Here is a 72,089-nt window from a genome sequence, read left to right on the forward strand (position 1 = left end):
GGAGCTGAACCCTCCTCATTAACACTGACCCTAAGAGACCGAACTCAAAACATGCTTTCCAGATCACTCCAACAGGAGGTGACTAAAGGAAGGTCTTTGCTGAGCAACTTTTCTGTCTAATGTAATTTGTCTAGGCTTGTGTCTCAGGCTCATCACCATCATATCAGAGTGTCTCTGTATTCTATAAACTTGTGGGAAAGGAGTTCTCACTGGAACTGAGCGAATAATTGAGTTTTTGGTTTGGTGGCTGAACCAAAAATCTGGAAGGAAAAAAAAAAGTGTTTTGACCTGAAATGAAATTTTTGTTTTATTCATGACATTTCAGGTTTTTTTTTTACACTTTGAATGTTTTTTTTAATGTAGCTAAATTTAGAAAGGAAACATTGTTTCAGACAAAAAGCGAAAACATTTCCTTGTGAAAATGTCAAAATTAACTATTTAGACTTTTTAAAAAAATTCAATTTTTTATTCGACCAAAACTATTCACCAAATTCATTAATAGTTTAATTTGCCACAAAGCTGCTTTTTTCACTGAATAAACTATTTGACCAAATTTTTTCTCCCGGACCTATTTCTCATCCCTTGAAAATTGGCCTGGTTCTTTGCTAATACAGCAATATATGTTTTATTATATAGGAGACATACAGTTCTGTTAATTCCAAACTCCCATTTTTTTAAATTAGAGCTGTTAATATATTGTCCTATTACGGGACCCAACGTTTCAAAACTGAGCTCCCAACTTGTGTATAGTGTGCTCCAGAGCCATGCTAGCCATGTTCCTTCCAGGTAATCCCACAAAATAAAACAAAGATGCTTACAGAATCTGCTTCCCAATTTGGTTGAAAACATTATTATTGTTATTTATTTGTATTTAACAATTTTAAATGGTCCAAGAATTTGCAGCTGCAATTCTTTGAATAGACTAGAGTTAAAATAGAGGAAGGAGTGCGTAGATAAGAATGTGCAATGCTGAGGGGTTTATTTGGATGATCCACACTCAGCTATTCATGCCTGCGCGTATGTGGAATGTTCATGCATTCAATTCATTGAACTGCAGCCTCCACCCGATTGGAGTTTCACAATCACTTTTTAAAAAAATGTCAATCATTTAAAGACAAATGCTCTTAAAGAGAGGTGTGCCATAGGCTATGATTTGGGTTTTTTTTCTTTCTGTAAATTAAAATCAACTATAAATCAGTATACAACTGTCTGTCTACCTGTCTAATCTACCTGTCTGTCTATATTTTTTTTCTTTCTATAGTGTCCATCACCACATAATCTAAGTCCTGAAGTGGAGTGTTTATTTTCACACAGAAAAGTCACAGTGAAGTGGAGTTTCGCTATAACAGGAGAGAGCCTACCTGGTTATTGCTCCCGCCTTCTCAGCCCAGGAACAATGGCAAGGGCTTTCTTCACCCCTTGCATTTTAGGGGGTCATTTGTGTGTTGTTGCTACCAGTGGGAAGCAGCTGTGGCAAGAGTAATCCAGTTCCTTTTAATCCACCCTAAAAACAGATGCACCAAGAGTGGGAGTCAGTGGATGCCATTTTAGCCTTTTGCCATGGGATAGTGTCCACTTCTCTTAACCCTCCTCTATCACCTAGGCCTGATCCAAATCCTATTTAACTCCCACGGAGTATGTCTACATAGCACACTAAGTCCAGGCTCTGATTCAGATTTGAGCCTAAGCCCCCGTTCCATCCACACACAAAATCAGTCTGACTTGGGTCAGCAAGCGCATAGTACCCGGGTTCTAGGATCCTGCTATTGTGGTGGGTCAGAGCTTGAATCTTTCTTTGACTGAAGTCCAAGCCCTGTCATTTTGTTGTGTGGATACAGCTCAATCCACAAACCTGAGTCACAAGGTCTGCCTACTTCAGTATCGATGGGTTACCATGGCTATGAGACTTGTATTCAGCAATTGTAAACCCAGGTTTACAATGGAGTGTGGATGCTCAGGTCAGTGGTGCTGGAACAATTTGTACAGTGGGGGTGCTAAGAGCCATTGAACCAAACTGCAAACCCTGTATATAATGGAAACCACTTCAAGCCAGCACCCCTAGTTCTAGCCCCTATGGCTCATGTGTTTGGAAATACAGAGTCCACAAGCACAGGTGTCACAGATCTGGGCATACAATGCAATACAGACATACCTATAGACTCCCGTGTGCTGATCAGGCCCCTAGAGCAGAGGAGTGGGCGATGGTAGTCTCTTTGGAATGCATCTATCTGGTAGGTGGAAAATGCTGTATTCCAGAGGACTTCGCAGAGTGGCATCTGAACACACTGGAGAGAAAAATTACTATTAATGGAGTGACGCTTCATTATAAGAAGAGAGAAAGACCACAGAAATGTACTGATGTAATTTAGGATTTTCACTCTACTCCACTGGTAACAATCTTACCTATATGCTGCTGCACACGGTTAACTTAAGATGTGATTTTAAACGGATTTAGTTAAACCAGTGCCAAAGGCTGTGTGGAAACCCTTATTTCAGTTGAAATAGGGCTTGTTTCAGTTTATCTTAAATCAATTAATAACAAGTCTAAGCTCCATGAATCTAAGTCATTCTTAAACCAAAATAAGAGTGTCCACATGGGGGTTGGCACTGGTTTAATTAACCCAGTGCAAATTTGTGTGTGAGCAAAGCTAGAGTTTTACTATAGCTGAGCAACATGTCCTGCAGTATTTTTGGAAGAACAGAGTTACGCGCAGTCTCATATACCAACTGTAATACAAACATCGTTTATATTAGGTGCAAGATTCAGCCAAGTTGTGGCAACTTTGAAAATTTGTCCCATCAGTTCGTCTACTCCGTTCCTAACAGGGGCTAATGCAAGACTGTACTTTAGAATCTATGCTCCAGGGCTCTGCCTGATCTAGTTTTAAATGTCTCAGGTGATATGATTTTCCCTACTTCCAGTGGGAGATTATTTCACAAAATAATAAGCCTCACTATCAGTAACACCGTACCAATACAAGAAAATCCTTTATCAGGCGCACTTGTTAACAGCACATTGTCTTGTAACATTCAATTTGAATGACAGGGCCTATTGCTAACAAAAAATATTACTCAGTGTTTTGTATGTGTTTTCAGTATACTGTCAAATCTGGGGGCTTATGCTGACATTTCCTCAGCTCCTCAGTTTATTTCTTTGATGAGAAAAACACAAGAAGAAAAAGCTTATTGTTCCTGTTGTTGTGCGCTGAACAACTCATAAAAAGTGTCATAGTACTCTACAACATTGTTCCAGACATGACAGTGCGCAACATCAGTTTTGCAAACACTTGTGATTTCATTGAGAGTCTGGTGATATTTCTTAAAGCCCCAGCTCCTGGAGTCATGTGATTACATAAAAATCTCAGCTTTCATTTGGAGCGCTAGCGCTCATGATTGTGGAGCAAAGTTTGAAGATGTGATCCTAATGCAACTTACAGGCTCAGAAACCAAAAGTCAAAGAAAAAGAACTTCACATTTTTTTTAATTAATAATTTTTAACACAACTTTATCATATTTCAGGATTTGACAATATTGTTACTCCATTGTTTTGGGCCACTAATAAATATTTATACTTTGCACTTCCATCCATCCAAGAATCTTAAAAGAACTTTATAAATATTAATTAAGTCTCACAACAAATTTATTGTTTATATTATATAGCACTTTTCATTGTGAAGGATACCAAAGTACTTTAAGATGTAAGAAACTGATATATTAACTATTAAATAGTTAATCCACTTAAGGATGAAAAGTAAAGTATAATTAATAATTTATTATTAATGATTATTAGATACAGGAATTATTTCACCACTACTGGAATGCAGCCACCTCTAGAGAGAGACTTGACAGCATTTTAATAATGAATCACAACAAGACAACAGTTTAGGGTAGGAAGTGAAGGATACAGTTTATGCAGGGATCATTTCAACCACCACTGAAATGCAGCTATCTATGGCAAAGAATGTGGCTATTGTTTAACAGCTGTTCAACAATAGTGCACATGAGATTAGGATAGGAAATGAAGAATACACGATTTAGTTAAAATTGTAATTAACAATTAGATTATTTAACTAGTAAACAACTGGGATTATGTTGTTCATAATTATTATCCTTGGGTGCTGACAATGTGTTTGACACTATACCAGGTAAAAACTGATGACAGTCTCTAGCATGAAGGACTTACAGTCTTCATGTTTTTTTGAAAGGCATATCCTGTTACTGGTGGGAGGTATCACGGTGATGACCACCATTACAAAGCGTTAAAGATTTAAACCCTGATCCTGCAAAGATTTACACACATGCCTAAATTTAACTTAAAATCAGTGGGACTATTCATGTACTTAAAAATGAGACCTCTTATGTGCTTAAAGTTAAACGTGCAAATCTTTGCCGGATTGGGGGATTAGTTTCTGTAGAAACAGATCTTTGCAGAACCTATGACCAATAGAAATCTTTCTGCAAAATTAGAAAAACTCCAATGAAAACAAATAAATTATCCTCCACATATTTGCAATCCAGGTATTGCACTGATAAAAAGTGAAATTAACTAGAAACTGACTATGATATTATTATTAGTGACTGACATAGCCTGGGGACTATAAACAAAAGCAAAACTGAGTAATCTAGTTTCACTGGCCAGTCCAAGTGAAGTGCAAACAATAAATAGCTCATCAGGGTAGGGACTGTGTCTATTTTTGTCTCTGAAACAATGGGGTGCTAATCCCAGGATGGGAGAGATGCACCTCGGGGCTCTGTCGTAATATAAATATTAATAATAAAAATAGATTGCCTCAGAGATGAAAGATAAACAACAGCCTTTCAGTGCTAATGAACTCAAGATGTCATGAGCAACATAGGGGAGGAAATTTGCTTGTAAGAATATATTATTTTTAACCTGCCAGCTTCCTTTAAATAAACAAATACATACTGCCTCCAAGAGTAATGTCATGATACCACGAAGTGACTTCAAGCATGACTTCGATGGGGGCTTGTGAACAGCTTGGTCACTGGAACAAAGTTGCCTTACCGCATCAGGCAATCCAACAGAGGGTGGTGACATGCAGCCAGTCTTCATTGAGGCCAATTGGTCCCAGGTACAAGAGGGGAGGGCACTATGGCATGAGGTGGGGATGCTGTGGTGTGTGATGGGGGCACTGTATCAGGAGAGGCAGGGACACTGGTATCATGGCCTGGATGCCATGATGTAAGGCCTAAGGTGGGGGTGCCCTAGTGTGAAGTATGAGCGTCATCGTGCAAGGGAGAACTGTGGCGACGTGGCCAGGGTGCTGTGGTGTGAGGTGGGGAGTGCTACGGTGCAAAATGGGAGGCGGAAGTGCCAGAGGGTGAGGGGGGTACTGGGGCACCCAGGCGTGAGGTTGGGGTACTGGAGCATGGGGGAGGCCGCTGGGGCACTGTGCTAAGGCTCCAGGGGACGCCTTGGCATGAGGTGCCATGGTCCCCCTGCAGACAGGCCATGGCGGATAGTGCTGCCTGGTGTAGGCAACCCCTAATATGATACCCAACCCATCCCCCTCCCTTTAAAGCAGAGACCAGGGGTCTCCACTGAGGCTGCAGGCTGTGTTCCCCTCCCTTCCCAGCTCAGCCCAGACATGGATGCGGTGCCCTTTAAGAGGAGGCCAACCTAGACCTGAAGAAGCAAGGGGGGGGGAAGCGCGCATGCGCGGGGAGGGGGCGGGGGAAGCGGAGCCGCAGCGCATGCGCTGTGCGCATGCGCACTCAGTCCCCCCCGCGCTGGGGCTTGTCGTTGCAGCTTTAAGAGGTTGGCGGCCTGGAGGGTCCGACCAGCCCCCCCCTTCCTCCCCCCGAGGGAGCAGCCTAGACACCCCCCCTCCCGGGGAGCCCGGTCGGAGCCCCCTCCCCCGCAGCAGGGCTCGGGGCCGACCCCCACCGCTCCGTGTCACCTCCTCCCCCAGGGGGCGAGCGGCAGAGCCCCCCCCCCGGGGTGTGAGGGCTGCGGGGGCCCAACATGGCGGAGGCAAAGGAGGAGGGACCCGGAGCTCGTGCCAGGGTGAGCGGAGGGGGGGCCCGGGGGAGGCTGGGGAGGTCAAAGGGGAAGGGTCAGGTGGGGGTCAGGGGGAGGGGGCGTGTGGGAGGCGCCCTGGGGAAGGGGAGGGGGCCGCGCTTGCAGGCAGAGGGGCAGGGAGTGGGGCAGCCGGGCTGGGTATCTGGAGTGTGCTGAGCTGGTGGGAGGGACTCGAGCGTCCGTTCCTCTTTGTCCCCGGTGAAGGGATCGTGCAGCCCGCCTCTGCTGTTGGGGAGGGTGGGTGGTATGGGGGCGGTGATCGGGACCTGGCGTGTGGATGGTGGGAGAGCAGGAGGCACCTTTTAATAGTGGTCTTGAAAAGATGGCTGTCTGGAAACGATCCTTCTTTCTCTTCCCCTTCCCCCGCCAACCTCCCATGCTAAAGCCTAGGTAGTCTATGGCTGGAGGTCCTGACCTGGCGGGGAGTGAGATGCCATCATAAAGCATGCTGGGATTCATGTAAATGCAGTGACCCAACAAGTCCCCACTAATTAAGGGTATGGAATCCCGGTAGCTAAGGTGCATTTCAAGTGTTTAAAATTTTCTAGGTTTCCCTAAAATTGTCCGGTGCAAATCAATTGAGTGATAGTACCGCTTTAAAATTTTGTAAGGGAGTGTCAGTTGGTCCTCCGGGTGTCATTATTCGAGCAACACAATTCAAGTTTATTAGGTTTCCTCATCGGGATTTAATTGTCTGGCTTTCCCTTGTTTAAGCACACACTGTCGTTGTTTTTAAAAAGTTATGTTAATTGTCCATGTCAAACCAAAGTGAGTTCTCAGCATGGCAGGCTCATCCAGTTCTTAGCTACTCAGACTGCACCCACTATATAAGTATCAGGGGGTAGCCGTGTTAGTCTGAATCTACAAAAACAATAAGGAGTCTGGTGGCACCTTAAAGACTAACAGATTTATTTGGGCATAAGCTTTCGTGGGTAAAAACCTCTGCATCTCAAGAAGTGAGGTTTTTACCCACGAAAGCTTATGTCCAAATAAATCTGTTAGTCTTTAAGGTGCCACCAGACTCCACTATATAAGTACTATTAGTCCAGCTAATACTGAGACATGGTCTTTCAGTTCCACAGTTAAGTCTGCATGAATATCAGGCATGTTATTTTACCACAGTGATAAGGGATCTCAATAATACATTTCTTATTCCCTATGTTTCGTTGCCTGAAGAATAGCTGATAAAAATAAGTTTTAAAGCATTTTTCCAAATAAATTTGCAGCAAGTCAGTGGCTCTTTTCTGCACTTGTATAACTCCAGTTGAAAACTGTCAGTAATAAGTGAATCAATACTAACCTGGATCTGAGCTTCTGATTTAGAAATGAAAGTTCCATATCCCACTACCATTCTTCTGAGCTGTCCCATTTCCATTGTCTGAGAGATGCTGTTTATGATGAAGTCCTTTCAAGTTCTGGACGCTAGACTCAATGAGAATAAATTTAATTAATTTGCTTCAAATAACATGAACCTTGTGATTGGTTAGTTAGGTAGAATATGTGAATCTTCTGGATGTAATTGGCGACACTGTGTAAGTAGTTTTATATTGCTCAACTACCATAGGGTCATGGAACATCATAATGTTGTCTTAGACCCCGATCCTTCAAACACTTACACATTTGTGTAGCTTTATACTCAGGAGCAGTCCCATTCAACTTGGTGCAACTGCCCAGAAGTGTGAAGTTTATATATATATACACACACACACACACACTGTGGGCTCAAGCTCTCAGATGTTAGCAAGAAGTTGGGAGGGGAGGGACTTTGATGAGCGAAATACATTAGAAAATACAAAGCAAAACTTCATTTCCACTCAATGCAGATGTTAGTAATATAGCTCTTCTGTGAACCGTATATTTCTCTTAGGTACATTATGCAGTGTTTATTGCCAAATGTATTCCATCTTTGAGAGGAGATATTTGGGATACGCAGTGGTAATGTATTGTGAAAAGAGGAAAATCGTGAATCCCTTTCCTTTCTGGATATCCTAATTATCCTTAAACTTTCTGGTAGCTTAATAAGTTATAATGCTTGCATATTCAAAAATTGCCCTGATCTGTGTTATGAACCTCCTCCATGCCCCCGCCCCATACCTTTTGCAAGGACTGTCACTCCAGAGTGATAGTTCTGTACATGTTGAAATCGTCATCTTGCTAAATCCACTGGATGAATCTTGCAGCTTGATCCAGGAACATCTGCAAAGAATGAAGGAAAGATTAACTCTTTGCCATTGCAAAAAAAACAAAAAGCTGCCCTTCTATTTGCTTTTTAATAATATTCTGCAACTTTTAATATTAAAAAAATCACTATCAAAGGAGATTAGTGTTCTCCCCAAAACAACACTGATACCTTTTATAAGGACTATAAATAAACCTACTTAAATTATTATAAAACTACTTTTGTATTTATAAATGCTAAAGGTTTAAGTTGAAGGTTGTCCACTAATATATCATCTACTAAGAAGTGATTTTTTTTTTTTTAAGTGCCTCAAATGCGCATGGCACTTTCCTCTTAGTTAACTGTAATGTCCCTCTCTTGAACAGATTACAACTTAAACAGGGCATGTATTTATTTAGGTTCTTATTCTGTCACTCTGGGACTATTTGTGGATAAAGTACTAAGTGTGTGTAAAGTTGGGCAGCCTTGGAAATTTAAATTAGTGCTGGCAGACAAGCTGGCATCTTACATTAATAAGGCAGATATCTTCAAACATTTGTTAACTTCAGTATGATTCTTGTGCCATTGAAAATGGAAGGAAATGTTCTCTCATTTGAGAATTGCTATTGCTGAACCCCCTTCAGTGGTGCAAAGACATTATAAACAGCCTTTCATCTTGGCAGGGGGTTAGACTTGTGGTCCCTTTTAACCCTATGATTCTCAAAGGCATTCACTGTCACAATCCAAAGAACATGTTGTTACCGTTATCCTTCCACACTTGGCTGCTGTATGTGAATGTAATGGGCCTGATTCTCTTATACATTAAGGCCACTTTACATTGCCAGAGCAGTGTAAAGGGGTCTTCAAGTGGAAGTAAAATATACTTAAGCACACTTTAACGCCCTTCACACAACTAGAGCTGTGTAAAGTGGCCTTGCAGTGAGAATCATGCCCAACGTTCTTGAAATGGACCTGTTTCCATCTTCACCTTCTAATAATGTCTAAATAATATTGTAGCTGATTCTATTTACTGAGTTTACTTGAAGGATTCCCGTCAATAGCCCTCTCTATCCAGATGGCTACCGTCTGTCCGTTTTATAACAAGTTCCTAGCTGCATAGAAACAGAGCTATCTTGCTGATAACATCTGTGCTTTGTAATCGTCTATACCTGTTAAAGTCAGACTTCTCCAGTAGAAGACTTTTCATCCAGCACTTGTCATTAGGGTGGCAGCTGCTCCTGCTTTCTAGTGTCTTAGCCCATTTTTTGCTTTCCGTTCTATAGTGAAAGCAACATCATGTCTCTACTGGTGAAAAAGGGAGACAGGCAGAGAACAGCAACAGAAGTGCATTTTTTAATGTCAGATGTCTAAAGGGAACAGAAAAAGGATGTGCAAGGATCCATATGGGGAATTACCTGGAGAAGAAATTGAGCTGTGCCACAGGGAAGATTAAATGGATTATATCAGGAATGCAGTAGGAAGTCTGTCGAGTTGGCCTCTTGTGTGGAACTGGTTCCACCAGCAGGTAGTGTCTGCACTGCTAGCAGCATAGTTCACGCTGAAGCAAAGACCACATGACAGGTGAGTTTGAGAGAGATAGGAGGTCTGCTACCCTGATTTGCTGTTTAGCCCTCTCAGGGAAAAGGACACCCATGTAAGCCATAAGAAAGGTTAGGGAATGGTGCTCACCTCATAATTTATATGTCATCTCGTTCTCTATTTACCTTTTCCTTTTTCTTAGTGCTGGCTTTCTGCAAATGCTACTTCCCAGAAACTGCAAGGGAAACAAAAATAAAAGCAACTAGTTTTTTAAAGACTTCTTATCTGTAGCTTTAGGTTAGAAAAATGTTGTTTGTTCAACAAATGCATGCTACTTACTGCCTTTTGTTTAGACCAGTTGAGAACTGGTAATGCTGTGAAACCCATAGCTGCTTTGTATTTTCCATACATTTTTGCTACATATTAGAAAGCAAATTTCAAATGTAATATTTGATTTATCAGTGCAAAATTATTGCTTTTCTTTGGCTTTTGGCAAAAAATAAATTAGAAAGGTAAAATCACAGTTGGTCACATATCAAAAATGTTTTTGGTTGTTTTTTTTTTTTTTTAATTCATCCAGAGAGAATTAGCAGTCAGATTCTAGAAATGCTCTGACAATAGTGTTGTCTCTAACTCAATAACACTGCTATGAAATTGCACATTTAGAAACTTTTAAGTGGCCTTTCAGAAGCATATGCAAATTGGAACACATTTTGAAGTTTGAAAGTGTCTATGTGTAACTCTTAATTTTCATTGAAAAATATATATGATATTCAAATATCATTGTAATTAAAACTCCTTAACCGTGGTTTCAATTGTATGGAAATCATAGAATTTATCACTTGCTTCAAAAACATAAAATTCTAGCTGTCCAGCAGTCCCGCCTTTCCCCCCACATCCTCTGAAAATCTCTTATTTAGGCCATAATTCACCAAACTGAGATTGGCAAAGTATAAGAACTTGAATAATTTTTCTGATTTGATAAATGTTGCAGTTGTCTTTGTGTGCCAGTCCACAATGCAAGTGCTGAAATAACCTTTTCAGACTGTGTTGCGCTGCAGAATTTTAAACATGGGAGCATAAGACCAGAGAATTTGGGCTGGATTCTCATTTATAATAGGGCACTTTACACTACTCTGGCAAAGGGACTCAAAATGAGAGTAAATAATCTCTATACCAACTTTAAGTCTCGTAATGCATGTGGTACACAGAATATTGTGGCAGGATGAACTCAGCTGAACAAAAATTTTCCTAGAGCAGATGTTCCTGTATCTTTTGTTTACATTTTTTATTGAAATTTATTTTTATTTTTTCAATAAGTTCTCCCTTTGATTCTTGAATATTTTCAAAGTTCCAACAAGTTAAAAAGTAAATGGAAATTCTTTGCTTCTTCATTCTGGTACGTACTGAAATATTTCAGCTCATGATGAAGTATTGTTTAATCGATACTGGCTATTAACATGAATGTTTATGAAATTTGATGTTACCCTGTGAAAGTTGCCATGGTTCTTTATGAAAAATGACACTTTTTCCATGACAAAAAATGTAGCATTAGCTAGAAAATTGTTTAGGGAAATCAGTAGGGTTTTAGAAAAAACAAACAAAAAAAATCATCGGTCTTTGGGAAGATTATATAATCAGCTTTTACTTCAGTGTTTACTATGTTAATGTTCAAAAGACTCCCATCTAAAGCTAGGTTAATATCAAGTAAACAGTGAAATATAGTAGTAGAAATAATGTAAAAATATTCACTGTGTAAATAAAAATAAACCAAGAAATGTTTAGGTACAAACAGTAACAAAAGGTAATTCCCGAAATTAGCATTTGAGACCGATTAAACATGTACAGCATTCATAAAATTTCCCCCTAAGAGCTGTAGCCATAATTATTCATAAATCACTGAGGGGAATCTCCAGTCATGCTCCAGAGACAGCGGAGGCTGGTCCAACTGAACACTGACAGTATAGCACAATGGAGTCTGGGATATGAACCACTAACAGCCTCATTATTCCTCAGGCCAAAGTACAACGCCTCTGTACTAAACACACAGTAATAATAGAAAAATTAAACCCCAGACTCTCTCAGTTCAGAATCAAACAATCCTTTTTAGAGCACCGTTCAGAAAAAAGTCCCAATCAAATGGCACTACAGCAAACATCAAACCTATGCTTTTTCAGTTTAGATGGAAAAGCCACAACAGAGTTCTACATATAAATTTAATTCTCTAACTAGAAAGCATAAAGTTCATCTACCTGTTTGAATTAAAAAGATCTAAAATCATATATACAAATACTCAGGCTATTTACTAAAATTTAACACCAATGTTTATTAGGGCTGTCAAGGAATTAAAAAAATTAATCGTGATTAATCATGCAATTAAAAAAATAAATCATGATTAATTGCATGATTAATCGCATTGTTAAACAACACTAGAATATCATTTATTTTAAATATTTGTGGATGTTTACTACATTTTAAAATATATTAATTTCAATGACAACACAGAATACAAAGTGAACAGTGCTTACTTTATATTTATTTTTATTACAAATATTTGCACGGAAAAAAAAAACAAAAAAACTAGTGCAACCTTTTTACCATGAAATTGAACTTACGAATGTAGAATTATGTACAAAAAAACCTGCATTCCAAAATAAAACAATGTAAAATTTTAGACCCTACAAGTCCACTCAGTCCTACTCCTTGGTCAGCCAATCACTCAGACAAACAAGGTTGGTGACAATTTGCAGGAGATAACGCTGCCTGCTTCTTATTTACAATGTCACCTGAAAGTGAGAACAGGCGATGGCACTGTTGTAGCTGGTGTTGCAAGATATTTACGTGCCAGATGCGCTAAAGATACATATGTCCCTTCATGCTTCAACCACCATTCCAGAGGACGTGCTTCCATGCTGATGATGGGTTCTGGTTGATAACGATCCAAAGAAGTACGGACTGATGCATGTTCACTTTCATCATCTGAGTTAGATGCCACCAGAAGAAGGTTCATTTTCTTTTTTGGTGGTTTGGGTTCTGTAGTTTCCGCATCAGAGTGTTGCTCTTTTAAGACTTCTAAAAGCATGCTCCACACCTCATCCCTCTCAGATTTTGGACGGCACTTAAATTCTGATTATTAAACCTTTGGTCGAGTGCTGTAGCTATTTTTAGAAATCTCACATCGGTACCTTCTTTGCGTTTTGTCAAATCTGCTGTGAAAGTGTTCTTAAAATGAACATGTTCTGGGTCATCATCTGAGACTGCTATAACATGAAATATATGCAGAATGTGGGTAAAACAGAACAGGAGACCTACAGTTCTCCTCCCAAGGAGTACAGTCACAAATATAATTGATGCATTATTTTTTTTATTTTTTTATTTTTTATTTTTTTTTAAATGAGCATCATCAGCATGGAAGCATGTCCTCTGGAATGGCGGCCAAAGCATGGAAGGGGCATACAAGTGTTTAGCATATCTGGCATGTAAATACCTTGCAACGCCGGCTACAAAAGTGCCATGCGAATGCCTGTTCTCACTTTTAGATGACATTGTAAATAGAAGCAGTCAGCAGTATCTCCCATCAATGTAAACAGACTTGTTTGTCTTAGCGATTGGCAGAATAAGATATAGGACTTGTAGGCTCTAAAGTTTTACAATGTTTTGTTTTTGAGTGAGATTGAGTTTAGTTTTAGCTTGTTTTCCAAAATATCTGCTATATAGACCAACACTTTCTTATTTTTCTGAAAGGGCATTGGAGCGTCATGTGCTTGCATTGTGGTATGAATTTCTATATCTTTTATGTCTCCTAAAATTGCTTCATTCCTTCTGTCGACCATGGAGTGAGTTTTCTGGAAAGTATCACAATGGATGAAGGTGTTCTAGGCAGCTGGTAACAGTCATTTTGAATGCTGTCGTAGGAGCCAGATGCTACAGGAGAAACAGTCTAATCTTTACCACTAGGGTCCTCATCTTGGATAGTTGTTTCCAGCATGTTTAATTTATGTTGGCTATTTTTACTGGGGCATCTTGTACAGACTATCTTGTTTTTGGGCTCCCATTTATTTATGTGGTGCAACAATCCCAAACTGTCCTGTGGAGCATTTGCTGGTGGGTTGTTGAGAGTTTTTGGGTCACATAATACTGGTGTTCTGGTTTCCACCTGTTTTTGGAGGTATCCAGACTACGTATAACAGACATTGGAAACAAGGAGGAGCATCCAGTCTAGCTGTCTCTACTAAGAGCCACAACTATGTAGGAGGAGAAGAGAAAATAGGAGCCAACCATGGGATCTAGAACCACAAGCTGGACTGGAATTTTAGCCACCAGCTGGAGGGGAATGTTCAGGATTATGAGAGTAGGGGAAGGAGAGGATCAGGTGGCAGGGCACCATGTAAAAGGGCGAGGAGGAACAGGCAAAAGAAAGCATCAGTACAGAAGATGAATTAAAGAGCTAAAGTCAATGTCCTGATTACATTGTTTCAGTAAGGACAAAACACATTGTAGTAGAGATATCTAAAAACAAATAAAGGCTTTCCTATCTTCCATGTAAGCAACTGTTGTAGTTGCCACAGGACAGTTATGGGAAGGGAGGCAACTGTAGGCAAAGACCACAGGACTGTTATCTGGTCCACCAACCAACCTATTAATATAATGTCGACCACATAGTGAAAAAGTCTGAGAACCCCCGAAGTAATATTTCAGCAACCAGAGGATACCTCACTCCCGTATTGTCTTAATTTATATGCAAAGCCCTCTTGTAGATCTCTTATTTGGGGGTGGACTAGAGCCAAAACCAGAAAAATCTAAAGAGTCTGTTTCCATCACTGTCTTCAAAGACTTATTGTCGTAAGTCTAATAAAACAACGTATGTTCTGTTAGTAATATAATTGCTGACAAAACTGTTAGTAATATAAATTGCTGACAAAACAATTGTTAGTGTGGTTAACTAGTTAACCTCTTGGAAGATACACTGAGCAAAGGAAAGTGTGACTCTTAGATTCTGGTATGCTGGTCCTCTGGTCCCAAACAGTATATTTGTAGTCGTCATTGTCAGTTGGCTGTATTATTTGGACTCAGATAGTCTGTTTTTAAATGCATGCGTTGTTGTTTTTTTCTAACGTGATCAAAATCTCAATCCTGTGAGATGCTGAGTGACCTCCTCAACTCACATTGAGTTATATGGGAGCAGAGGGCTCTCAGCACCTTGCAGGATAGAATCTCCTAACTGAAAAAATGTTAATTTTTTGGAAGCTGCGGACAAATCCTTCTAAGCATACACTTTCAATCAGGAAAATACAAGCATTCTAATGGGTTAATAAAATATGTAAAGTGAATCTTGGTTTGGAATAATTCATCTAATGAATATCACATCAGTAACATTTGCTGCTAAAATGTACAGGGCCTGATTTTGATTTCATCCTGGTTTTTATACCATTATAATTCTGACTTCAGTGAAGTTCCTCCTGATTTACACTGGTGTAAGTGAAAGTTCTTCTAAAATTCTAAGTGAGTTGCAAATGTGTTTCACCATAATCCAGGAATTTGGGGGATGTGTGTGGAATGACTTAAATGGCAGGAGGAGGAAGGATGTTCAGCATGTAACTGATGCAACCCCCCAATTCCCCTCACTCCCTCCCCGCTTTTTTTGTTTTTGTTTTAAATGGTTGTAGATTCCAGGCATCTAGACTGGCAGGATTCCGCTCCATGTGCACTAGGCTGGTGGTTTTGCAACCAGCACAAAACTGCTGCAAACCACAACCTTCCTATAGGGGGCCATTGGGCCAGGTAGGAAGGTTCCCCCCCACTATTGCATTTTTTTTGGTGAGGATTTTTTTTTATGGGGGTAGGAGCCCCTTCTGCTTTTATTGGATACAAACTAAGAGTACCAAATCATTTGAAAAAATATGCAATAAAGTGTGTGTATGCAAGCGAGGAAACCATTTGCCGGACCTCCTATAGTTTTGTTGCAATCTGCAACTGAGATTTCTGGGTGGGTGGGGGTTGTGCAGCATAATGCAGGGTTAGGTTTCATGTATAGTAGGAGCCTAGATGCTTGGGTAAAGATGCTAGCAACTCACTGTTAATCTATTAAGGATATTTTGAGAATTTTATTTTGGTGCTTAGATGGCTTAATATCCTTGGATGAAGTATAACTTTACATTTTATTGTGAACAACAAGGTCAGAAGCAATATGAAACAGAAAAATGTCTTCCTTAGTATTTTTTAACGTGTATGTAGAATCGTTAGAAATTGCTTATGCTTTAAAAAAAAAAACCCTGTAATTAAAGGGACATTATCAAGGTTAGACTAGGTTAAATCAAAACATTTTGATTTAAAAAAAAACTGGGCCCAGTCCTATGAGGTGTTGAGTATTTACAGTCCCATTGATTTTAAAGGCTACACCTCACAGTATTAGCACATTTATGTACTTTGCAATTATTCTCTAAAATGCATGTTGTAATACAGTTTCTTTGACTTAAAAAGAAAATCGGCATGTTCACTGACAACCCATATATAATTCCCTCCTCCCCCCATACATGTGGAGAAATGGTAGGGTCTTGTTGCAGCAACTTGTTGATACTTCCCCATTGTTAAATTTAAATTTAGTTGTCTTTTTGAATAGATTTGTATCTAAAAATGCTTACAATGTAGTAGAAATTAAAATCCCAGAGACATGTTATAGCAAAACTTGATTTCAACTATCTCCAGAAATAACACAGAAATACATTACACACCCACTGCAACTGAATGGCAGAAATAAGACACTAGCTACAGGCAGCTGAAACTGCTGAAGCTGCTAGGGGGCTCTGTAGAATTAAATAGCAGTCTTTAATGCACAACTCTGTGGCTCTCTTATTCACAGATCTCTATGGCTCTTCTGACCTCTAGGGGTTCTCTTCCTGTTGAAGTGCTTCTTTTCCTGTAGCAGGTATTTGCAGCAGGCTGGCTCTTTGTTACCCTCTGCTCTCCTCACTCTCTAGGTGTTTTGAAGGTATGAATCAATTGGTCTCTCTGTTATTCTGCAAAAGGAGCCCTAAGAATGGCCCACTGATTAATTTTAACTATTTGTGTTGTACAGGTTTCAAATCTAGGAGGGGCAATGTGATTGGCTGAGTGCCTAACAACCCTCCAGTGATGTCATGCACCAAGGGTCAGGGAGCACTTCCTGACTTCATTACACCTGGGTTCAGGAATATTAATTAAATGTTGAATGACCTTTTAAAAAAAAAATGTTGTCTTCTGTAAAAGTTGTCTGTTTTCCAAAGCAATGGCGTAGGCTGTGGTGTGTGTGCACAAGGGAAACTGCATAGGAGATAGGAAAATGTGGAATCTGTGATTTAAAATATATATAATATATATTACAGTTGACCTAGCATCCCTGCTCATAATCAGCCCTAAAACCTGTGTGGTGAAAAATGGTGAAGGGAAAAAATATTTCAAGCTTCCAAGGGGTTGTTACAAAGGAACAAGGGAGGGACCTTAATGGTTTCTTTTTAAAAAATGTTATACTTACCTGTTTTGCATAAAAAATGAAATTGTCAGCCTCAAAGCAGCCTTACTCTTAGTACTGTACAAAAATTATTATTAATGGCGTATGGATGTTGTTACAGTTTTTAATGCCATTGTAATTATGAGCAAGTTTTTAATTATTACAAATCAAAGTGTATAATACTAAACTACAGTTAATACCCTTCTGTCACCCATGCCAGGCAAAAAAAGGGGCTAGTGGTAAGCATTCTAGTGTCTAATAATTCTGATGTGCCTTGCAACTTGAGTAAAATAAATTTTACACGGCAGTGTGGTCGTTTAGATGCTTAGACTTAGAAGGAAGAATTAAACTAAAGCACAACATATCGGATTTACTTAAATTAATCTGACAATTCTGCTAAATATTTTGGTGCCCAGCTTATCAAAACCCTTATTTTCTTTAGACAAGCTAACACCTAACCAGGCTTCTTGTGTGCACAGCTGAAGAGCATTTTTCTCTTTGCACTTCAGGTATGCAGAATACAAGCTAATATAATCTTCAAACTAGAGAAAATACCTAAAACCTGTAGTCTTCTAAAACATCTCCATAATGAAAAATAGTAACATGTAACTTTTGCTAGTTTCAAAATTTAGCCGTCATAAGCATACTTTAAGTAATACCTATCACACTAAGTGCACTTTATAGAAATGATGTGACATGAATACATAGCAAAATAAAACATCCTCACTTAGAAAAAAGCTCTTTGGCTAGCAAAGTGGTACAGTAATCCTACATCTTGCCTTAATTTATTAAGATCACTTTTGGGAATACACTTGGAACTTCAGGCACAGACTACTGGACTTTGGTGTGCTCCATCCTCTTTTACAGTTCCTCATCACTGGCCCAGAACATGGTCTGTAATCTGGAGGCAGCTGCTCTCAGGTCCTTCTAGCTATAATAAATGTGCATCATAAAGAAGTGTGGGTGATAGATACAGTACATGGAGCTCTGCCCTGCAATATGTGGGATACTTCATGTGATATGCAGAGTGCCCCCAATTCCCACCATCTTGAATAGGGGTTGAAGATATTCAGCAAGATCAGACCTATAAGCAGTACGATCTGGTTTCCAGAATAATACTTGATACTTATATAGCAACTTGCATGTTTAAATAGCTTTACAGATATTAAGTGATCCTCACAACATCTTTGTGAAGTACTGGCATCCTCATGCTAGTTTGGGAAACTGAGGTGCAATGTTCAAATTAACTTTCTCCGGGTAATGCAGTGGGTCAGCAGTTGAGCCGTGATGGAAATTAAATTAATGGAGATATCCTATCTCCTAGAACTGGAAGGGACCTTGAAAGATCATCAAGTCCAGCCCCCTGCCTTCACTAGCAGGACCAAGTACTGATTTTGCCCCAGATCCCTAAGTGGCCCCCTCAAGGATTGAACTCACAACCCTGGGTTTAGCAGGCCAATGCTCAAACCACTGAGCTATCCCTCCCTTCATGGACTCCAGTTCCATACTTTGATTCACTAAAACACAGTGCCAGCGATGTCAGGAGACCAAACTTAGGGCAAAGTGAAGGCAGTTTTCAGAAGAATTTAAAGTGGTATAGACTAACAATTTTATCATGTTGACTAGAGCTGTAGAAATTACAGTAGAGCTACCATGAAGTATTGTAGTAGGAGAGAGGATCAGAACATTGCCTTAAATGCAACACAGCATTTTTTCCAGTATAGGAAAAAGACTACATGCAGAAGCACCAAATAAGGCCTGTGGTAACTAGTGTGAGAGTATTATGATCCAATGGTAAGGAGTGTGTCAATTGTGCTGTCATCTATTAAAACTATGTGCAATCAAGTCAGGACTACAAAGTGATGTAGTAATGTGAGTAGCAAGAACACTCATTTATCTTATTTTATTGCTAATTTTTGCAGCCAGCTTCCTTAAAACTGCTTTGGGACAGTGCAGGTCAAGCAGGTTTTTATGGGGAAAAACTTTCCTCCCTCCTCCTCCTGTTTGTTAATTGCAGTTGCTGTGAGTCTACTTACAATACCACACCAGAACATCTGTATTAGCATAATATGGTAATTTATAAAAACCTTGCTATTTTAATTTCACTATATTACTCAATGCAACAACACTTTGGTTTTGGATATTGACTTTTTCTGTTTCCTATAAGGTGGTTATGTTCTCATTATCCCAGTTTGTAGTAGTTGTGTACTGCTTCTTGCAATCAGTGGGATACTGTCCTGTGAGCAAATTGCTCTATACAGTTATGTACTATTTTGTATATGAAAATAACCTCAAACTCTGAAGCCAGCTCTTTGTCCCCATTATGCAACTATAGGAATATATTATTTTTCTCCTAAAATTTTCTAGAAATGTTTTTCTAAAGGATTGTGCACCTCTCATCAGAGCTACACTGGTGGTAGATCAGACACTTGAAGGGTGAGCCTCCCAAGATTGCACTATGACAAGCAAAACATCTGCCTTTTTTGAAAAAGCAATAGCCAATCTGCAGACTCACGTTTTTAGGACTTGATGATGTGTGTTGCTCAGAACCCTCAACCTTCAAAGACTTCTGTGGGAGTTGGGGGTTCTCGTCATGTCACAGGGTTCTGCTCTTAGAAAATTAGGCAGTCTAGCCTCAACTTTGGAAGGTCAGAGGTGTTTGGGGGGGGTGGCTGAAAAGGGAAAAAAGAGAATGCAGGTGCTGTACTTGCTAGGTAGTTATTCAGTGCAGCAAAAATGAAGAAGTTGTCTTTATATACACATAGGAAGAGGTAGGTACCTCTTCCGGAGACAATCTGAGCAATTTGAGTCCGTGCCTCCAAATGGCTCTTGGGGTCTGTTCCTTTAATGCAACAGTGTGATGGTAAAGAAGAGTAGGAGCTTAGATAGATTAAGGCAGGTTGGATAGGTCAAGAACCAGGGCTGCTCTCCAACAAGTAGGGGCCAAGCCATTATTAGGGTTTCCTTGGAAGTTCAGTGAAAATTCCTGTTCAATATGCAGCAGTGTTTTTTGTTTAGCTAAACAATATTGGGATGCATAAGGAATGGGATGAAAAAATATGTTTAATATCATTGTATAAGTCAAATATATATCCACAATTGGAATACTTTGTTCATTTCTGGGCACCTTCTAAAAGGCTAGAGCAGAATAAATAGAGGCCATTCAGAGATAGATGACATTTGTTTGGGACATGAAAAAACTTCCATGTGAGGAAATATTGGGACTTCTTAGAGAGATGATAATTAAGAGAGAGCATGATAGAAGTATACAAAGTAAAGAAGGTATAGAGAAGGCCAGTTGGGCATTCTTATTTACCCTTTCTCATAATACAAGAATGGTGAGGGGACCCAAAGAAATTGAAAACAACAAATTCAAAACTGCTAAAAGATAATTATTTGTTACAACAAAATGTATAAACATGTGGAACTTACTTCCAAGAGATAACATGGAGCCATAGAGCTTAATAGGATTAAAAAATGGATTAGAAATGTATATGAGTAGTGAGAATATCCACAGTTATATTAGTTAGAAAAAAAAGGGGTATAAACCCTCACCTTCAGTGCATAATTAAACCACTGATTGGGAGGAGAAGTTTTCCCCAGTCCCAATAGGCTGGTCATTGAGTTGTCCATTCTGAGGATTTTTGCATCTTCCTGTGAGGGTTTCGGTGGTGGCCACCATCAGAAATGGGATACGGGACAAGGTGGACCGATCAGGTATTATAGTTCCTATGTTCTAAAGCTTTATAGTTGGCCTTATTGGCAATAGGCAGAGAAGCTTCTCCAATACATCTAGACCTGGTACCTCTGTTCCCAGTTCTTGCTTCTGCAAGATCTTGATCTAAGATCTAAACAGTTACACTCCAGTATGTCTTTCCCAGGTCAATTATTCCTTGTTCCTGCTGTGGTTGAAGGCTCCTCCAAGTCTGCTAAGGGTCCCAAGAAGAGAACCTATCAAGAAGGATATTTAATTCTAAGGTGGAATGTGTGATATACTGTATATAAAACTAGGGCCTTCAATGGTTGACAGCAGAAGTAAAACAAAGTAGAAATAAAAATGTACTAGTGATCTATTCATGTTTTCATGTATGCCTTGAATCTTGTAAAAAGAATAAATCCAAAAGGATCTAATAACGCCCAAGGCAAACGTACACATCACCTCTCATTCTGACAGCTCCATAGAGGAAAGAGACAAGAAATCCAAAACAGGTTTTTCCTTCAAGGACAATCTGATGGTTGAAAATGTGGTAAACACTTTAAAGAGCCATTCCAAGTTGTCTGAATTGCAAATATTTTTCAACCTGTTCAGAAAAAGAACTTGGTATTGTATGTTGGTGCCGACGGTCCCATCGTTCTAGGTGCTGTACAAACATTGCTTACAATCCAAGTTGAACTTCTCATTTCCCTGAATGAAGCAATTAGTTTACTGAAGGGGCAAAATCTACAGTGACAATTCACAGGATCTCTCACCTCCTATAAAGTGACAAAGGATTGTACAGTACTATGTCGAAGCGCCCAAGTTAGGGAGGTCCTCTACAGGATAAATGTCTCTTTAACAGAGATTTCTTTCCAAAAGACTTCAGTGATGGAAAAATTGATGTGTTCTTGAAGTGCAGCTTTCCAGCTTCAACATCCTCCATGTCGACTCCATTATTATCTGATTCCATGTCAGATTGATCATGACAAAGTTTTGAATTCTATAAAGGACACATCCTGCAAATCTGCCATAAAGCAAATATCTCTCTGGCCCCTTCTTCATCTCTAACACTTTATGGTTCTGAATCCCCTTCGTGGAGCAGAAATAATTAGGGTTCTAACACTCCAGCCTCCAGTAACTACAGGACTTCAGCACGTATGGGACCCGGAGAGGAGGAAGATTTTGGGAGCTAGATTCTGAACACATGTAGGATGACTACCAAAGGCTATGGTGGATCCTAAAAATTAGTTCTCAGAGATGTTCAAGAGATCTCAAACGAGCCCAAGAATCACTTAAGATCTTAATGCAACTCAAGAAGGAGAATGAGTTTGATCTAATGCCTCACCTCCATTGGAAACTTACAATGCCCCACTAGCAAGTTCTCTCTGGTATGTTCTTTGTCCTCATGAAGAAGAGTGAAAACATTGCTACTGGACCTGGATGTAGAACTGAACCTTGGTCCTTTTTTGTATCTCCAGGAGACTTCCAGTCTGGATACATACCTGCACACCCTGGGGAAATGGCAGCAAGTGCCTACTGAGATTCTGCTACCAGGGACACTTCCAGTACTGCATCCTTCTCTCTTGAGTTCTCAACATCTAGGTACCAGCGCTAGGAAGAGTTCTGGGTTTATAGATCCTGATTTTATTCTCACATTGAGTTTACACTAATGTAACTCAGTTCACTTCTGTGGAAATACTCCTGATTTACACTAGTGTAATTGAGGAGAGAATTGCGCCCATAGACCAGCCTGAGATTTGCATCTCACCAGACATTGCCCAATTCATTGCAACAGTAAGAAAGCTCAAACCTTCCAGGATCTACACATTGCTTGTGCTCCAGATGAAGAAGGCAAAGATTATTCTAGCCTCGATGGGAAGTTTAATTTCTTTACCTCTTACAGTTGCCTTAAGAAAGCAGATATGACTTAAAACGGAAGCGTTACCATTTCCACTGAAAGGAAAGTTATGTCACGAGAAGAAATAATAATAATTCTGTTGGACATTCTGGTTCTCCTTGGTGCACGTTTTGGCTTTGAAAAGCCTCAAAGGATGCTATCAATGTTAACATCTGTCAGGGAATGTGTAATGAAAACACATGTTCCGTACAATACATAAACACAAGCACTTTTCAGTTCTGTGCCTTACTCTCATGCACTGTCAAAACTCTTAGGAAAGAAGGTGTTACCGTACTTTCTATGTGCGTTATGGAAAAGGGAAGATTCCCTTGCCAAATGTGGTTATGCAGCCCATAAGGTCAATGGAAGTTCTGTGTGCTGGTGTCTCTATATTCGTAGTGTGCTGGTCGCCTTAGTATTTGGGTATGAAAAAGGCCAATTTGGTCTACATTAGGCCTTAGTTTCCCTTGGGTGGAATCCCTGATCTTTATTTGTTTGGGCGTGTGGGGTGTTTTTGTTGGTTTTATTTGGGGGTGGGGGTGGTGAGGGATTAAACTAATTTTTTTTTTTTTTTTTTTTTTTACCCTTTTTCTGAAGTGAGGCAGTATTAATTCTAAACCTCCATGCTGTGCTTTTCTGTACACTACTAAAGCAGCTACAATAAATGTCACTTTGCAACTTCTAATGTAGTTATATTGCAGAATAAAGTAATCCTAATTTACAAAATCTTATATTGACAATTTTGGTAGTGGTGGGTGGTAAATTTTGTTGTAGGGTAAGTTACACCACAATACATCACACTTGCCATGGATAATCATGTAATGTTTTCCTTCTTACAGTTTGAAGACAAATCTAATGCAGTTTTTGACATTACAGAGAAATGTAAGTGCTTCTTTTATTTATATATGTATTTATGAGTAAGCTAAAGTTTAATGCTGTATGCATATTCTCTGTTAAACCCAAACATGGTGTTTTTTGAAGACCTGCACTCTTTTTCCTTATTCATAGGTGGTGATATTCTGGATGCAGAAATGTCTGAGGACGCGGATCACAATTTAATACCTGCCCTTGAAAGCATATCCTATGAAATGCAGAATCGAACAGGATCTGAAAACTCACTGTTGGATGAAGATGATTATTTTCTGAACTCAGGGGATCTTGCAGGGATTCCAGTTGTTGGGAGTGACAATGAGGATGATCAAAATTTTACTCCAAAAGACAGTCTCCCGTCTACGATTCACACTGAAGATAACCTGGAGGACGGAAAGAGAGTTACAGAACATGAATTGGACAGTGAAAAAGAATTGCAAATACAAAATGCAATCCAAAAGGACATCACTTCATCGTGTGATCAGGGCCCTATATTTAAACCCATTCGGAAGGATTTTAGCATAGCAAGAGATAATGGTAAAGAGACTTTTTCAACAAAAGAGAAAAGCAGAGAAGGACCTTTCCAAGAACGTGAAAAACGTTTGGAAAAAATTCCTAAAGAGTTGGATTCCAGATTGAAAAGCAGTTTCCTTGATAAAGCAGGTAACAGTTTAACCCACAGAAATAACAGCTCAGGAGAGGGGAAAAAGAGAACTAGATACAGACCACTCGAAGAGTTAGTTAGGTAGCCCATTATCTTGGGGAGGGTAATGTGTCCACCTGAATGCAGGGAAAGCATTTTACATTGAACCCTGAAATATGACAAATGCATATTATAGAAATTATATATTTAGGCTCTTCTGAAAATTCTAGCCTTTTAGGCATTGGGTGCTTGACTCCCTTAGCCTTCTTTGAATATCTCAACCTAAACCTTTTTATTGTGGCTTTATTAAGTGAGCTCAATGTCACTTTAAGCTTTCTTACTGTGATTTTTGATCATGTTCTTTGCAGTCTCTTTATACTTCCATTCTTCTCTTCCATGATTTTTGTCTTTAAAAGTTTGTCAGTAATGCACTGATGCTTCTGTGAAATGCATGCTATTAATATGTGTGCCCTTCAAGGGTGGCATTGGGGGAAGGTTTATTAAAGCTACACTGGTGCCTCCAAGTAGTCAGCTAGAGAGCAGCTTTGAGACACACTGTCTACTGGGACAAGGAATTTGCTTCCCAGACTCTCTCTCCAGCCATCATGGACAGGGCCAAAGGGATGCCTGGGGATCCTCTCCTCAGTCAAGGGAGCCTGAAAGTGGCCTAGTGATCCTGCTACCCATGCAGCTATTTCAAACTTCTCAGGCTCTGGAAGCCTCAGTACAATGTGGGATGCCAAGCTTGACAGTAACAGAACAAGATGAATTAATATATGATCTAATCATGTTCAGAAATCTCGGGCGATGGGGAGAAAGTAGGCTGTAGGGCTGGCCCTGGAATGAGAGGTTTCTGATTGCTGCCTCTTATTGTTCTGTACAATTTCCAACTCTGGTATTTACTGTTGTGCATACCCAATCCTGCATTTTCAAAGGCTTGTAACTCTACAAGAATTTTAAAATCAATGTTTTACAATCTCAGCATATGTAACGGGAACAACACAAGGGCAATTTTAAAAAGTGAATGGGATTTTTTTTCCCCCAGACCACATAACCGTTGGGCAGAGACCAAGCACAAAATATTTCTGCCCCAGAAGGGCATATTTTGGAAAATTATGATGAGCTTAAAGTTGAACTCTCAGAAACTGTTTTTGCAACCTTGAGTAAAGTGGCCACTAACTGTGACAGCTATAATAAATGTTCACAAACTTGCTTTGTTAATTATGTAACAAATGCAGTATCTTTGAACATTTTAAGAAGAGCATGCACTGAATACATCTCTTCATGTATTAGCTGCTAGTACTTATGGAGCGAGGGAGAGGGGCAGAAAAGCAAGAAATAGATGAGTCGTCTTTACTTCCTTGTTTTGAAAAAATCAATAGCCAGATATAAATGTAAATGCAGAAACATGGCAGGATCCAGTTTATTCAGAGGCAGATACCCCTCCCTGTGGGTTATCTGCTTCAGAATTTTATGACCATTTCACTGATGTCGGGAAATAAATTGTCTAATAGAAGAACAAAAATCTTAATTCTGTTTGAGCATTATATTTGACCTGCTTTGGGAAGGAAGAGGAGGCAAAGTTTGAATATAATACATAGGAGATACTCCGATATTATGCTGATGGACATTGGTATAAGACCCTAGATGGTTTGAAGCAGTTTTGTCTAAGAATTGTATTAACTTCTATTTAATATACATTTTCCCCAGTTACTAATCAAGTAGAAGAAACGTTACGGACGCAGTTAGCACCACAGATTCCAGAAACTAACTTCAGGGTAAGTTATGGAACTCTCAGATGTGTGAGGGGTTTTTTTTTGTTTTTTGTTTTGTTTTGTTTTAATATAGCAAAATGTGTTTGTTTTGGGTATTTCAAAATAACTGCAGTTTGTCTCCATATACATTTTTACTACTTTGAAAGATCAAATGCAGATTATTTTAATTTTGCCCACCCTCTTTGGATGGGGGCCCTTGATAGTAAAGTTGCTGTACATACAATTTAGAGACCAACTACTAGACAAGTAGTTGCTTTTTGGTGAGCTCTTCTGCGGTGTCCCTGTTTGCCAGAAACTGGGAATGGGCAATGGAATAGATCACTTGATGATTACCTGTTCTGTTCATTCCCTCTGGGGCACCTGGATTTGGCCGCTGTTGGAGGACAGGGTACTGGGCTAGATGGACCTTTGGTGACCGATTATTGCCGTTCTTATGCGGGAGAAACTACTTAATAGATGAAATCCTGACCCTACTGAAGTCTGTGGGAGTTTTACCATTGACTTCAGTGAGGCCATGATTTCATCCTAGATTTGTAGAGCCTACTGTTTTTAAGTGTCTGTTGCTTTGTTTATAAGAGCCAAAGCATTTGAAGAGGGAAGGTAATAGTTACAGACATATAGGAAATGGTCATCTAAACACTGGATATTGTAAAAAGAAGAACAGGAGTACTTGTGGCACCTTAGAGACTAACAAATTTATTAGAGCATAAGATTTCGTGGACTACAGCCCACTTCTTCGGATGCATATAGAATGGAACATATATTGAGGAGATATATATATACACACATACAGAGAGCATAAACAGGTGGGAGTTGTCTTACCAACTCTGAGAGGCCAATTAATTAAGAGGAAAAAAAAAAAAACTTTTGAAGTGATAATCAAGCTAGCCCAGTACAGACAGTTTGATAATAAGTGTGAGAATACTTACAAGGGGAGATAGAGTCAATGTTTGTGTAATTCTTTTTCATATTATTGTGCCTCAGGAGCCTAGCTACCTGTTTGCTAGCAAGGAATCCATTGGTCAGGAGCTGGGGAATTCCTTTGCATCAAATATTAGAATTAAGGAAGAACCTTTGGATGATGAATATGATAAAGCTATGGCACCACAGCAGGGACTGTTAGACAAAATTAAAGATGAACCTGATAACTCTGAGGTAAGTCTGCCATTACTTTTTATATTCTGGTTTCTTACATTCAGTCCTATAAACTGAATATGAATTAAATCTTGCACTTGGTTGGTGGTTGAAGCTTCAACCATACAGGCATTACAGCTTAGTGCAGGGATTCTCTATCTTTTACCAGCCCCAATCCCAAAACCAAACAACGTTTTTTCCTCCCATGACCCCATATCTCAGAATGTTTCATACTGTTTGTTAGATAAAAAACAAAATGCTGTAATACGTAATTTTTTAAAAACCCAGCACTGCATATAAGTTTATTATGTCATTTGTGGCTAAAGTAGACACTTCGGTCCAGCCCGTGTCTATGTCCTGTTTAAAAAATTCTAAAGTATAATTCATGGTTTTTATAGACTATTTTGTGAATTGTCACACCATAGCTGTATATAAAAATAGACTATATCTGCTGTTTACATCCTAAAGGTTACCTTCACAAGCATAAAGGCTAGAAACAATTTTTTGGAAATAAAGCTTAGGGAATGTCTACATAGGTATAAAAAACCTGTGGGTGGCCCAGATTAGCTGGCTCAGGCTCGCGGGTCCCGACCCCAAACATCTACATAGCAGTATTTTCAGGCCCAGGGCCTGAGTCCCATAAACCCCAAGTCAGCTGCTTCGGGCCAGCTACAACTGTGCCATGGATCTTTTATCCCTGTGTAGACGTACCCGTACAGGCCTTAATTCACAAAAGCAATTAATCACATGCTTAACTCCCATTGACTTGACTTCAGTTATAGGAACACTTAAGTGTATGCTTAAATGCTTTCTTGGATTCTTGAGCTTTATAGAAATTTTTGTGACCATACAGAAAAAAGTTTAATGATTCTAAGGTTGAGAACCTTTGGTCTAATGCAGTGGTGCCCAACCGACGGCCAGCAGGCCATACGTGGCCCACCGGAGCATTTCATAAGGCCCGCAGCCTGCTTCAGCACAATATACTAATGGCCGATTCATTAGTGTTTTGTCATGTTTACATCATTTTAGATTACACAAATGTATAAATAGTTTGTTTCTAGATACAGTATTGTCTATCTAAATACATACAAAACAAACTGAACTTAAAATATAAATCAATACAGGTGAGTTTAAATCTTATTAAAATATGTAGAATCTGTTTGGCCTCCCACACAAGGTTGTGCTTAGGTTTATGTGGCCCTCCTGTGTAATAAGTTGGGCACCACGGGGCTAGTGGATTGAATGTGGTGGCAGGGAGATGTGGGCAGGATTTTAAAAGTTCTGACCTATCTTTGCCACTTGATTTTTTTGTGGCCTTAAGCAAATCATTTGATTTGACAGTGCCTCAGTCTTCCTCATTCCTAATATGGGTATAATATCCTCATAGGGTATTATGATGGTTAATTAGTGTTTGCCTAAGGCTTTTCAAAATAAAGTGTGTGTGTGTGTGTGTGTGTGTGTGTGTGTGTGTGTAATTCTTCCCTAGGTAAGAGGAGAACAAAGTTAGTGTTTGTAAATACAGTATTGACACTGCTGCCTGTGTTTCGGTGTCTTTGTGTAGTGGTGGGGTTTGTTTTGTTCTGATTTTTTTGTTCTTTCTGTACCTTTTTGTACTCTTTCTTCTGTGTCTGCCCCTTTTAGTCTTTCCATTTCTTTTTCTTTAAAAATTTTTATAAACTTGCACTACAGTGCCTTCTGGGTCCAAGTAAACAAAGTTGTTGTTCATAGATAAATGTAAAGAAAAAGTTTCCTGTGTACTGGTTAAAGCTGGAAATATCATTTGTAACAACTATTTATTCAAATTTCACCTCACTTTGTTTGTGCAACGTTCATGAATACTTTGTGATATTTTTTTTCTCATGTGTATGATTCCAAATTATTTGACAAAATATTTCATGAATTTTGTTTACTGTAGGACTTGCTAGTTGGTATCTGTGTCAGTGTTTGGTTGGAGAATACAACATTGATTTTTTTGTTGTTTACTGTAATTAAACATTCATTCCTGTATGTAATAATTTGCAGATTCTTATTTCAGGCTGCATGGGTTTGGCTATGAAAGCAGAACTTAATGCAGGATATCCTCTGCTTATCAAAAGTCATATTCATGAATGTCAGTGAAGACTTGGAAACTTAGATATATGAAGTTTAAATTCTTAGACACACAAATTCCTTGGGTAAAAGAATCCTATAGTAATCATCTTTATTTGTTACTGAGGAGAAATATCGAAGCTAGTGAGGATTTTCTTAATTTGGCTTTTTTAAGTTGGGAATGTGGTTTTTTTTTCTCCAGTCTGAAATACACAGTACACTTTGCTGCAAGTGATTTTTAAGGCTGATGCTTTCTAGATTTCAGCTCAATTGTATTGCTTTGAAATTTTGCTCTCTAAGGACCTAATCATGCATAATGGACATCAGGGTGTGATCCTATTCCCATTACCAACAATGCCTGCAGCTAACACTATAATTAAAATTGTTAAAATATCTGTTTACAGCTGATTTGTAAACTTTAAAAGTTAGTGTTTTTCAGTTGTTTTAAAGTTTTTTTTATAGTTAAAAAAAAAAAAAGCTCTGTTCTGTTGCACGCAGATAAATCTTCACTTTTAAAAGAGGAGAAACTTTAAATGTTGCAGTCCATCAGTTCCCAAAGGGGACTAGTATCCCTGGGGGGTGTTCTTGTGGGAAATTCTAAGAGATGTAACTCAGTTTTCTTAGGGCTTATCTACACTGCGACTTTGTCGCCAAAACTTTTGTCTTTCTCAGGTACTTTAAAAAGCTACCCTCCCCTCTCCCCCCCAAAAGCAAAACTTTTTTCTGACGCAAGCAGCAGTGTGAACGCTCTCCTGCCGACAAAGCTTATGCCGCTTGTGGGGCTGGAGGTATTTTGTCAGCAAAAGTGCCGACAAAATACCGACCGAGAGTGTTCTCACATGCTGACTTTTAGCGACAAGGCTGTGTCAACACAGCCTTGTCGCTAAAAGCTGCATAGTGTGGACAAGCCCTTAGTAAAGAAGTTTGGAAATTTTCCTCCAGCCCCAATAGAAATATAAAGCTTGACATTATACACAGTATGTGGATTTTACTGCCCCCACATGCCTGGAAATAGGATAAACTTTATCTGCCTTGTAGATTCCGTTATAGAACATTCAGAGGGGTAGCTGTGTTAGTCTGTATCCACAAAAACAATGAGGAGTCCGGTGGCACCTCAAAGACTAACCAGTTTATTTGGGCATAAGCTTTCGTGGGTTAAAAAAACCACTTCTTCAGATGCATGGAGTGAAAATTACAGATGCAGGCAAATGCCTGCATCTGTAATTTTCACTCCATGCATCTGAAGAAGTGGTTTTTTTAACCCACGAAAGCTTATGCCCAAATAAACTGGTTAGTCTTTGAGGTGCCACCGGACTCCTCGTTGTTGTTGTTATAAAACATTGAATGTATTGTGTGTTTTGAAAATTGTTTAAACATATATATATAGTTCCATGAAACTATTTTTTTAAACTTTAGAATCTGCATATAGAATGTGCCTTGCTTCTGGGTGGTGGCCACTGTTTAGTTTAAATGTCTGGAGAGAGCAAATAGGGGAGCATGGTTTGAATAGAAGACAGGAACGCCTCATTCTAGTTCTGACACCTACTCCCTTTATGGACATGAGGAAGTCCCTCAATTTACATATGAGAAAACAGAGATTAAGTATTATACTTACCTCTATTTTACAAGACAAGGTCAAGAACAATAAGTTGCAATGTGCTTTGTAGATGAAAAGCTCTCTAATAAACTGCTAATTATTTGGGGAGAAGCATGGAGATGTTTTAAGTCTTGGCCATCAAAGTGTCTTGAAAATATAACCAAGGAAGGGAACATATAATTTGTGCTATGAAATCTCCACACACCACTACACAATTTGCATGCACCAATGTGAGCTTTGTGAATGCAGTGGCCCTTGATTTTTGACATAGAAGTTTATGAAGAGTTCTCATTTTTTGGTTTCTTGGACCTTGTATTCAGTAGCACATTATGAAGGAATTGATGTCATTTCATTTGTTTTAATGTCACTTTTAGTTAGGTTTGTTTATTTGGTCTCCTTTTTCCTTTGTTCAGGATTATGGCCAGCAGCCAAAAACTCAGGAAGGGGAGCTGAAGATCAGTGCTGTATTTTCAGTCAGTGGCAGTCCTCTTGGTAAGGAACAAGACCAACCAAATTTAATTAAATCTTCCACATGTTTCAACTTCAAAAAATGACTCCAGGGGTTAGCATGCTTTTCATTTGCTATCTAACTGCAGCAGAAATGAAGTCTGGTTCAGCTTCTAGACACTCTTCAGGTGTAGACCTACAAATGCTTGTATTGCAGAACCCAAGAGAGAATTAAATCTGAAAGGGATGTAAAAGTATGTATTTAGTTATAACAATGGGTGGAATTTGCTCCTGTGCAGAAGGCCAGCACGAGGCGCATATATATGTATGTATGGACAAAGCTTGTGCATTACTGAAGTCCCAGTTAGTCCCTCAAATGCAGAGGCTGGCCTTCTGCACAGCATGAATTTCACCCAGCACGTATTGGCTATTAACATATATTTCCTCTTGTTTTTCTAGCTCCACAGTTGACATCAGGTTTCCAGCCTGCTGTGGCATCCTCTGGCATGAGTAAAATGCTGCCTTCAGTTCCAACCACAGCCATTCGGGTTTCCTGTTCTGGCTGTAAAAAAATCCTCCAGAAGGGACAAACAGCGTACCAGAGGAAAGGGTCTACTCAGCTCTTCTGCTCCACACTGTGCCTCACTGGATACACTGTTCCAGCTTCTCGTCCACCAGCTTCTACAAAGAAGACGTGCTCAAGCTGCTCAAAGTAAAGCAGTGTTCTAGCTAGTTCTAGTAATAACTAACGTTCAGATGAATAATCAAAGGCTTTGTTTGTGAAGAAAAGTTAGCTTGTTAGGGATCGCTATTTTACATCTCTTCCTCCCCCTCCCCCCAGTACCCACTTTTACCACCAGTCTTTTCTTTCAGAAATACATTTCATTCTCTGCCTCTGCTGATTTAGCTGTTTGCAAATGGTAGTGTGAACTTGGTTTTCCGTCACTGCAAATGGGCTGTTGTATGCAACTACATATATATTTTTAAAACGCTTACCCTGATATGCACACCTTCTTTTTTTCCAGTTAAAATCAACAGGAAATAAAAGTTTGCCTCTCAAAAGGTACTTGGTCCCCTTCCCCCATTCTTAAAATAATCATATACAGAATTAGACTTAGCCTTCTTTAAGTTTTAAATATATTTTGAGAATACATTTAACAGATGCTCTTCAATTTAAAAACAATTAAATTACTAAAGTCAATGAAGTAAAATCAAGTTTTAGTAGTTGAATGTAATTGATATATTGTATTTCATGAGATTCCCTACAAATTCTAGCTCTCTAAGTTATTTATCAAACTTAGCAATAGGGGTAGTCTCTCCACTTTGCAAGGTTAGGTTTTGTCCATTAAGTTTTTGACCAAAGAAGCCACCTGAGAGCACTCTGGTGGCACTTCATTATATAATATCTAACCCTTGCTGAGCTGAAGAGATGAAATTATTGAGCATGAAATAAGGTTCTGGTTTAGGGGGATATTAGGATCTAAATCAGATGCTCGCAACTTCTGTCAAGTATGAAAAAAGAAACGTTACCCTTTATAGGCATAATTTGAAAAACCTGTTCTGAATATGAAAGTAGCATTGAGCCAGCATTTGTTGTCTACTGCTGCAGAAGCAGTTTTAATTCCTATAAACCATATCTTCTTTTGTGTCCTTATCTCCAAACTAAACCAAGAGAAATTTTGGGTGTAGCTGTTCAAGCTTTCATCAATATCTAATTAATATATTATTCATATATATAGTTATTCATATGTGGTATTTTTAGTTACAAAAGTCACTTTGCAAAGTGAATTCTGCTTTGTTTATATATCACTGTGACTCCCTCAACAACAGATTTGTTCCCTTCAGATTTACAGGGTCAGCTGAGCTTAAATATAAAACTGCAATTTGCTATTTTGGTTTGTTTAATGCGTCACTGTGTAAAGTCCATGCAACAATGTTCAGTTGTCTGCTGTTCATATTTGTGTTCAGAAAAGTAGTTCTCATCTGCTTGAAGTGCAGTGTTATTTTAAACTTGATTTTACTGTCAGAAGCCTTCCATCAAGAGCATTGGCATAGAAGATTTGCTCTTTAAGAATTTTAAAACATTGTAGCCAAAAGAATTGCAGTAATTAAGAGGGCAGGCAGGGCAGGAAATAAGACGAAAAACTAACTCGTCTCTGTCAAATTCAGCAGTTAAGAATCAAATAGAGCAGCACAAGAGGTGAAAAAAGGAAGGATTGGAACAGCACTGTGAAAGCATCTTGGGATGGGCTTCACAGTGATCAGGAGATGTATTTTGTTGTCGTTTTTCCCCTCTGATGAGTATTTTCCTTGTTAAAGGAACATTCTTCTGAATTTAATTTATGTAGCCTGCTTTCTGAAGGTTTTGACAAATGTTTCTCTTGTACAGTCTACATCACCTTATTTTCCATACTGCATTTAAAAACCGAGTTACTTAGTGACATCTAAGCAAACCAGATTGTCTAAGTTAATGGGTAAAGCAGTTGCAAAAACACAACCCACCTTGAAAGTAAGCTTTTTAAACAAAGAAGTTTGTCTCAGTGTATTCTGCTGGGTTTATAGTTGAGGAAGGCTACACTATTGAAATAAAGGCCACGGGAGTGAGACACTGTCATGCTCTCTTATTACTACACTACTACCATTCCAGATAATGTGTTTGGTCTGCCAAGGGCCATGGGTGTATCAAGCTGATGTTTTTTTGTTTGTTTGTTTTTAATTTAAATAGAGAGATCCTAAATCCAAAGGATGTGATCACTGCACAGTTTGACAATACAAACTCCAGCAAGGATTTCTGCAGCCAGTCATGTCTTTCTACATATGAATTGAAAAGGAAACCTGTTGTTACTATTCATACTAACAGCATTTCAACCAAGTGCAGCATGTGCCAGAAGAATGCAGTGGTAATTTATACGTAACTTCTACTTTCTAGTTTGAATTTCCTGCAGATCAGAACAGTTTAATGTCTCGGACACCAACTGTTTTATTTTTTATTCTTTTAGATTAGACATGAAGTGAATTATCAAAATGTTGTACACAAACTCTGCAGTGATGCTTGCTTCTCCAAGTTCCGTTCTGCTAATAACTTGACTATGAACTGCTGTGAGAACTGTGGGGGCTACTGTTACAGTGGCTCTGGCCAATGCCACGTTCTTCAAATAGAAGGACAGTCAAAGAAGTTCTGCAGTTCAACATGTGTTACCGGGTATAAACAGGTACTTATAAAACTTCGTGTCCCATTGATTGAGAAGTTACTTTAATTGGTAAGTGGGGACTTTAGAATAGACCATTTAAGGAATAGACCTGGTTTATTCATAGAAGGCTTCAGTTCTCATTAACTCTGTCCTGAATACCTCTCTGCCCTTTAATTTCTCAAGCTGTGCTCAAACATGTCACTTTGTCTCTATACCTTTTTTCATATGCTAAGCTTCCTCTGACTCCTAGATAAACTAGAAATAGACCTGAACCAAAGTCTTCTATCCAGACACCACCAACTTTGGAGAAATTCAAATTGACATCCAAACAATATCTCAAGCCCGTCTCTAAGAAAACCCTATGTTGAACATTCAAGCTCTAATGGCTATTCCCCTTGTTTTGTTGTCTTCAGGTTGTAAGTCCTTAAGTGTAGGGACCAGTTACCTGTTTGAAACCTACCTACCACAATATGGTACCCTGTAGATTTGTAGCATTGTATAGAAGATAAATACTAAGGCCCTGATATTTTAAATGTAACCTCCATTTTTGCATTGTCCATTCAGGTATCACCATTAAGATGTCAAGATACTTGACTCTGCCTGCAAATCAGGTACTTGGCTGATTAAATGGTGGCATTTGTATCTGCAGTTAATTGATGTGCAGATGCAAAAATGTACCTTCAAAAACAATGATCATTGCTGAAAATTGTAGCCTAAACCTGGATGAAAGAGCAAGGAACAGGTGTTAGATGGGAAAGGGAGAAAATGTGTCTTTATGCAGTAGAAATCTAGGAAAGAATAATTTCAAACTTAAGTTTTATGTTGTATATCATTGGAGGAAACCCAGTCGTACTGCATAAATGAGTTACGAACATGTATCACAAATATTTTCATATGACAATGAGTTGAGGGGCTTTATTTCCTCTCTTCCCAACCCTGCTTGATTCACTGCCCTTTCTGATCCCTTTAACTTTTTTTTTTTAATAATACTTATCGCAACTGATAAACCAGTTCTAACCAACCGCTTGTCTGTGATATTTTAAATCCTTAAATTGTATATAGTCTCTTTCCCTTGTGTCCTTCCACAAATTTCTGATATTACTTGATTACAGAACAAAATGCATTTTTAAGGATAGGAGATGGTAGTTAACTCTAGTCTCAGCCCTGCCACTGACTCTGTGTCCCTAGGCAAGTAACTTCACCTGTCTGTGCCTTCATCTTTCCATCTGCAAAAATGGCAGTAGTGTGTACCTACTTCACTGGTGTGTTGAAAGTTAATGTTAGCAAAATATTTGAGACACTCCAACAAAAGCTACTAGATGCATGGAATTGTTTGTGCTGCAGCAGTGGCTAGAGGCCCCAGAACTATTATGCTAGGTACTATTTAAACACATAAAAAGAGGGGCTTACAACCTAGATATAAAACAAGGAGTACAAACAAACATGAGGGAGCATAAGGTTACAGTGAAGAAATATATTGTAAGTAATAAACACTGCAATAACTTCATAAGAAATCAAACGTCATATACAGTGGCTCTCATATTTTATGTACATTTTATGTGCTAGAGTGGTTAATTTGGAGCTTAAAATTTGCATCAAACCTGCAAATGAGTGACTTATTTTATTCTTTCCACAGAAATCAGCAAAAATTACACCCTGTGCACTGTGCAAGTCTTTGAGATCTTCAGCTGAGATGATAGAGAGCACAAATAATTTAGGAAAGACCGAACTCTTTTGCTCTGTTAACTGCTTGTCAGCCTACAGAGTTAAAATGGTTACATCTGCAGGTAACTTTATTCCTTTGGGGCTTTTATGTTTGTTTGTGTGTTTTGTTTTACATCCATAGTTCCATCTAGTTTAGATCAAACTTAGTTCATCTTGAAAACAAAGCTTAAAAAATAATTTGAATAATAGGCTGAAATAAGAGTTAAGTTTTTTTTCCTGTTGTATATACAACTATTAACTTTGCAATGCTTCCAGTTTAAATATTATCTTATTTTGCCAGAAAAAGGAATAAGAAGCTAAAGTTTTATCAACTTTTCATTTACTCCTTTTTCTTTTTGTGGGGGAGGGATAGCTCGGGGGGGAGGGATAGCTCAGTGATTTGAGCATTGGCCTGCAAAACCCAGGGTTGTGAGTTCAATCCTTGAGGGGGCCACTTGGGGATCTGGGGCAAAATCAGTACTTGGTCCTGCTAGTGAAGGCAGGGGGCTGGACTCGATGACCTTTCAAGGTCCCTTCCAGTTCTAGGAGATGGGATATCTCCATTAATTATTAATTATAATTATAATTAATTATAATTACTTGGGTGTAAACTTACTTGCATGCTTTGAATGCTGATAGCCCTAAAAGTGGATCTGTCTGCTGTGTTGGTATCTAATGGACATCCTGTTCCCTGTCTGCTAGAATAACAACCTGTGCAGAATTTCCTATGACTTCAGAGAGCAGGAAGATACCTGTAAATCTTAATGTACTTCCTCTTCACAAGCATGAAACAGACAGGTGTGGTGTGAGTGGCAAGGTGCACTAGTCTGGTGCACTGTTTTGTCATGGGCATGCCTACAGAAATTGTGCATAAATGATGGTTCTGAGGTGATAACCAGTGCATGGTTTGTTTGTTGGCCTTTGTAAAACACTCCAGTTCTTTGCAGGCCAAGTTCTTTCTCAGCCAGTTAACCAAGGGATTTTATCAAGGAACATACATTCTATCACGTTCTGTGTACACTGTGTTCCAGTACTACAATTTTAATTTTAAAAAATTATAGCTTTAATATAGTCAAAAGCACTGGGCGGACTTTAATCACTCTAGTACTCTGCTTCCTGTATCTTGTACATAGGTGATCACATTTCTGCCAAGCCCTTCAAATGTATTATTGTTTAAACAGCAGCTTTTGTGTTTTTTTTTTTTTGTTTGTTTGTTTTAAATGGGTTGGGGGTTTTACATGTCACAAATGACAGGTGTGGGCCCCAGAACTTTTGCATTTTAATATTCCAGATTGACACTCCTTCCCCCTTTGGCTTCAGCTTCTGTCCCTCAGATGCTTCTCTTGTAAAATGGGCAAATGCTTACTGACCTGCCAACGATACTGTGAGCATTAATGAACTATAAAGTACTATGCAGGCACCTATGTACCACCATTGCAGTGCTCATGTCAACCTATCATAAAGTGCTCAATCTACTCTGGCTGCTGCTTCTTCTTCTCTAGGACATTGGTCATATTCTTTCTTAGATCTATCTAACTTGGTCATTCAGAGTCATTGGTGTTTTTTGTACACACAGTATAAAGCCATTTGCAATGCTTTTGTGTGGCTTTATTCACTGGGTTTTCTTTTTTCTTTGTTTTTCCATCAGGTGTCCAAGTTCAGTGTAACAGCTGTAAAACTTCCGCAATCCCTCAGTATCACCTGGCTATGTCAGATGGGAGTATACGCAATTTCTGCAGTTACAGCTGCGTTGTAGCTTTTCAGGTATCATGTCTAGACTTTCTTTCAAAGTTCAATTAATAGAATGGCAGACTAGTGCTATAATCTCCAAGAGATGGGTTTCCTGTTGTAAAGTATACCTTCCTAATTGCTTTCCGACAGAACTTGTTCAACAAGCCTGCAGGAATGAACTCCTCTGTGGTGCCCCTGTCGCAGGGTCAAGTCATTGTAAGCATTCCCTCTGGGGCAACGGTATCCGCATCAGGTGGCACTACCTCGACTGTCTCCCCCAGCTCCATGAGCAGCTCGGCTGCAGCTGGTCTCCAGAGGCTCGCTGCTCAGTCCCAGCAAGTCACTTTCGCCCGCACTGTTGTGAAACTCAAGTGTCAGCACTGTAACCGACTGTTTGCAACCAAACCAGAGCTGCTTGACTACAAGGTAATAAAGATCAGAGCTTTGCATGCAGATCTTTCTGAATCAGAAACAGGCACAAAACCATAATGTGGGGCAATCTGGCAACAGTCCTTTGGTGTCTTGCTATGGCCAGCTATCTGGGATTTGGGTAGTCGGTTCGGTACAGCAATACCACCATCAAAATTGGCATTGATTTGCGTCCTTTTTGATTGCCTCAGAAGAAAGGCGAAGGATTAAATGACTACGTAGGCAGCATTCCTTCTTGCCTCTAGAGATGATCCCTTTGGTCAGGAGTGAAGCACATTGGTAGGTGCATCTATAGGAACCTTTCCACTCCCTCCTTGTGCTGCACCTGTTCTGCGGACTTTATTCTCCAGCATTATCAAATGGTGATTTTCACCAGCACTAGAAATCTCTTACATGTTTTTTTTTGTTTTGTTTTTTAAACTATTTAAAAATACTGGTTTTGGGGGGGGAAACAAGATTTGGCATAATTGAATTAGTCTCATGTAATTACAGGGTAAAATGTTTCAGTTTTGTGGGAAGACCTGCTGTGATGAATACAAGAAGAGAAGTAGTGTAATGGCAATGTGTGCATACTGCAAAATTGAGAAGATTATCAAGGAGACCGTGCGATTCTCAGGAATAGACAAGCCATTCTGTAGTGAAGGTAAGAAAAGGCAGGCCTGTGTGTCAGGTAAATCCTATCAGAAAGCATCCTGCCATAAAATTAGAGCAATAAAATGAGAAATCTCATCTGTTAACCTAACTAGGTCTTTGTCCATACTTTACACTTTCATGATCATTTTTAATAAATTATCGTAAAGTCACAATTAACAGCAAGAACTAAACAAACACCTTAATTTGATATTCATTTTTTTTGTTTTTGTTCTTCCTTTGATGTCTTAGGTTGTAAACTGCTCTATAAACACGACTTGGCTAAACGCTGGGGAAACCACTGTAAAATGTGCAGTTACTGTTTACAGGCTTCCCCCAAACTGGTCCAGAATCACTTTGGGGGAAAGATGGAGGAGTTCTGCTCAGAAGAATGCATGTCTAAATTTACGGTTTTGTTTTATCAGGTAAGTAGCTTTCATGCATCACTTTCTGAAATGTAAATGCCATAACAAAAGAACTTCTGAAGCCCAAGAGCTGCATGAAACTGTCTGCAGTGGACCTCTGCTTCCTTTAAAGATCTTGCATATCTGTGGGAGCTGAATGAAAAAGAAGTCTTCACTCTTTGGTGTTTTGCATTTGCTGTCAGAATTAGTCAGGTTATTTGGGTCTTCAGCCCTGCTTGTTCTCTGTCTCACTCTGGGGCACACTCAGCTCACCACCCTGTGCCTCTATAATTATAAAAGCCTGTTTATTGGCTTTGGTGCTGCTCCTGGGCTTTGCAGGGGAGATAGCCAAAGGCAGAAAGGGGAATTGGATGCCCAGGTTCCCTTTGTGCCTTTGAATGTCCCTCCCACCCCCCACAAGTTGTTGTGAACACCAGTTCTACATATAAAGGAACCTTACAGGAGAACACAATCTAATGCTCTCATTCTTTAGGCTGTTTTGTGGCAGCGCCAATAAATGTTGCAGCTATTCTAAAAGTACCAGCATATAAGCTGAAAGCTTTTTTTGGAGGTAGGTGGGAAGGGGCTCACTTATATGCATTTATTGTTATCCTGGTATTTGAGTGTTTTTAATTTTTTTTCCCCGTGCTGTTTTTTTTTTAGATGGCAAAGTGTGATGGTTGTAAAAGACAAGGTAAACTCAGTGAGTCTATGAAATGGCAAGGGGAGATCAAACATTTTTGCAACCTGCTTTGTATTTTGATGTTCTGTAATCAGCAAACTGTGTCTGAACCCCCACCTCAGAACAACACAGGTAAAATAGGATGTGAATTAGAACATAAGAACAGAACAATTGCTTTGGATAATGCAGTATGACCATTTCGGGGAAAACTCAGTTCAGTGGACCTTTTCATAAATCATATAATGTACACACACATCCCCTACTGAGAACAGCCATTGGATGGACTCAGGTATATCCCGCATCTTGGCAGGGGGTTAGACTAGATGACCCTAGCAGTCCCTTCTAAACCTACGATTCTGTGATACAGGGCCGTGTTTCTTAACCTTTTTTTCCTTCAAGCTCCTTTGGTCTTTTACAAAAACTAAATAAAAAATTGTGACCGCCCCCCCCCCCCCCCCTACTAAGCCAAAGCCCGAGCCCTGTTGCCCGGATCTGAAGCATATAACTTAGCTTCACGGGCCCCCCTGTGGAGTGAGGCCCTGGGCAGTTGCCCTGCTTCCCACCCCCTAATGCCGGCCTTGTACTTGTGATCCCTCCCCACCCAGGTTGAGAAACACTGATCTAGGGCTCTTCTGCCTCTTGTGACTTTAATCCTCTGTAGCGGAGAAACAAGATTTCTCTCCGTGTTAAGTAGACGCAAATGCTCAATGTAGAGAAAACGAGAGAAATTAAAAATTACTTTTGAGTGTCACTGTTTGCAAAAGCATATTTGATTAGAGCAATATCTGTTGCAGAGATGTCAGGCACCTGGTTTTCTTCAAGCAGCCCACATGGCAGCATCATATTTGGCAGAATCTAAGTATTCATTAAAAAATACACATTTGTAAACTTCATGATTCTGAAGACAAACTTTCAAATGTGAACTCAGTTTAACCAGTGCTGAGTTGTCTTCCCAAATGTGCAGACATTTTGAAACAATGACTCTGAGCTCCAGTTTCGTTAGGTGTTGACTCTTAAAATATTAGTGTTAAGCTTGATGTAAGCTGTAGCTATTCCTCACTGATTATTTGAACAGATGGAATGGGAAGGATGGTGACAATTCGTCCCACAGGAATAGGAACTGTGAGGAATGAAGTGTTAGAGGGGAGGAAGACCGGAAGAGGAAGAGAAACAAAGGGGAGAAATAGTAGTGGTCCTAAAGAGGGGCATATTCTGCCAGTGAATGATAGTGACTGCAACACTAAGTTACTCCCCAGATAATAAATAATATTAGTGTATTGTATGCTTCTAGGCCATATTCTACCCTTGATCCTTGTGCAAATCTCCTATTGATAGCAGTGGGACTTTTGCTGTGGATTGAGGGTAATATGTAACTCAGTAATTAATTTATACTCTCACGCCGTTACTAAAACATTTGACACTCCTGGTCTAGTGTGAAGTTTGTCAGTTAGTGTGTTTTAAGCAGAAAGGATAGTGATAGGTACCATGGCCCTGATTTTCAGAAGTTCAGGTTACCTGCAACTTCATCTGAAACAGATGTGCTACAGGTGTGCATCACTTCTGACAGTCTGGCCTCATGTGTCCGGGGTAGTACCAGAGACTGCTGGGAACAGTACCTTTGGTGAAATATGGTAAACATGGGGATTATGAATGTCAAGGACTTAAACCAGCCTTTGACAGTGAAGAGTCTCGTAGGGCAGTGTTACAATTCACCTGAGTTATTTAGATTATAAGGATTTTGGGGCATGGACTGTCTCTTATACTACTGTTTGTACAGTGCCTAGCACAGTGGGGTCCCGTTCTCAGTTGGCCCCATGGTATTTACGTCATAAAACATAATAATGTAAATAGGCCCTTTCATGCTGTGATCAATTTCTGAGATGTCCCACTGACTGGGTAGCATGGTTTGCATATGGAATTTAAAGAAACAGATTTTTTTAATCTGAATTAAAAACCTGCAGTTGATACTTACACAAGCTTTTAACTATAAGAGTGTATGTATTGGAGTGGAGGGTGGATCTTGCATAATATGTTAGACAGCTATGAATACGCCCTGTTATCAGTAATATTAATGCTTACACTAGATTTCTTCTGTTCATTCTAAACAGCAAACCTTTCCATGACACCAACTTCTTCATCAGGCCCTCCTTCTCTAAGGAAGGATTCAACTCCGGTTATAGCAAACGTGGTATCCCTAGCAAGTGCCCCTGCTGCCCAGCCCACGGTTAACTCCAACAACGTCTTACAAGGTAGAATTCCTCAATACACAGTTTCAAAGTCTTTACATCTTTTTTCTTGAGCTTGTATTTTGGTTGTTCATAGGTCTGATAGGCAGCATTAGGTCCTGCTCCCATTGAAGATAACAGGCCCAGTTCTTCATTGCCCTGTACTTTGTGCCTTCATTTACACCACTGCAGAGCGAATGTAAAATGCTACCAAATTAGAATGGCGAGGTTGTCACATTCACTTTGCACAGGTGTAAATAACTACAATGTTAATTACATTCAACAGAGAATTGGGCCCACTGGAGATTAATACTTGACCTCTGTAGGATGCAGGCCTTGCTGTTAGGCAATACAGAAATTAAGTTTATGTTGTTCTAATTAACAGGTGCAGTTCCTACTGTGACAGCAAAGATCATTGGAGATGTAAGTTTTTGCAAAAGAAACTTTAAACTTCCTCCTGCCCCCTCTCTCCCTCCCCCTGCTTTGCTCAGACACACTGATTTGTTAGAGATCTTATCCAAACATCAAATATCTCTGTTCCATATGTAGTGTTACAGCGGTTATTTGAACTCATTTTTTTCTGACCGTGACTGAGATTCAAAATACATCCAACTTGCTAATATCTTCATAGATAGCTAGAATTTTTACTGCATAGAGAAGTCTTTCTTCTGGTGTACACTGGTAAACTGCTGATTTGATGTTCTAAACTACAGTATGCCCATTAATGCAAATATATGTTCCCCCCTAGTGGAGTCTCTACTGTAATCTGATCATGCTGTTGGAATAGATGATGACAGAGAGAGAGATTCAGCACAGTGTGCCGGAAACTAGAAGCAAAACTAATCAGTTTGCTTACAGTCAAAAAAGTGATCCTAAAATTGAAAAAGTTTGTTCTACTTTAATATTTTTTCCCTTTTAATGACTTCACAGCAGTTTGCCTAGTTGATGGAATATTTCTAATTGCATTCCCCACATGGCATCTGAAAACTAAGCTATGTTCTTTCTGGGTCTTAGATATTTGTTAAACAGTTAAGGTTTCAAAATCAGAACTTAGCCAGCATTATTTGTTATCTAAAACCAGACACTCTTGTGGGTTTATTCTCAGCAGTGTTGACAGTAATAAACAAAAACACCCTTTGCTTCACTGACAGAAATAAGAGAGAGATGTGAAGACACACGAGGAGCAAATAAGATACCATTTTTGCAATTTTTTTTGTGGTTACCACACTAAACAGTAAAGCATGTTGCATACCAAAATCTCCATTTTTAAAATTATATCTGTATTATACTGCAGGAGGCTTGCATCTCATATTGTAACAAAATACCATAGCCAAATGTACTGAACTTACCACACTTTCTTTTCTGTATTTAAAACCAGGCTAGTACTCAGACAGACGCCCTGAAACTACCACCATCACAACCTCCAAGGCTTTTAAAAAACAAAGCATTATTGTGCAAGCCGATCACCCAGACCAAGGCCACATCTTGCAAACCTCATACCCAGAATAAGGAATGCCAGACAGGTATGTGTCAGATTGTCTTCCTTTTTTAAAAAAAGGCCTGTATTGCAGGTGAATGAGTAACGTAGTGTGTGATAAGGATTTTTAATCTTAAAATAAGGGTTTTGCTTGATTCCGTAGTGCTTTTAAGCATCATTTTGTGTTATAACTATATAAGACAATCTCTGTCTGCATTTCTTGAAGTCCATGAAAACTGCATGTGGAATGCATCTTGGAATCAGCTCAAACTTTCACAAGGGTGCTATCATCAGGTTATAGATATGGAAAGTGAAGCAGGGAGGTCAAGTGATATGCTCAAGGCTACAGAGGGAGCTTGTGTTGCTCTAGGATTAGAATTAAGGAGTTTTTGGCTCCCAATTTGAGTACAAGACACAAGATCACACAGTCTAGTATTCATTGCAATCATCCTTCTTTTGATATACAGAACGGTGTATGAAATACCTCTTTCTCCCTCATTGTTCATGTATATGGTCACAATATTGTTTACATCTGAATTGTGTACCTAGCACTTTCTAATAACAGCACTAAAGTTAAATGTCACTTCCAGGGAAGATGCAGGGGATTTGCTAGAATAAGTCCATAAAAAGAGTGGAGTGTCAAACTTAAATCCAGTGTGGGTGAATTAAATAATTAGATATGGAATAATCCATTTGACATGTGTAGGTGCAATTTTTAAATAAAATGCTGGCTTTTATTGATGCAGACACAGGCACAAATTTGGCATCCTCTTTGAATAATTGGCCTAAACATTTTAAGGCTACATTCCATCTCAAGTGAAATCAATTGTAAAACTCCCATTTGACCCTTTGCGACCAGGATTTAGTCCTTGCCATACAAAGGGGGTGGGACCTAGTCCAGTGAAGAGTGGTCTAAGTCATAGCTCTTGACTTTCTATGATACATACATTTATCTGTCTTGACAGGAATCCTGTCCTGTTTCAGGTAAATCTGTCTTATTACCTGACATGTTAAGAGCTAGGGGCAGGAGGTGTGCGCACAGCTATGTAGACGTGTCAGTCACTGGGATGAACATACCAGGTTGTGCATGGGGAGATACAAGCAGAAGTCACTGTTAATGGAATTATTAATAATAATTCTTCATGGACCACTCCAAGATATTACGGAGGTGTCAGACGCTCCCTTGCCTCTGGGAACCAAACCACTTTCATTTTTTTTAACATGACAGAGGAAGATGAAGTTCGACCCCAAATCCTTGTGGTGCCTGTTCCTGTACCAGTGTTTGTGCCAGTGCCCCTTCACCTCTTCACCCAGTATACGCCAGTTCCACTTGGGGTCCCAGTACCTGTAAGTTACCCTTCAGCTCATCTGACAACTCATGGTTATGTTCAGTGGCCTGCAGTTTAAAGATTGGTTTCACTAGAACAAAGAACCGTGAGGGTTATATTTGTTCTTACTCTGTCTAAACATGTCCCAGTAGGCAGTATTCAGGGGGAAAAGATGGTTGCAAGAGCTACAGTCATGTCACATTGCCTTAGAGGTCACTTAAAATTTAATACCCATCCTCAAAAAGCTCCTCTGCTGCTGTGCCTTAAATTATAACCCAGGGGTTCCAACTTCATCATCAAAAGATTTGAATTAGAGAGAGATTTCCTAAAATCTTCAGCCTGAGTCTCTCTTATCTATAACCAAATATCTGGTTATGTAGCATTTCTACTACTCTCCCAGGGAGCTTTCAGAACCTCTAGCAAGGAAAGTACTGTAAACATCCTTTTAGGAAAAGAGTTAGCATAGGCTAATCCAATGTGAGAATCTCAGGTGCAGATTCAGATCCTGGTCTGTCGGTCCTAGAGTTTTCAGAGGCTGGAAGTGCCACAAAGACAATGTATTCAGACATTGAGTTCTTCTGGCACTCAAATCTCTGGTCAGTTATGGGGTTTGGAGGGAATCCCATCCGGTCTTCTTCTGCTTGATTGACTTTGGTCATTATGCAGGGTAGCAGGGGAAAGAGGTGGTGGTAAAAGGAATTGTTCAGGTTATTACAGAGATACAGCAAGTTGTCCAATCTGCAGATAGTCTGTGTTGCCCCTTTAGTCTAAGTGCCAGAGGAAGAAAAATAGCTGGATCCTCTTTAATGCATTTGGTACGCAAAAAACTACTTCATGTGCGATAAAACAAGTCCTGCTCAGAAATCTAAACTTTCCTGCGTGTGTTTAGGTACCAGTTCCCATGCTTATCCCAACTACTCTGGATAATGCCGATAAGATCATAGAGACTATTCAGGATATCAAGGAGAAGATTCCCACAAATCCATTTGAGGCTGATCTCCTTCAAATGGCAGAAATGATTGCAGAAGATGAAGAGAAGGAAAAAACGCACTCTCATGGAGGTATGTGAACATTTTAAAAAGGATACTAAAGGAAGCATTCCTGTGAAAGGTAGGTAAATGTCAGCTTTCCCTGCATCAGACCAGATGCCCCTGCATCGGACCAGATGCCCCTGCATCATGCTGTGATAAGCCTTCCTTTTGCCCCATCAGCAAGCTGCTGTTTTATTTTCCCAAGGGCAAATGCAGTGAAAATGGTCTTACTCCATAAGGGATTTTGGTTACCTCTCTCTTAAAGCCAGGATGCCTTCTTGAATACTTTAAACACAGTCCACTATTCTTAGTCCAAGATTGACCGGTTAGTCTCCTGACCTTTTGGATCAATTGTATGAGCTAAGAAATTCTGCATTTCAGCTACTGTTTTAAATAAGTAAAATACTTCATGTCCATATGAATTCTAGTTGTTGTTTTTTTTTTCCTTAAGGATCCCAAACATCTGAGCATGAGCTGTTCCTGGACCCTAAGATATTTGAGAAAGGTTGGTATTTCATTTGTAGAGAGGACTTTGGTCCTACTGTACATCTCTTTTTCCTTTTGGTGCATTTTGTATATGGGTCCTGTTCGTTACAGATCAAGGCAGCACTTACAGTGGAGATCTAGAATCGGAAGCAGTGTCAACTCCACACAGCTGGGAGGATGAGCTGAATCACTATGCCTTACGATCAAATGCCATGCAGGATCCAGACCCCGAGCTGAGGCAGTTCTCCAAAGGGGACGTGGAGCAGGACCTGGAGGCAGACTTTCCCTCAGGTTTGTGTAACATAGAAAAACACACTGTCACGTATAAAAAAATATATACATGATTTGCTAGAAACTATCCTTCCAGTATCTTTATTGCAAGAAGTTAATTTGCCCACAAAGGGCAAATGCATGTTGTTAAAGCTGAAATACATCTTCTCTAATAGAGATACTTGATCCCAATAAGATAGAGCACGTTTGTTTACACTTTAAAAAACATAGTTTAGATGATTTGATAGAGAATAGTGGTTACTCTTCCTTGACTGCTTGTGAATTTGTCACCTCTCTGTCCTGGTGGGAGTCTTTCATGAGTACAAAGGATATCAGTTTATGTACAGAAGCACATCAGTGTGTTGGGGTTTTTCCCCCTACCCTGAGAATTCCATGTCCCTTACATGGGAGTCCTCCATCTCAGAGCTTCCTTCTAGCTGACATCGACAGAGCTGCTTTTACTGCTTAATTATCCATTGGTAATGCAATAGGAATATCCAGATGTGGCATCTCTAATTTTAAGATACTTAGTAATGACTCAAACTCTCATTTCTAGATGGCCCCGTTAAATCATATAATTAATTTAACTTGTGCTGATGTTGTTTTGACTTTAGACTCATTTGACCCGCTCAATAAAGGACTGGGTCTCCACTCCCGTTCGCGAGCAAGGCGGAGACATAGAGATGGCTTCCCACAGCCAAAAAGACGGGTAAGGAAAGCATCCTTCCATCTTATTAAAAACTCCATGTATCTAAGGTGCTAATCTTACGTGCATATTTACATCTCTTGAGTTTGAACAAACAGAATAAGGAAACAAAGATCAGGATTGGAAATATTTTATCTACATTTTATGTTTATTCTATAAAATTAGGTATTTTTGCTAGGGGGAATCAGTGTTCTTTTTATGGGGTAGCATTTAAAGAGTGTGTAGCATTTAAAAGCAACTCCTTTGGAGCCTATATTTTTAGTTGTATAATAATGCAGAGAAAACTATCAAGTTTTACTCGTTTATGTATTTTAATCATGGGCTGTGGCATTGTTGTCCAGTGATTAGGGCAGGGGACTAGGCAAGGAGACCTGTGTTTTTTGTTTGTCTCTGTCATTGACTAGCTGTGTGTGCAGAACCTCCCTGTGCCTTAGTTGTCCCTTCTTTAAAACGAGGTTAATATTTCTCCACTCTTTGTGAAGTCCTCTGACACTGTGTTATAACAGGAGCATCAGGAGTGTAAGCGTCTAGTAGCTGGTCAAAGTGTAATGCACTTTTCCTGTGAGATCAGGTTAAAAGGGGTCCAGAATTGGACACTGTTATATGAGCTTTTTTGGATTTCCTGCAGGGGAGGAAGAAGTCCATAGTTTCTGTGGAGCCTCGGAATCTTATGCAGGGTTCCTATCCAGGCTGCTCTGTTTCCGGGATGACTCTGAAGTACATGTATGGGGTAAATGCCTGGAGGAATTGGGTCCAATGGAAGAATGCACAGGAAGACCAAGGGGAACTAAAATTTGGAGGTAAACTTGTTTCTATTGAAGCAAAACCTGCTACTTGGAGGGCAGCTGTTGTGATGTAGCTTTCAGGATGGAGTTTGAGGCATGCCATTGGTACTGAGGCCCATGTCCCTCTGAGTGGAGTAAGGATTATAGGAAACAGGTCTCAAGTTTCATGGCTATTGATATATATATATTTTTTTAAGTATCTTGTCTGTCTGTCTGCTTTTAATCTATTATGTCACCTGTTGAAGCAGGACTCAGACTGAAATTTGGAAGTTGAACAGTATAAATATTACAGTCATTCATGTCCCTGTAGGTGTTAATTTTATGCACATTTGTACTTGATTTGAAGCCCAGGTGTGTTTATAAAGTGCAGGGTTCTGATTGAGCTAGCATCGGGTAGGACCCTGTACTGACCTTTGTGTTGTCCCCATCTGTTTCTCCAGAATTTAAGCATTCATATGCCAATTTCAAACTCTTCACTGGTTTTATAGTGAATGATGAAGTAGAGAATCGGACCCTTCATTTCTTGCCCTCACAGTTACATAGAAAATCTTCCAAATGCATCCCAATGCCATGTTACAGCCAACCTGAAACTAGCTCAGAAAAGCATGAACCATTCCTTTCCTACCATTGGTATGTTGGCTCTGGAGCCTAATAATGATGGCTGAAATGTCAACCGTGTTAACGTTTTCACTGGTGATGATTTTTAACAGAAGCATCCAGTAATTCTGGCAGAGTCTGAGTCAAATGTCATTGCTTCCCTTTCCCTCTTCCCTAGTCTGACCTAGGAATACACCAAGAGATTTATGGGCATGCTTTCAGAGGCCAACTGAAAATTTGGCCCTTAGTTTAGAAATAATAGTTGGGAGTTGTCCAGTGGTTTGGTTGCAGGGAAGTGAAGAAACTCATAGATTTTAAAATACTTTTGGGGAAATAAACTTTTTTTTTACATTTTTCTGAAACCGAATGTGAGGGGTTTATATAAGAAAGTGGAAAAATCTTCTGATTAGGAAGAGAACGCTTCCCCTGTGCTCCTTTGGAATTTTTTTGTTATATGAGAATAGCTGGTTGTAGGTCCCCACAGAAATGCAATCCATTAAGTTTTTTTGTCTATCCTATTTTTGCGGGTGAGGGAACTTCACTCATCTTCCTGCATACACCCAGGAGCCGCCTCCATGCCCAAACTTACCCCACAAAGGCTTTCTGTCTAGTCTGCAGAAGCAACTTGCCTATGGGATGGAGGGAGCAAGCCCAGTGCAAGAGTTCTCTGACCATTTATTCTGGAACCAACTCTTATGTTTGCTCTTCTTCCCACCCTCCATATCCTGTCCCTTTAAACTTTTAATTCCTTCCTCTCTTTAAGTAAACGAGTCAAACATATTGCACCCAACTCATTTCCGGAGCTAGTAGGAAATGCTCAAGATCATTCTCCCATTCAATATTCCCCTGAATCCAGCTGTAGAAATGAAATTGATTTATGAAACCTACACAGCCAGCCTAAAGTATAAGTCACTATTCCTTGGGTTCAGTGATCACACTACTGTACAGTCTTGCTTAGTTTTAAGTACCCACTTTCTTATTGCTCAGTTAAAATTTATATTGATTACATATGGTGGCAGTTAAGGTTGTTAGTAAATATTCAGAAAACAATAACTGCTGCATAATTGTTAACTAACAAATGGGAAAGTGATGAACAGTTATTTTAGGCGTGAGTTGAGTTGTGTGTTGGAGATGGATGTTGTAACAACTCTGCTCATGTGATGTACGGGACCAGGAAGTACAGAAGGACTGACCTGCAGAATGGAGTCTTATGTTTCCTGTGCTTCTATTCCCCACAGTTCGGCCTGTGAAACTCAAGGAGGATATTCTCTCATGCACTTTTGCTGAGCTGAGTTTTGGCTTGTGCCAGTTTATCCAAGAGGTGCGGAGACCAAACGGTGAAAAATATGATCCCGACAGCATCTTATACTTGTGCCTTGGAATTCAGCAGGTAACTCATTGAACTACTGCATTGCCAAGTGTATATTAGATGTTTTTTAATGTAGTGTCTGTAGTAATTGGTAGCTGTTGGGAATTTATTTTGGAGATGAGGGCCACTTGGTTACCCCATTTTTAAGGCTTGTTCTTAAACCCTCACACATACCTCTAAAACCTGTCTGGCAGCAAGGGCAGGCCCTATCATGAGTGGTTAAGGAACACCCTTCCTTAACATGCTAGCAAATCTGAAAAAAAGTCTTGGACTGCCATTGCTAGACAGTTATCACAGAGATACCACTTACAGAAATAATATCATGAGAACAATCAAATTAGAATTAACCAATAGGAACAAAAAATGTAACTAGTTATTGTGGCCTGCTTGCTTACTGTAAGCTGAAACAATGATGATAAACCCCAGAACCTTATAACTAGCTCTTTAAAACACAAAGTGACTCAGTTCAGGGTGGGACCAGTTTTTCCTTAGGTAGCATATTTGTTCACTGTCTCCAGTAACCATTCAGAGATTAGGGATCAAATGCTTTCCCGGGCATTAAACCTCATTTGGTTGGTTGTTGATTTGTCACCTTAACTTTTTTCACCAGACATGCTTGACAGAATGGAAGAAGAGCTATAAATTTGGTTTGCCTGTGACCAGCATTCAGGAAGATCAGAAATTTCTTAGCATTGCATTTTCTTTTCAAGCAAACTCTTTTTCCAGACTGGAGTAGAATGTTTGTATCCTAGTCCATTAGCCATTAAAGGACAATACATTCATGATGAAGATTGAACTCTTCCCCACCCCGATTACTGAGAACAAGCCTGCCTGTGACATCATAATAAGTCTGTGGTTGTGCCCTTTGTAGGCTTATATAAGATGCTGTCTGTGTTGGCAAGAGACGTTGTATTAACATATTTAAGCCCAGTTCATTAGAAAGATGCTAAAATGATTACGCCGGCATCTGTAGACAGAGCCATATTTGGGGATGTATTTTGTTGTGTTCACGGATGGTGAATTTTCAGAACACTGGTCTAGATCTGTGCATTAATAATTATTCTCGCCTGCATCTCCCATTTAATAAGAGAGGCCACTGCCCCTCTGTTTATCATACCTGGGATGCCAGTAAAATGCTTTGGAGCATAACACATTTGGAAATGCATGTTCATTTTGAGCATAATTGTAAAGGAAGGCAAAGAGAAATACCGTAGGAGAGAACCAAAATAAATCTGACACCCTGTAACCTGTCAGCACTCTTCTATGTAACTGTGAATTGTATCTCTTCCTTTCTTTTCTCTTGTAGTACCTGTTTGAGAACGGTAGAATAGATAACATATTTACCGAGCCCTATTCCAGGTTTATGATTGAACTTACAAAACTATTGAAAATCTGGGAACCTACAATACTTCCAAATGGTAGGACAATTATTTTTCATACTGTGTTGTTTTTATGTACCTGCATGACAGTGAAACCCATCTTTATAAATGAATGAGTTCTCAGGGGTGCGTCTTACAGTATAGGTCATCTGAAGAGTGCTGTGGGCAAAGAACAGCAGCATTGAACTACTCCATTAAGTCTACCATGATTAGGAGAATGATCTGTACTGTGAGGTGCTATCCTCCTCCCCCCCTCTCCACAACATGTAGTCATTTGTGGGAGACGGGAATCCTGGATTCCGTATTCAACTCTGCCACTTACTTACTATGGGCCCTTTAGCAAGACACACTTAACCATCTCTCTGCCTCAGGTTATGCCTCTGTAAAATGGGTATAACGCTTCCCTTAGCCATATGTCATGGAGCTTCATGAATTAATGTTTGAAGTGCTCTTCATCTAGCATCTTTCATTGGAGGCTTCCAAAATATTGTTATAAATCCTCCCTCTGTTTCCTGCAGAGTTGGCTGGTTGATATACTTGGGAAGGGCACTGAACGAAACAAAGGTGGTAATTTTATAAATACAACTAAAACAGCTGAACACTTTTTTTAACTGTAACTTGGATAGAGGAGATGGGTTTCAGGATACCAAAGAAGCTTTAGTGATTGTGGTGATTGCATACCTGGATCCGTGACCATCTCTCTGTGTATTTCCTTTAATAAATTAAAAAAAAAAAAAAAAAAAAAAAACACGCATTTACATGGTGCTACATCCACCAAGGCCTCTGGTTGCCTAACACATCTGTGGGCTGGTCTACACCGGGGGAGGGGAAATCGATCTAAGATACGCAACTTGAGCTACGTGAATAATGTAGCTGAAGTCGAAGTATCTTAGATCGACTTACCTGGGGTCCACACGGCGCGGGATCGACAGCCGCGGCTCCCCCGTCGACTCCGCTACCGCCGCTTGCTCCAGCGGAGTTCCGGAGTCGACGGGGAGCGCGTTCGGGGATCGATATCGCATCTTAACGAGACACGATATATCGATCCCCGATAAATCGATCGCTACCCACCGATACGGCGGGTAGTGAAGACGTACCCTGTGATTAACCTCCAGAATACCTTTTCTTTACCTGCTTTCAGGTTCACTATGTCACAGCAGTTTATCTCCACGTGGAGGTATCACACAATTATCCATGCTGTACACCCAAGAAGTGTAATGTCTGAGCACTTGTTTGAGCTATACAACATGAAACTGTGCTGAGGTCTTACTGAGATAAATAATGGCTGCTTTCCATTTGCTTTTGACAAATCTCACTGATCAATAGCTTGGTCTTTCTCCTGCTTGATGGGTCATATTTATCCCTTGTGTAAGTGTATGCAGTTCTGTTGATTTCAGTCAAGTTAAATCTACTTACTGTAGCTCGGAGTTTGACCTGATGTACAGTTCATTGACGCATCAGGTTGTCTAGGAGGATTTCATTTATATTCTAATTTGTCTGGCAGGACCTCCCTTTTTAATGCAACTCCCCTCCCCCCCCCCCATCCAACAGGGGTTTATTACTTTCCTTAAACCTATGAAAATCCTCAGGGATCACATTGTGCCCTCAAGTCACTGCTGAAGCTGTTTACTCATACCTGAGGGCAGAGAGTTGCCCTTACAATGAGATGACTGTTTAGAAAGAGCGGATTTTTACTTTTCCTTTACCCATTATCCTCAGGTTACATGTTCTCGAGAATTGAAGAGGAACATTTATGGGAATGTAAACAGCTCGGTGCATATTCCCCTATAGTCTTATTGAACACACTTCTGTTCTTCAATACCAAATACTTCCAACTAAAGAATGTCAGTGAGCATCTGAAGCTGTCCTTTGCCCACGTTATGAGACGCACCCGGACTCTGAAATACAACACCAAGATGACATACCTGCGTTTTTTCCCACCTTTTCAAAAACAAGAGGTAGAATCAGGTGTGTTGCTGCTTTCTAATTACTTGAGGTGGTTTTAATTTGGATTTACATAGCCCCAGGAGCATTGCCAATGCTTTATTTTAAAATGAGCAAAACATGTTGTGCATTTTGCACATTTAGTAATATTTGGGCTTCTGCTGATACTTTAACTTCCTTCCCTTTGTCCTCCCCCCGCCCTTTCTTTTTGACTTCTAGCTGGGTTTAAAACCAGAATTCTGTATGAGCCCCACCAGCTGATAGAAACTTGTGGATGAGATGCCCAAAATATTTGAAAGATTTTCACTGATCATTTTTAGAGCAGCCTAAACACATCCAGTCATTCAAACCTAGAATAAGAGTCATTCCCTTCCTGAAGAGCTGATAGCTTGAAGGACCAGGCTCCTTAAGGTGCTGAGCACCTTTAACCCCCATGGAAGTCAGGGGCACTTGAAGTTAGTCTGCTTAGGTAGGCTCTGCTTTGTAGTATGCAAACCCTATCACACTGGAACAGGCCCGAAGACAGAGCAGCCACAGGACAACAGTTCAGATAAAGCCAAGCCAGCCAGAGCTGTTGACACACATGAAATTCAGGAGGAGGGAGTGGAAACTCTCCTTTTGCAGGCCCCGGATGTAGAGCGAGAGAATGCAGCTTTCCTTCGCTGCGGTAGTGGGTGAGCAGCTTATTGGTAAGCTGGGAAATGTTAAAGCTCAATCCGATTCTGTGAGGGGTGGCAATGAGCCCTGGGAGAGGAGTTGGTGGTGGTGATGTTTGACTTGTTTGTGAATCGAAAACTCGGTGGAAGCGTGCTGACTGCCACTGATCAGACAGTGTCCTTCGTAAGGACAGCAAGCAGGATCATCAAGCTACTGCCTGCTTGAGTTAATTTTGATAAGCTATGAATTCTCTCTATTAAGATAGATGCTATTGGTTGTGTGCTAGGTCTTCTTACCTTCTCCAGGAGGGGAGTAACACTTCTACTCTTCCCTCCTAGAGTTGAAGTCCTGGATAAGATTGATAACATGCACTACTGATTTTCTAAGTGAGTGACCATAAAGTCTCTCTTAAATGCTTCCAATAGTGTTACAAGTCCGTGCAGAATTGGGCCACTATGTCTTAGGCTGTAGTGTAGACATAGCCTATGTTGGCAAAACTTGTCGCTCAGGGGTGTGAATATTCCACCCCCCTGAGCAACATAAGTTACACCGTCGTAGCACTGTGCACACAAACGCTTATGTCGGTGGGAGAGCTTCTCCCATCGGCATCTTCACCACACATGCCGCAGCTGTATTGGCACTGCTGCATAGACAGACATAGCCTTAGTTCTGGAACTTATCAAAAATTCATTCTGTGTCCTGGCAAAGGTCATTTGCATAAGCAAGATACACTGTGGGTAGATCTTGATTTCATTTTTATACAACTACTGTTAAAAGCAGTGGGGGTGTATGCTCTGAAAGTGCAGCAGAAGGAGATGGGTGGAGAAAAGCATAGTGGCAGGTAAGTGGATGTGTCGTGGAAAGGATGTACACACTCTGAGGTAGATGGGGAACAGACACACCAAGGATGACCATGCATTGGTACTATGGTGTTCTAGCATTGAGCTGTGGATGGGGGCGAGGGTCGTACCAGTCACTGTAAACTGGCATTAAGAAGGTGAAACTAAATATTGTTTAAGCAATTACATTTTCCTGATCCAGCATTTCATTCTGCTATGTTGGGCTCCTTTTTAACTCTCAGCGACACAAATGATGGCATTCGTTTGATAAAGTTGTTTCCAGTGTTTGACTTGGCAGTGCCAGTTTGCGTGAAAAGTGATCCTCTCAAACAGCACGTCATTTATGCGCTGCGCAAAGCCCCATCAGGGTGCAGAACTTAAACCAACCAGCTTCAGCTTACTGTCACAGAGGAGGACTGTTCTCCACTGAGCTCATGTGTCATTTTCCTGTATCCAGATAAGTTATCTGTAGGAAAAAGGAAACGGAGTGAGGACGAGGAGGTTCCAACAGCAGTGGAAATGGCTGAAAACACAGATAACCCTCTGAGATGTCCAGTCCGACTCTATGAGTTTTACTTGTCAAAATGGTGAGTGATTGGCACAGCCTACTTTTGGATTATACTTGGACCAGATTGTGCCCTCCTGCAAGGAAATCTGTGGTGGGGTAGGGCAACTCTGCAGCTCCTCTGGGGGAGTTTTCTTTAAACACCCCACAAGAAGGGGGTTCCCACACACGCAGTTCCCCTGCAAAGAAGCAAGGAAGTTATCCATCCCCCAATCCCTATTGAGCCCCTCAGAAGGATCAGGGTCACCCAGCCCTTTGCCTCTGCACAGGCTCTGAGGCTCCCTACTCCTCCTCAACATCACAGCTCTAATGGAGCCAGGCACCAGCAGATCCTCCGGGGTCCAACCAGTGATAGGGAAATGCTGTCACATGGTAATACCGCTGTGGTTTGCATTAACTTTGCCAAGAGTTCCCCGGGCTGGGTGGGGGAAGAGGGGTAGAGGAAGATGCAGTAACCCCCGCCATTCCTTTGCCCTCATGCTCACGGATTCTGGACCCTGCAGAATGATTGCAATCTGGCCTCTTGCACCGAGAAGTAGAGCCAAGCTCTGCAATGCAGTAATCCATTGTGCAAGATAAGCAACATCTCAGTAGCACTTTCCTCGTTAAGCAGGGTGGAAGAGTGTGACTAGAGGTAGCAACTAGAGATGCTGACATTTACTTGCTGAAAGATGAGATTAACTTTACTCCAGAAGTCACAAAGGAAGCCGCAGAACAAGGATGAACGTATAAATCAGTGGTCCCCAACCTTTTTTGTCTGGCGGGCGCCAGACGATGAGCTACGGAGGACCATGGCGGCGGACGAGCATCCGCTGAAATGCCGCCACCAAGCGGCAACGTCAATAGGCGTCGCCGCCAAAATGCTGCCAACAAGCAGCATCATCCAGAGGCATCGCCGATGAAATTTTCGGCGGCATTTCGGTGGATGCTCGTCCGCCGGCCAGTACGCGGGCGCACTTAGACGCCCTGGTGGGCACCATGGCGCCCGCGGGCACCGGGTTGGGGACCCCTGGTATAAATCATTCAGTCTCTCCCCCACTCTCCACTTAAGATCATTGAGCAATGGAGTTCAGTATTATTCTCTCTCAGAAGAACATACATGCCAGAGAGTGACATAGCATTAGTGCCTGCTAATAGCCCTGTAAATCATTCTCTGAAACACACCCAACCAAATTAGGGCAAAATAGCCCTGCCCAGGCAAAGCCATGTCCGGCAACCCTCTCCACTCCCTGCTCCTTTCACACACATTCCTTGTGTTCACTGGTGTCATTCTGAGCTATCCCACATTTGCAACACCACCTCATATGACATCATAGTTCAGCCTCTGCAGTAGTGGCAAGTGGCAGTGAAAAGCCTCTTTCACCTCCTGGATTTTAATGTGACAATTCTAAAGCCCAGCAGGGAGCGGAGGCTTTACACTCCTTGCTTTGCAAGACTGCCAGGCACTCTCTGATGCTGAAGGTCAGTCTTTCAAGTGGATGGGTTCACCATTCTGCTATCACTAACAGGCAGGCGAGGCTCTGGTTTTGTAGATCACTGGCTCTTGTACCCTCAGAATCCCAAAGAACATTTAAAAGTTATCAAGTGTCCCAGGAAATACCAGTAATGCCGTTAGTCTGCATAGACTTAGCCGGAGCTCCCACGTTGCCTTGAACACTAGAACCAGTTTTGTTCTGAGATTGAACGTTAATTGTGTTAAAATGGTGATGCCATGTAATGGGATGAAACTGCAATTGAAGAACCACCTCTATAAGGAGACGCAGCTATTCTGTTTGGTTCTATAAATAGCTAATGCCCTTTGAGCTGGAGACGGATTGGCAGCTCGCTACAATGAAGGGCAGAGATTGAGGCACTAGAATGGAGATCCAAATTTTACTATTTAAATTGTAGTTATTCCAGTCTCAAGGTAATGTCAGGTAGTAGGTCTAAGCTGCTTTCCCTTTGTCTCTTTAACTGTGCTGTAAACAGGACTGCTAATGCTGCCTTCTGATACATAGTCTTCCTTTCTTTACACTAACAGTTCTGAAAGCGTGAAGCAGAGAAGTGATGTGTTTTACCTTCAACCTGAGCGTTCTTGTGTACCTAATAGCCCTATGTGGTACTCCACGTTGCCAATAGACCCCGGGACCTTGGACATCATGTTAACACGTATTCTTATGGTGAGGGAGGTACACGAAGAACTTGCCAAAGTCAGATCCGAGGACTCTGATATTGAATTGTCAGACTAACTGAAGTGGGGTATTTTCCTTTCAATACACATTGCAAGTACCAAACTGTGAACACATCCAGCCTTCAGAAAATGTTGTGTATCAAATAAGCCAAGTTAACGTCACTACACAGGCATATTTTGAACCACAATGGATGTGCAAACTGGAATCCGAAGGAAGCAAACTACTTTAAGCTGCAAGAAACGCCAGTGTCCAGTGCAGTGATAAATCCTCTAAACAAACTCAAGATGAATTACCCTGTTCAAGCGGTGCATAAATCCTTCATTTGTTTGGGATTAAAACAAAATTGTGAAATATTTTTAAGCAAAACTGTTGTATAAATTCTACCATAGTAACCATGGGCATAGAGAACTAGACTGTGGCTCACATGGCTGGCAGCCATTGCTGCCAAAGAGCATGTGGACAGGAGACACAGTGCAGTGAGGTCTAGACAAATAGACACCTTCCGTTATGTATACACACACTTTTTTAGTTTTATTTTATTTTTTACTGGGATCAAAGATTAAGAAAGATATTAAGCCAGAAGTCAATGTTCTATCTGCCAGAGTACTACCCTAGTGGATGACTACCGGGACTGCGTTCAACCAGTCACGTGACCCCAGAGTCTAGCTCTTAGTCCATGCTAACAACTACGACTCTGTTGGATCTCTGATGTGGGGGAGATGCTGTAAGTCAAGCATCAGAGCAATCACGTTATGGGACAAAAATCTCTGGAATACGTATAGGAGAACGAGGGTCTAGGGCTGTGTGCAGAAAGCCCCCTGAATAGCCTCTGCGGTCTGATGTAATCGAGCAAATGCTGTGGTGCGCAAAAATAGTTGTTTTGGAGGGAGTTGTTTTGGTTTGGGCATAAGGCAGCTTTCCTTCCCTTTCCTCCCCCCCCCATTCCCACCTAATTCTTTGTTTTTATACAGTGCAAGTCTGGAGGGCCTTGTCATTTCAAAGTGAAGATACTCTTTCCACCCTTTCAACGCGTGCAGTATTACTTTTGACAACAGAACTGTGGTAGAAAAGTACCTTGTGTGGTTTTTTACCCCACCCCACCCAAAGAAATTTAGTGATAGTGTTGGAAATTGAAATATTTTTTTTTCAATGGCTTGGCTGTTACTGTATCTTTTAAAAGGGGAATCTCCCATACTGTATCCAGAGGACAGGACACTGATTAGATAACATCTGTCTCTCCATTTTCTCAAGCTTAAGATGTTCGTTTCTAAGGACGACAGGTCATACGAGACTATTTTTAACGAGAATTGTACTTTTTTTAAAATCAGTAGTTGCCCAACTTCTGTAGCAGGGGGTTTGATATCTTACCCTCTCACTGCAGTTTCAGGAGTTGAAAATCAACAGCCTTGAATTAAATTTGTTTTTTTTTAATTTTCTTTACTTTTAGCAGCAACAAAGGTAAAGTAGTCTATTGACGTTGTGTACTCGGTAGTCCTGTCCCTGCCTGTAACAGATTTCACTGATGTATTTTTTAATACAGAAAACTGTGTGAAAAGTAAACCTGCCCCTGATTCTGAATGATCCAAGTCCATCTGTGTCTGTCATTTCTGATCGGAGACTGTTTGCTTCACATCTTGTCCTAAAGCTGTGGGGGAAAATACCCTGGCCATTATTACCCTACCAATAAACTACCCAGAGACTTGGAGGCTTAATGATCTCAATTACATTAATTTTACAGTATATAAATACTAACCTTCTCCCTATAGCAATATTAAAAGTAGCTAGATAGCAAACACACAGTTTGTGTTTGGACAGCTGATGTGTTTCAGGAAGAAAAAATATCCCTATGCCTTTAACTGACAACAACAGATACTGTATGGTTGGAAAAAAACAAAAAACCCCACAATCCTATTGCCCCTAAAAAACAAAACAAGTAGTGTCTCAGTTGCATGCAGGTCTACCCAGAACCTCACATCACAGGAAATATCCATGAATTATTGTAATTCTTGGACATTCCTCATGAGTGCAGCTATAATGTCTTTGTCAGGTTGTTGTTTTTTTCCCTTTCTATTAGAGAGTTGTGTGAAATTTTTTCAATGAATAAGGGAAACAGTCAAGACATCCTGTTAGGTTTGTTTTTAAACACAAATTTCTGGTTTTCCCTGGATAGAAGTTACAGAAATATTCCCGTAGAATAAAATAGTATATTTGTATATGATGGGTGACTTACTCATTTTTCTTTCTCTCTGGAGAACCTCACTCTTTTGTTGTCTATGGAACTACAGAATGTCAGTTTGTTCCAGGTTCTTGGAATGAAAAATAATTACCCCTCATATCCTCTTAGCAAACCAATCTATACTACTTTAGCCTGATTGATTGAAAGCAACGTTGGTAAATGTTGTATTTGTCTTTTTATTTAATCTTTTATATGATAAACAGTTAATTGCCGTTTTGGTTCTTTTTGTCACGTTAACAGGACAATAGTTCAGTTTTTTCCAGTGTAACAACTTCTGCTTTGTGGCTCTTTGTAAGAGACAATATGCATTTCCTCGATAGTCCCGTGCTGCCTCAGCCTCTCAGATCTGTGGTTGTTTTGATTGGACTCAACACTGAGGCAAGATCTGTTGCCTCGAAGATTTCAATATATATTAATTACACACACAGTTTCAAAGTTACTGGGTAGCCTAAAACACTTCCTTTATTTTTATTATAAATAGTTCTATCGTATTGCTTGCTGCCCAGGGAATACTCTTCGTAACTTGAAATGTTCTATTTAAGGAGAAAACAAATCCCTTTTTTTAGTCTGCACGTGGCAAAGAAATGACAGTGGTGAGTGCAAGCAGGACAAACAGAAGATACTGCTTCCTGCCAATAGGTTTATTTGCTTATTTTTAGGTCTCCTAACCCAATGACACTAATGATTTTCAAGTGTTTCTTTTCTGGGCACAGATAGGACAGCTATGCTGTCCTGATGGTTTCGCTTGAGGGCCTGGAAGCCAGGCTGCCCAGTTATATATTACAGGGTATATTACATAGTGAATTACAGCTAGAGCCAGTAATTTGAGACTGTCGATTTTGCAAAGATTTTAAAAATGCCTTTTGGGGGGCGTGGTTGTCCGCTGCACAATTCTGACCTTTTCTAGTGGGATGCATCCTGTATGTGCTGATCTCCAGCTTCCATTGACTTCAGAATCAGGCCCAAAGGGAAGATGCATGTTTCATTAATTATTCCATTGACCTCATTAGCCACTGATCTAAAAAAAAATCTGCATTCAGCTGGCAACAGTCTCCAGTTCAGTAATGTCTCCTCGCAAGCTTAAAATAAAATGGCAGCAGTGGTATCAGTTTCTTATTTCCTAAGGGTACAGTAATATAATGGCCAAGCAGTACTGAGGAAGCTTTAGAGGCAGGGTTATGAACTGTTGCCTTACAAAACAGCTACAGTGTATAAAACCTTGTGTACTGTAGGGTTACCATACGTCCTCTTTTTCCCGGACATGTCCGGCTTTTCGGCAGTCAAACCCCCGTCCGGGGGGAATTGCCAAAAAGCCGAATATGTCCGGGAAAATGGCGGCTCTGCTCCTCCCCGACTCTTCGGCTCTGTTTAAGAGCCGGGCTGCCCGAGCGCTACTGGCTTCGGGCAGCCCCCGTGCCTCCAGACCCTGCGCCCCCGGCTGGGTGCTTCCCCTCCCGGGCTCCAGCTGCGCTGGGGAAGCGCCGGCTGGGGGCGCAGGGTCTGGGGGCTGTCCGGCAAACCCTGAAGCCGGTAGCACTGGGGCAGCCCTTTCCCCCTGGCTGGGAGTGGAAGGGAGGAGGGGGCGGAGTTAGGATGGGGAAGGGGCGGGGTTGGGGTGGGGCTAGGGGTGGGGAAATGGGCGGGGCCAGAGCCCGTGGAGGGTCCTCTTTTTTTATTTATGAGATATGGTAACCCTAGTGTACTGTGCTCCTTTTTTCATCTTCAGTCTCCATGCTTTATGTATAAAATGAGGGCATTCGGAGTTTGGCTGGCCTTAACAAAGCAGGGTTGCATTCTCTTGTTGCTTTATGTGTTACCCTATTTAATGTTCTTGATCAATCCAGTGGATTCAGAATCTGGATTTGCTCTCCTCCGCTGCCGCTCTACAGTATGTTCCAAGTAGAAGGGAACATCTTTGCAGGCCTGAAAGAAGGAGCTAGTTTTGAGCAGCCAATTTAGCAGACAAGTTGCAGAAGACTGATGGAATCTACCTATGTTCACTGTATATACTGGGTATATTTATACCTCAACCACTACAGCAGCAGTGCAGTGTAGACACTACCTACGCTGAGGGGAGGGGTTCTCCCGTCATAGGTAGCGAGGCGGTAGCTAGGTCAACAGAAGAATTCTTCCATCAGCCTAGCACTGTCTATACCTTGGGGGTTAAGATGGCATAGTTACATTGCACAGAGGTGTGGATTTTGAGAGCCGTAGTTATGCCAAGGCAAATTCCCAGCGTAGACCAGCCCACTGTAAATCTTTTTTGGAGTCACAAAACTTTCGAAGCCTATCGAATCCTTCTCTAGTTGTAAATTGCATCATGTGTCCAGAGAGCAACATGAATCAGACTTTTTTCTCAGTTCTCAAGAGAAATTGTGCAGCCAATGTCAAGGCATGGCAATTTCAGACTGGATTATGGATTACTGGGCGAGAAGTGGCAGACCAGCTGCTGGTTTCTTATTTCATGTACTGTGGACGATAGTTTTATCTTTCTTCTGCCGTAGTAAAGCTGAATCATGGAGTCCAGTTTTGCCCTTAAGAGCTGCAACTTTAGAGCCAAACCCTGCTTGCATTACACAGGTATTACCACTGGAGTAAAATTTGTACTTGTTAGGGCTCATCTACATTGGCATAGCTCTGTCTTTCTCAGGGTTCTGAAAAATCCACACCCCTGAGATTGTTAAACGGACCTAGCGCTAGATTGGCAGAAGAATTCTTCTGTCAACCAAGCTACTGCGTCTCAGAGAGGTGGATGACCTATGGCTACACTGAAGCATTGTGGCTGTTTAATCGTAGGCATACCCAAAGACAAGCAGTCTATTGCCATTTTATGGCTCTGCTCATAGATTCATTGAAAGATGACCGAGCAGGACACGATTTTACATCATAATTTTAATCCCTCATTCTATTAGGGTCAGTAGCTTGAGAACCATCTGTAGCTCAGTAAAGCCAAGGAAAGCATGGCCAGGAATTAGCCCTACCCATACATGTACCAGAAATATGAATATATTTTTGCTCAGGGAAAATCAAGCCGGAAAACAGAGGGTACACACTTTGTGCACAATAGGGTTGTATTATGACTGTTTTGACTAGTTTGCTTTTAAAACTGGGATTTCCAGCTGTAAATCTCAGAGATGAGAGTTTAAAAGGGAACATTATGATCATCTAGTCTGACCACCTGCCTATAGAATTTCACCCAGCAATTCCCCCGCAAGCCCACAGTGTCTGGTTGAGCATGTGTAAAATCTTGTGTGTGATTTTCAACAAAAAGTCTCTTGATGCTTTTTGGGGGTTTTTTGTTTTGTTGTTTTGCCTTAGAAGGAAGTTATTTTGCACTTGCCAAGGGGTAATGGAATATTTAAATAAAAGTGGAGAATCTACCGCTGCTGCACTGTATTCCCAAGAGCTCTGCATTGCAAATACTTTATCATGTTTGGTTTTGGAGTCAGTTTATGCAGACAAGTGATAGGCTTAAGGTGTATGCGTTCCATCATTCTGCATGCAGTGTTTCTTATTCAAAGAAGATCCAACCTAATCAACATGATGTGCATATGCACTTATAGCAGAGATGGGACAAGTCTCTGGTAGTCCTAATTTACAAGTTCTTAGGTCTAGCATTCCAACCTCTGTCTAATAAGTTTTTTGCTATTTAGATTTGAGGAAGAGGGTTATGAGGGTGTTCTGGCCAACAATTTTTTTTTTTTTAATTTATAAAAGTTAGAGGCCACATCTATTGAAATCAATGGAACTCACTTGTTAATACCAGCTCTAGATCTGGCCCAACATGTTGAAAAATTCTAGAATGGTTTTAAAAGTTTTAACGGTTTCATAAAATCCAGACCCCTTGGATTCGCCGATACCTAGTTCTTAAACACTGATAAGATGGTAACATTCAGCTAAGGATTTTCGGGGCTAATTGGTGGAGGTTTGTGTTTAACAACTGGAATTTCCCAACCTCACTCTTGACTGGGGGGTAAACAATAAAATGCAAAGGGCAGCTCTTGAAAAGTGGTCAAGTTTTAAAACATTGAAAATCAGATCATCATAAAGGTACAGTCCATTTCATTGACCAAAATCCAACCTGCATTCTTGGTGTCCAGACTACGTGTGTACAGCAGCTGGATTGGGTATGGAATAGAAGGCTCTCATGGCTTATCCACAAATGAACAGACTATCTTGGGTGGAACTGCTTCACGTTTTAGTAGTTCTACATGTGTGTATAACTCTAACAACCAGAATATACCAAAGGGCACAGTCTGGATCTGTTGGGCAGCTAGTGACCTTAACAAAATTCTCTGGGTATTTGACAAAAGGACTGAAACAGGACTCCTGCATTCTAGTTCCAGCTCTGCAATTGACTCATTGTGTAGCCCTAGACATAGCTACATTATAAAAACTGCTCCTGTCCTGTAGATGAAAGCCTTATTTGAGTCACTTGCACCTCTGTACCTCAGTTTCCCCATCTGTCAATTAGATATACTTTCCTACCTCATGGGTGTTACAAGACTAAATTCTGTAAAGTGCTTTGCAGGCCTCTGCTGAAAGGTGCTATGTAACTGCAAAGCATTACTTTAAAAGGCCTAAATGGGTAAGTAGTGAATAAATACCTCTTCTAAAAATCAGCTTTTTAAAAAAGTGGAGATTGGTGTAGTTAAATGTGTGGCACCTAAAAGACAGGTTATTCACTCGCCAGATGGGCTGGCTGGCTAAGGATGTTTTTTGTTTATCTGCAATATCTGTATTCTGGAGAAATGACTAAACATTTTTCAACCTGGCTGAAAGGTTAAATCCTTGTTTCACATATAATGGCAGGATCCCAGTTTAAAGTTATGTCTTGTAACCTGTTTTTATTTAAAAAAAATCCAAAGTTTAAGCTCTTCAGGGCAAGGACCATGTTTTCCTATGTGTTTTGTACAAGACCTAGCGCAATGGGACTCGATCCTGTTTGATGTCTGACTGCTACCATAATTATATCAAGAAACTTCAAAAGTTGTGGCACGCACCAGCAAAACTTGAGGGGAAAAAATCACTTTGTTCCCCCTATTCTTCTATAATTACGTACAGCTAAGCCTAATTTTCCATTTCCCTGCTTTACAAAAGAATTTTCATATACATCCTATTATAACCATTTTTAACTTCTGTCCCTGAAGGCTTTGGGGATCTTTACACTACTTATGTGGACAGATTTACAAAAGAATAAGGCCACCTGCCATTGTAATAAGCCATCAATCACTTTGTTTGATGGTAACTGTAAAAATAAAGTTGCTGATGACATAAGTGCAACAGCTGCATGTGAGCACAATTGGCATTACCGGTCTGCTGCTATGAATGACATGTAATAATCCTTAACGGCTAGCTAGATTCCTTGGTACAGGACAACTGAATTTAGCTGCTGCCCCTGAAAATCCACAGTTACAGTTTTATCTTATCAGCTTGATAATGTAGCTGTAATGAAGCTGGGAATGGGTGACGGGATGGGTCACTTGATGCTCACCTGTCCTGTTCATTCCCTCTGGGGCACCTGGCATTGGCCACTGTCAGAGGATAGGATACTGGGCTAGATGGACCTTTGGTCTAACCCAATCTGGCTGTTTTTACATTCTGATGTTAGCTGGGGGGGGAAAAAAATCAATCCAAAATGTGGTTTCTGCCCTCTAACGTGTGCAGTGAAATTCTCCTGTTTTTCTAATTAGATCCCCATTTCCACTTTGTATTTGGATACATTGGGGGTGGGAGGCGAGTGGGAGTGTTTTTAAGGCCCTGATTCTGCAAAAACTTGCAGAAACACTTAACCTGAAACACATGAATAGTCCCACTGACTTCAGTGGGTGCACCCACACGAGTACGCGTAAGCATGTGTATAAGCGGTTGCAGGATTGGGACCTATGTGGTATATTTGCAGCCTACTAGCACCTCTTCCTGGTTCCCAAAAAGCATCTTAAAGTCGAATGACGGTTCAATTTAAACTTGCTGAACACGACTAAGTGCCGCAATAGGTACGAGAAATGATACACCACTGGTGACATTTCTGTTTAGATAAAGATATAAATTTAGAACTGTGCAGTTAACATTTGCCACACCAAATACCTGTCCTGATAGAGTATGTGTAGTATTTATATACACGCACCCATTTTTTTAGCACTAAATATTGCACTAATGCTGTTTAGTGGCAAACTACTGAATTACAGGATTTTCCTCTAGGTAGACCAAAGAAAGAGTGACCAGATATTTTAGACCCACTTCCAAAGCTGTAACCTGGGGTTCTTAGGAAGCCAAATCTATCAAGACAAGCTATGGAAGCTCTGTATGATTTTTTTGGTCTCTTTCTAGTGTCATTTTAAGGGAGGCAAACATGAGCTTTAACAGCTGGTGTTCACTTAAGGAGACAGAAAAAGTTAAACCAAGACTTTTGTTAAAAATAATGGCATGTGGTTTGAAAAGGTAGTAGCAAAACTGGGAATGGCAGCCCAATGACCAGTACCGCTGCTTAAGGCATTTATTCTAGGTAGTTTATTGTAGAAGATCTAGTAACTGGAATACAAACGTTTGCAATGGACCACCTTGCACACTAATGTATTATACGTGTATAACACTGGATAAGGCTCCCTTTTTATACATGCTTCAAAATACAGAAAAGGGGAGTTTGTTTGTTTTTTTTAATCCTGTGCTTGCTACACCTAGACATTAGGGAGGGCATCAGTATTGGTGCGAGGGCACAGAAATACATTCCTGACCTCGGAGGCAGAACTACTCTGAACTCTATTTCAAAAGGAACACAAGTGATATTTTTCTGTCCCAGGGAAAAGGCTCACATTAATATAAAAAGAATTTAAGATACTTTAGCAAATCCATTCTAGGTAGTAAATGTTTATTATTGCTCTTGCAATGATATTTTTCTTTTCCCCAGGATTTAGGCTCAAATCCCAGAGATACTCAGACTTCACTTTAAACTTGTGAATAGAACCCTAGACATGAATGGGATTATTCAAGTGCTTAAAATTGAGCATGTGCATAAGTGTTCACAGGATCAGGGCCTTAAGTATATACAAATCTGATTTAAGCGTTAGTCTACTTTCTTTATAACGAAGTTTTTAGGCAATTAAATGATAAATCCATACAAGTTCTTGGGCTGGTCCATATTGCAGTGACTTTTTTTTTTTTTTAAACCAACGGTTGTATGTCTGGTCTTTGCTATCCGTGTGTGTAGTAGTTATGTTTTGAGGAATTGCAGTGGGGTGAGGAAGTTACGGGGAAAGTGGCAGGTTTAAGTGTGTGTATATTAAGTACCTACTGCATTTGTATTTTTTTTTAATATTGTGCCGATAAAAAGTTCTCATTTCACATATCAGTCCAGTCAGTCATCTGTCACCATGTACAATTTGAATTAAACACTGTTTATAATAAAACTACCTACATCTTTGTCAGTGTCTCATCTGTGTGTGTGGAAAGTTTTAAAAGGAAACAAGGGCTGGTCAGATTCTGCTCTTACACCAGTATGAATCCTGAGGAATTCAGGATTTACGCTGGTGTAACTAAGTGCAGAACCTGGCCCCAAGTATTCTTCCCCATTTACCCTGCATGTTTAATGTGTGTCCAGCCAACCATCTCTCCCTACCCATTCCACCCCCAAAGCTGTGTCTGATGGAATCATGCAGACCACTCCCGAATTAACGTATTGAGGTTGCATAGAGAGTGCTCTGCATAAGTTAACATTCATTTGTACGTCTGCCCTATGTTGACTTAGTCTGGGTAGGAAAAGGGGAAAGAGCCTTTTCTTAAGCCCACCTGAAAGGAATTGGTTTCTATATGGTGCTTAGGTAGCCTTTACTTCACCACCAGGTGCCTTATATTAGCGGGTGAGCTTTGGAGGTGCACAGAGAAGGTTTCAGCAGGAGGTCAGCCATTTTTAGGAACAGTAACAAAGGGAGAACTTTATATTCTGCAGCCTGTAACGCTTTGCTGCTTGGTAAAGGTGACCTTTGCCAATATGAAGGTCAAGCCGGCGGACATGCTGGAGAGACTCTACCGCTAGCGTGACATGCTGGACCGGCCGCTTGCACAGCCCAGCGAAGCTGCTGGGCTGGTGGGAACAGGGTGAGGTAAGATTGTCCTGCTTTGAGATTCTTTACATCAGGTGTCATGTGAATATGCTTAACTGCAGCAAGGCTCAGACGGGGACCCACGTGCTCTCTACTGTTGGTGAAAACCACATGGGTAATAAAGATGAGGCGTATCCCACACAGAGGCAGGGGGTTGCAGCCTGGGGTTGCTGGAGAGGAACCTGGGGTCCTTTCAGCCCCCCCCCCCCCCCCCCGGAGCTGTGGCGTCTGGAAGTAAACTTGTTTTTTCTCTGCATCAGAGTAACGTACTACCATTGACCAGCACATTGACCAAGGAGACGTTATCTTTTACAGGCTTCCCCTAGAAGCTTAGCATTGACATCTGGTCCCATACCAGTTTGCTGCTGTAACAGAGCTGGTCCGCAAGGGCTGGGAGGTTGTGCTCTGATTTTGGGGGGTCACTTGAGAGCTGTGTGCGCCAATATGGCTTTAACATCATAAGGCTGGTTGACAGGCTCTTTTAAAGAATTAAAAAACAGGGTTGAGGGGAGGATTTGTTATGGGGGCAGATGAGTGGGTGAGCAAAGTACCTTCCCATGAAAATGTAGGAAAGTTCCCTGAGCCTTTTAATATACATTTACATCCGACCCATCACTTGTTTGCAGAACAAAACCTCTGCCCCTTCACTCCTTTCCATCTCAGACCTGTCTCCAAGGCAGGGGGTCCGACAGTAAGGGGTTGGGGTGAGAAGGGAATAGGCTTGTTTGTAGGGCGTGAAAGAAGGCAACCGATCTGGCAATGAACGATAGGCTTTCCCAGCACTGCTGCAGGAGCGGGCTAAACTCAGCTGCCCTCTTGAATGCAGTAGAGAGAGTGCTCACAGGCCAGTTTACCAGGAGTGGCTGGGAGTGCCCCAAACCAGGACCCCGCATATCCTGCATGAAATTAAAGTAAAGCTTTAAATCGGCAGCCACCCTAATCCAAGCACATGGTAAAGTGACAGTCTCTGGGACCCCAGAGGGTCAGGACAGAGCAGGGAGACTAACTCTTGTGGACATCTGTGCATCAGGAACTGGCCTGATCTCATTATCAGCAGTCTCTAAGCAATGAGTTAATGACTTCTGGCCATTGCTGACCCAGGCTGGATTCTAAATAAGCTGTTTGGGCCAGGACCTGCCTTTTCATTATGTCCGTACAGGGCCAAGCACAATGGGGCCCTGATCTCTGTTTGGAATCCTCTACATGCTGTCCTAATGCAAGTGACCTGGAATAACCTCAGTGCCAAATGCCCTGTGCCACCCGTCTGTCCCCTTGCTCTCTACACACCCAACAGTACAATAGGCTGCACTCAGTCAACCTGTAACTTGTGTAGTGGCCTCTGTAGGTGAGCAAGAGCAGTGAGACCTGGGGAGCTGCGTGGTTTCTCCAGGGTACTGGGTGAGGCTTGAGGGACGGGGCTTCTTGAAGAGCAGTCGGAGACTAGTTCCTAGGCTACTCTCTCTCCATTGAGAAGATTTTATTGATATTGAGCCCAACTCTCCCTTAATTTCATTCTATTGCTCCTACGTCTATCCCTGGGGAGTGGGGTGCTTTATGGAGAGATCACTGGCTGAAACCTGCTGGGGACTGTAAGGTGGAAAGGACTTTTTGGTGGTTTTTAAACATGTAGGTAAAGCACTAGGCACTGATGGCTGCTGCTTCCAAATCAGAAGAGCTCAGATTCTCTGGCAGAAACAGCTGGCTATGGCCTGAACTCATGGATTGGAGCAGATTAGGGGAGCCCTGGCATCTGGCCACCAATTAAATATTGTCCTCCTCCTCCTCTGAATAAATTATGGTAAGGAACAGAGGTTCCATTTTCATACAATCATGCAAAACTTTTTTAAACTGAATATACACCACACACCACAATTTGCCTTGTTTTAAAATAGCTCCAGTTACTTGGGAGTGAAGAGCTTCGTGGCGCTCTGAATGTCGGCATCAAACTTTTAAAAAATGAATTGGTCACACACAATGAAGTAAGGGATGAATAGCAGGTTGGGGAGGTGCTGTGCTGCTGGTCCTCTTGGCTGGGTAACTCGCTTGTTTGTAAGCAAATGTGGGACATTGGGTGACAGACCTGAAAATGTATTCATGCAGGAACCTCAAAGTGGTGCCGGATGCCTTCCTTTACAGAAAGGGCTATTGCCACCACCAGAAGCCTCATGATTCTACAGGTCTGACGCAAATAACTTTCAGTGCCAAGAGTGAGAAAACCCCAAATCTGCATGGAGCAATTTGAGACAAAAAAACAAGCGACATCCCATAAAACGAGAGTCAGTCGAGCGGTGTCTCTGAGCAAACCTCCTTACTTTTAAAGCATGAACAGGTGCTGGGTCTCTGCTCTCACCACCCCCTCTAATCATCCAGAGGGGAGTGCTGCCAGCGGAAGGAAACCCTGGATCTCTTTAGAGAGTGCCGGCATGACCTTGTTGGACTCCACCGGGATTAATCAGAGGAGTAGTTTGAGTCAGCAGGTTTCCACACTGGGGGCACCAAATGCAACCGAGACTTATGCAAATATTAGAACGTGTGTGTGGGAGAGAATCTCTCACTGGCAACAAACCAGCTTTGAGCACGCGCAGGAGGCTGTAATATTTCGCCCTCAGCTCTGTAGTGTGCAGTGCAGGGTTCCCCATCATTGCAATGCTCTGCCATTCAATAGCAGTGATTAGCATATATGCATTTCAAAAACATCCTTTTCTCCAACTCCCCCCCCCCCCCCCCTAAGCTACTTGTCTTTACTTTCAAAGCCCTTGATAGCCTCTCCCCACCCCACCCATCATCAGTCATTTGCTACTGGGAGATCAGCTCTTCCTCCATTGCCCACTTGTTACATTTTCAAACAAGCCACTTTGTGCTCTCCTCCCCCCCCCCTCCCCGCCACTGCCCCTCAGGTTTGGAGTTGCTCCCCCTGAATATAAACAGTGCTACCTCGTTGTCCGCCTTGAGTTCCTCCCTTAAAACTCCCCTTTTCTGTGATGCCTATGAAAAAAACCCTTAAATTCGACCTCTGGTGTGCTCAGACCACTTCTTATCATGCAGCCCAATATTATCTCCTCGTGTCTGTCTCGATCCATGTGTTGTCACTTGTTGCTCTTTGGGGCAGGGACCCTCTCTGTGTTGTGTTTGTACAGTGCCTAGCACAGAGGGCTTCGGTATGCAGTAATGCAAGTAACAAGGTTTTGCACCAAAACAGTAATCCCTGCTTTGCTAAATACAGGTTATCACCAGGCACCATTGTCCTTAAAAGGTCAAAGAGATGAAATGGCATGGGCCAACTCCTCAGCTGGTGTAGATCAGAGTGCTGTCATTCTCACTTCCAATTACACCAGCCGAGGATCTGGTTCTGGCCCCAGGCTGGTAGCTTGGTGCATGCATTGGAGAACTAGGCTCTGATACATTTACAAGTAGACTGGTGACCCACAGAATAGCCACAGGCAACAGGGAAAAGTGCTCTCCTTTTATACAAGGAAAAAGGGGATTTCAAGCGGGGTGTTACTCTGCGAAACTGGCCTTTTGGGGTCCTAGGTAGTCATTCTACCAGACTCCAAGACTAAATGTGGTCAGGCTGCAAGTTAAAGAGAGGCCTTTAACTTCCAGCCCTACTACCCTACCCCACCCCAAGATCAGAGAGTGGAGCTGGGGGCTTTCCTTATGGGCCGTCACCTGCAAGAGGTTTGACAGGCCAAATTCAACTCACAGCGACACCTGTGTAGTCACACGCAGGCTTGGAGCCTGGTATGCAGTTCTGCTGAGCGCGCATCAGAAGGAGCTGAA

The 72,089-nt window shown here is 40.8% G+C and overlaps 1 protein-coding gene and 1 long non-coding RNA gene across 5 annotated transcripts in view; both read left to right on the plus strand.

Moving 5' to 3' along the window:
* The window catches only part of LOC128827614 (uncharacterized), a 4,043-nt gene extending 2,692 nt beyond the window's left edge, over positions 1-1,351 (plus strand). For both annotated transcript variants that reach the window (XR_008443026.1, XR_008443027.1), the window contains exon 3: positions 1,262-1,351. This is a non-coding gene — a long non-coding RNA (uncharacterized LOC128827614). The remainder of the gene's footprint in view (positions 1-1,261) is intronic.
* Positions 1,352-5,753: 4,402 nt separating this feature from the next.
* Positions 5,754-60,422, plus strand: ZMYM4 (zinc finger MYM-type containing 4). 3 transcript variants are annotated; one of them, XM_054011852.1, is made up of 29 exons: positions 5,754-6,028; positions 23,660-23,702; positions 23,829-24,353; positions 26,044-26,111; positions 27,093-27,263; positions 31,341-31,419; positions 31,834-32,086; positions 34,100-34,274; positions 34,374-34,586; positions 36,202-36,352; positions 37,918-38,033; positions 38,151-38,426; positions 38,922-39,072; positions 39,312-39,484; positions 40,127-40,277; positions 42,254-42,394; positions 42,756-42,793; positions 43,749-43,893; positions 45,076-45,194; positions 46,065-46,236; positions 46,658-46,711; positions 46,804-46,983; positions 47,577-47,671; positions 48,297-48,468; positions 50,289-50,440; positions 51,726-51,837; positions 53,518-53,766; positions 55,696-55,825; positions 57,824-60,422. In XM_054011852.1, the coding sequence occupies exons 1-29, from the start codon at positions 5,987-5,989 to the stop codon at positions 58,029-58,031; spliced, it is 4,554 nt and encodes a 1,517-aa protein (XP_053867827.1). In that variant the 5' UTR covers positions 5,754-5,986; the 3' UTR covers positions 58,032-60,422. The 3 variants fall into 3 exon arrangements, with proteins under 3 accessions (XP_053867827.1, XP_053867829.1, XP_053867828.1); XM_054011854.1 differs by having other exon boundaries at positions 5,756-6,028; positions 40,127-40,157; XM_054011853.1 differs by lacking the exon at positions 5,754-6,028 and adding an exon at positions 16,600-16,728.
* The last annotated feature ends 11,667 nt before the right edge of the window (positions 60,423-72,089 follow it).

The sequence above is a fragment of the Malaclemys terrapin genome, chromosome 22, assembly GCF_027887155.1.
Source record: "Malaclemys terrapin pileata isolate rMalTer1 chromosome 22, rMalTer1.hap1, whole genome shotgun sequence".
NCBI classification, from domain to species: Eukaryota; Metazoa; Chordata; order Testudines; family Emydidae; genus Malaclemys; species Malaclemys terrapin.

Coding starts and splice junctions, on each gene's coding strand:
- ZMYM4 (XM_054011852.1), top strand. CDS start 5,987: ATGGCGGAGGCAAAGGAGGAGGGACCCGGAGCTCGTGCCAGG. Junction 6,029..23,659: donor GACCCGGAGCTCGTGCCAGG/GTGAGCGGAGGG, acceptor TCCTTCTTACAG/TTTGAAGACAAATCTAATGC. Junction 39,073..39,311: donor CAAGCCATTCTGTAGTGAAG/GTAAGAAAAGGC, acceptor TTGATGTCTTAG/GTTGTAAACTGCTCTATAAA.